This window comes from Hyposmocoma kahamanoa, unplaced genomic scaffold (assembly GCF_003589595.1).
Source record: "Hyposmocoma kahamanoa isolate Upper Pololo Valley unplaced genomic scaffold, ASM358959v1 76, whole genome shotgun sequence".
Taxonomy (NCBI): domain Eukaryota; kingdom Metazoa; phylum Arthropoda; class Insecta; order Lepidoptera; family Cosmopterigidae; genus Hyposmocoma; species Hyposmocoma kahamanoa.
Genome location: NW_020653900.1, coordinates 6,569,484 through 6,641,572, shown reverse-complemented (window position 1 = coordinate 6,641,572; position 72,089 = coordinate 6,569,484). Strand labels below are relative to the sequence as shown.

Sequence of the window (72,089 nt, the reverse complement as noted above, 5' to 3'; positions counted from 1 at the left end):
TAATTCGATAAGTACCAACCCTAACTCAGTTCCCGTGGACACCAACACTGTTGTGAATCACAAACAGTAGTAAAAGTGAGAATACTATTGTTCAATGTAAGCAAAAAGTACGTAATTGATATTTATATGGCTTTACAGCTATGTTCATCATGAGTTTTTTTTAATTTGTAAAGAGTAAATACTAAACATGCCATAAAGTAATTTATAAGAAAAACTGCTTCAACATGTGTACAATTATTTACAACAATCTGCCAAATGAAATTAAATTGTTGCAAGGACATACTTTTAAATTGCAATTGACAAAATGGCATTTGATACACTGCTTCTATAGTAATAAAGAATACTTAGAAATTCCAAATAAAAATTTATATGAATTTGAAGTGCAATTAAGAGTAGAAACCAAACATGAAATTAATATTTGTACATCTGCTTGCAGGTTGAATACAATGTACTTAATTTTAGTTAAAAACCTTTATCATTACTGTATTCTGGCAAATAAAAGTAAAAAAAAGAACAAATGCGTTTTCAACGGCTTTCTTGAAAGCGGTCCATTTTTGTAGAAGGGTTTGTCCAGGTTTGTCAAAGTTTGTTCAAATTTGGAAGGGACCTCTACTGAGGTACCCTCTAACAAAACAGAATCATCAAAATCCGTTCACAAATCGCAGTAATCGTGTAACATGCACACAAAAAATACAGTCCAATAGAGAATCACCTCCTTTTTTTGAAGTCGTTTAAAAAATTGTGTCATTTTCAATGTGTAGCAATCGAGTAAACCTGAGAACTCGATATATGTTAGCAAGTTTTTTTTTTTAAATACGAACGAACGAATAAGGCGTGACCCTCATGGTAAGCGACACACTGTCCATAATTATTTATATAGTAGGGATACCTTATTCTCTAACTTAGAAGTATTGATTAAACGTTATGTATTACAGAATTTTCTTTGTACAGTCAATGCCCTAAGATACCTGACCCTCTAGCCGGCCTATTGGTTCTAAGACCCTTCTTACGTATTTATACTTGAAACTAGTATTCTATACGTTAAAGATCAAATTGGCTTAAAAAGATTCTTAAAACATCGTTCACTAATGGCTATTAGGAAGTATACTTAAATGACTTTTACGGTTCACAGTCTTGAAGGTTAAGTTTTGTTTAACACATTTCTTCACGCTTATCTACCCAGAATCAAAATGGTCGGTTAGAAGGTCAAGTATCATAGAGCACTGACCGTACATTGGCTTATTTAGTGCAGTTTTATTTTCAGATTTGAAGCTGCAACCACTGCAACCCATTTGTCACTTGTTACTAACAATCGTGATCGTAGCACACGCACCTGTATTTGTGTCCAAACTTTTACCAGGATATCTGTTGCACAATAAATTATACCGTATAGATGGTTAATTATATTTAATTTACACAAGGGCACAGCTTTACCACATCCGTGTTTTTATGAGTTGCAGGGCTGTAAAATTCAGGGCCCACAAACGAGATTTGGAACATGATTGGAAATAAAATGGCGTATTTTTTCTTTTAAATATATCAACGTTACGGGCACCCTACGGGTCCCATGGTCCCATCACGAAAAAAATTGTTTCATTGCCAACCTAACCTAACTCTTTTCTATCTCCATTCCATGTTGCTGTGCTATTCAAAGATTAAATTCAGCATTTTAGTTTTTCTTTACTTTATTTTTCTATTATCAAAGCAAGAATTGGAACGTCTCAATGTAATTGTTATTTAAAGATGGGTGTCAGTAGCTGCTACACATTCTTGTCGACTACTATAGCATCGAACGTGGTTCTATTGTGGTTTCAACGTACGAAATAGAATCATATCCTAGTTGCCAACATCTTTACTCGAATTAATGTATTTTCTACCTTAAAGTAAATTCACTCTTAATTCATGAATATAATCTTATATTATATATATATATTCTCTAGTCTATTAATGTCAGTCCTAAATAAGAAATAACGGAAAGCAATCTATAAATAGGAAAATTTCCGATATCCCAAATGCACATTAGATTTTAAGGTACTTTTACCCTAGAACCCGGTACACAGCAGTACTACTTTGTGGTAGAAATTTATAGGGTAATAGTACCTACACAGTCGGATTCTGCTTAAACAAAAACCCTATCAATCATCATCGTATTTAAAAGCCATGCTCCACACCACAAGCTATATATGGCCAGCTTCTTGACCTCTTAAGCCAAAACCTACAAAAATTGAATTGAATAGCTGCTCATTTAGATCTTTCCTTTTATTCGCTCGCTGAATGTATTTTTTTGTAATACCAAGTAACGGTACGCACAAGTCGTATGCCTGGTGGTAAACGACACGCCTGTCCATTACAGTTGCAATGCCACTCAGACTTCAAATCGCAAAAATCCTAGTGATACCGCCTAATTTTACTAGGACTCTTACCCTTCAAAATCAGAACGTAGTAATGCTCACGTTACTGCTAGGCAGGAGAAATAGGTAAGATGGCAATTCTTCCCTGGACGAAATCTTTCACAAATAGCTCTACTGCTACTAAATACTGAAACACTTCAATATATTTTTATTACTATTCTTGGTCTGTATTTCCTTCTCCTTCCTTCTATCTTCTCAACTACTATAACCTTGATGAATTCGTCATTACGTAACAAATATTTAAACATTCTTCTCCTTCTAAATATAACACTAGTGATTATAATAAAAAAACTACAATTATGTATATAATTTTAATTTGCTGTCACCATAATCATAATAATGACATTAATATTCGCGAATATTAACACAATTGAGTGAAATTTACAGATTTTAAGACCTCGGTTTTATTATTTTGAAAAAATAAAAAGTAAACCATGGTAATAAACCTAGTGGTAATCGTTAACTAAATTCTTGTCCCGCCACTGGGCACGGCTCTCCTTTATAAGATATCCGTGGTCTATTATGTCATACAATTTATAAAAAAAAAATAGGTTTATAATAATAACACCTACTATTACCTATGATTATTATGATTCAGATGTTGTATCATTCATCAATATGTTCACGACTTTTAAGACCCACGCACAAAAAGTTGAGCATCCCATCTTTACGTAAGAGCGACAGTGCAGTGCAATGAACTCCTGCGCAAGTTCAAGAATATGCTAATATTAGAGGCGGTTAATGTAAATATGAAAGTCTGTTTGTCTATCTTTGGTACTACATTAAGAAGCGAATGTTATTTTACTGATGTTTGGTAGCTAATTGTTTATAACTAAGGACTATTTACAAGGGTATAAATTTTACTTTCGTGGTTATTCGCTAAATGATTATCACTACTCACAGGTTTCTAACCACGACTTGTTTGTGACAATGCGACCTCTTTCATCATCACGAAATTTAAGAATTTGTGACGATGTGACCTCCATTCATCGTCGTCCCACCTTTTATCACCTTTTTTCTGATTCCTGGCCACTTGTTTTCAAATTTTGAATCGTTCTTTAATTTCTTTGTCTCGCCATTCTCATTTTGTCTCATTCCGTCGTCACTCTCTACTGAATCGCCGAAGCGAGCATGTCTCCTTTTCAAATTTTGATCCGTTTAACAGTAATCAAAAATGTCTTGTGCGATAAATATTTAATAGAGCACAAAAAACTTAATACTTTTTTATAAAACTGGATTTATTTCCACTGTTTCTTTTTCCTTTTGAATTTTGAACTTTAAGCTACACACTACTACACACTCCAGGCTACATTACAATCAACAGAACATGCTTAAACGGTGCTAGCGGTGCGTGGCACCCCTTTTCAAGTTATAATCTTGTTGGTGGAGCATCTTCCAATCAGCTCTTTTATAAGCCAGCTCCTTGACCTCCTTATACGACACGATACCGGCCTTTTCCTTTATTTGGTCTATGTAACTGCGCCTAGGTCGACCTCTTCCCCATCTTCCTCTCGATCTTTCCCTCCAAAATGGTCTTAAAGAAGTTATCGTGTCGTATCAAATGTCCAATCATTTTCCCGAGTCTGTACTCTGTAGTATTCAGAATCGTTCTTTTCTCGTTCACCATTTTTTCAATACGACCTCATTGGTTCTTTCATCAGCATCCCAATTTTTTATCACCCTTTTTACTGGTTCTTGGACACTTACTTTTACGATTTGGAATTGTTCTCTATTCTTTTTCTTCGTCATTCTTACTTTGCTTCGTTTCGTGGTCACTACCATCAAAATCCTCGGAGAGAAAAAACGTATTCCTCAATCATGTAAACTTAACGGCTTATAAAGCAACAATATATATACTATATATACATTACAGGCACATGGGACTTATCAACTTATATATCAGAGTGACGGGCGCTATGGGCCTGTCCATGTGTCGCTTACCACCAGGCGCACGACTTTGTTGTCCCGTCATTGTGATATATATTAAACAACATCACATAAGTTGCTCTGATCCCAAAGTAAGTAACTAATGCACTTGTGTTATGGAAATCGGAAACAACGACGGTACTACAACCACCCAGACCCGAGACGATATAGGAAAGTTAGTTTTTTCTACATTGACTCTGCCGAGGAATCGAACCCGGAATCGAAATCGAATCGAACCCGGGACCTCAGACTTGGCGATACTGTGAAAACCGGTGTGCAAGCCACTCGACCACGGAGGTCATCGGTCACTTGGTACTATACAAAAAATACGATGAATAATAAAATTATGTAAAAAAGTAAAATTTAATAACAGAGTATACGGTCATTATGTGTGTTATGACGACTTATGAATAAAATGACTTTTATGCAAAGATTATGCGTTTTTCTGTTATTCTAATTTGTCTTTCGTAACGAACGTCTTTGGACATGGTCTTTAAATTTTCATTTTGACACACACGCACACACTACACTACCATGTATTTTTTTTTCACTTGAGAAACCCTGTATTGCAGATGCCATGGACAAACACATAGACAACCACAAATCACACTCACACCCATGGGAGAAAGAAATGTAGGCCATACAAATATATCTCCCGGCCCGGGAATCGAACCCGGGACCTCTGCGCGGCAGTCCGGCAGGGTAACTGTTCGGTCACAGACGCCGAGACAAATGCATGAAATCATTGGCGACTTCGTCGATGGTCTGCTTACATCAAAGATCGCACGTTCAAAACAATACCGTCACTAACTCGATTTTTCGAATGTAAACTTATTTTCATAAACTTTAAAAACCGGGTCCGTTCGTTACGCCTCCGGTTTCTTTTGGCCCCGTTTTGGTTGCACCTGATTCAAATTAATTCCATATGAATATTTTTTGTCAAATACGAGTTCATTTGCATGAAGTTCTGTTGATAACTAAATTGTTTACGAACTTATCAACTTGTTCCCCACCAGGTGGACCGATGATCTGATGGAGGTCGCGGGAAGCCGATGGATGCGGGCAGCGCAGGACCGATCGTCGTGGATCTCTCCCAACGAGATCGTCGAGTCCTATGCCCAGCAGTGGGCGTCGTATGGCTGATTGATGATGATGATAATTATCAACTTGTGTATGTATGATACAATTACGCCTTAACTATTGGTTGTTAAAAAGCTCGTATTGGTAAGACCATAACAGAATACATTAAGTAAAATGTGAATTAAAAAACAAATATGTATTAGTTGCCGAAATGAGCACTGGACGGTGAATGAATCGCTTACTATAGAAAAAAGACTTGGCTACAAATACAAAGCCCGCCACACTCAGAGCAAATTATTGTTAGAGACACTTCAGTACACGGTGTGGGACATTACAGGTCAACGATTATCTTATAGTAGAGTCTCTGGAATTTCGAAATTTGGGTATGTTGATGGACGGATATCTCAGATTCGAGAAACATGTAGATTCTAAAGTACGAAAGTATAGCACTTTCGTAATAAATCTAAAAAGTGTTACTCACGACAAAATGTTTTATACCCTACTGAATCTCCTTTTAGAAGACGAATTTCTTTCAAAGACATAGATTTCTTTTTTATACCAAGTGACGGGACGAAGAATAACATTTGGAGTGTCACTCTGAGATCCGATCACACCAAAAAAATCTGAGAGGCACTGCCACTGCTCTCGTCACCCTGTGACAAGTTCAAAAATCCCCCGTGCCTGTAATTTCATCAACACTCTGACCCTTAAAAATCGGAAAGCAGTAATGCTCACGTTCAGAAATTGTATTATTACTTGACTTCGTATACTTGGAATACAAATTTCGACAATAAATAACGCACATACTCACAGCCCCGCACTAGGGAAACCACAATTCGCTGGTACCATGGACACACACAGAGAAACATCGGATCTAAATCCTGTATATTTGTTTTTTCAAACAAATCACCGTTTCGGGACCTCTACAGCTCCCATAGTTACGGCTGACAGAGATGGTAATCTAAATATCAGTCAGACGTGACCATGGGACCTGTAAAGGGCCAGAAACATTGGTTAGTTTGCAAAAACAATATTCGCCTTGAGTTCCGAAAAAATAATTTCATTCCTACGTGTAACAATCGCGAAAGTGTAAGAACTCGATATTGTAACTTAAATTATATTATGATAGAACAATATCAGATAAATTATTGCATTCTCTTCTTTCTAAATACGTAGTAAGTGAAATTAGTACTTATCAACTTATTGACCTTTAGTCCAGTGATCGATATGGGTACTTTCTAAGGGTACCAGGGTTCAACTCAAAGGTTATTCGCCGTCGGGCAAAAATGCTCCAATCGATCATGGTCTGATGAACTAAAGTTAGCGAGTAGTTTAGTGTGTTTTTTTATTATACCAAGCGATGAGACAAACAAGCAGTTCCAGAGCCAGTTCTTCTTCTTCTTCTTTTTCTTCCTGTCCCTAACCCATGCTAGGTGAAGTGGGCACAATATGTATTTTTCTTCCACTCTCCCCTATCAGCCGTCATTTTTCTACTCACACCTTTCTTATCCATTTCATCTTTCACATAATCCATTCATCTTTTCTTTGGCCTTCCTATCCCCTTATATCCCTCCACATTCATACCTAACACTCTTCTCGTCACATGACGTTCTTCCCTCCTCATGACATGTCCATACCACGTTAACCTATTACTCCTCATATTTTCCGTAACTGGCACTACTTTCGAAATTCCCCTGATGTACTTATCTTATCCTTTCTCGTCACTGCACACATTTATCTCAACATTCCTAGTTCCGCTGCATGCACCATTCGTTCATCCTCCCTTCTGATACATACATTTTCAGTGCCAGTAAATGCTGTAAATCTCAAAGATCTGATGGGAACTGCCAGTGCACTCTTCACCCTGAGACTTAACTTGACAAGTCCCATAATTTGTAATTTTAGTGGCAGTAGAGCTCAGAGAAAGAGTTCGTCCAGGGAAGTACTGCCACCTTACCTATTTCTGCCGCCAAGCAGTAATGGGAGTATTACTGCGTTCCAGTTTTGAAGAGTAGGCGTGCTGGTGAAATTACAGGAACATGGAACTTATCAACTTACGTCTTAGGGTGACTGGCTCAGTGGCATTGCCCTTCCGATCTTTGCATTTTAAAACTCTGAGTGGCACTGCAACTGTTATGGACAGGCGCGTCACTTACCACCAGGCCCACGAATTGTTCGCCCTGTCACTGGGTATTATAAATACAGCGCAGAATCAGGACAGGATTTGCTGGTTCAACCCGTAACTCAGTTGGCAAATGTAACCACGTAGAGGAGACAGGCGCTGGTTCGAGTCTAGTCTGATAGAACGAATTTTTCTTTTTGTTTGTTCGGTCTTTGTACCAATAATCATTATAACTTTTTTATATAAAAAAACCGACCTCAAAAGTTAGTGGAATTACATATATTTGCCAAGTTTTATTGAAATCGGTTACCGGAAAGCGCGCGAAACTGGGTTCATCTCTTGATTTGCCACCCTTAGAAGTGGAATACTTTCTTCCAATCTTAATGGGACCAATACGTACCCTCTTTCCAACAAAATAATAATTATCAAAATCGGTTCACAATCGCGTAACATACACACAAAAAAACTTCTTGAATTGAAAACCTCCTCATTTTTTGAAGTCAGTTAAAAATCACGATAGTTTCAAATAGAAGAGCACCAAAACTTATAAGTTCTAAATTTCAGCTGCTATCATCATCATTAATCTTTATGTCATGTGGTATTATGAACGTAACTTAAAATTTTGTGTTACGTTACGTACGAAGTATTATATATAATATCATAACGTTGAACGTGAACTTCAGAATCGAATAATGTAGATAATTTGTCTCCGTCAACGATATGTTACGCCTGTTCGCGACAATTGGACAATATGTCAGTTTGAGCAGCGTAGGTCTCCGTTAAAAAGACTATTATAGTCAACCGGTCCCATTTAGATTCATTTGTGTAATAGAAAACAATAACGGTTTATTCATAAATGCTGTACATGAAAACTATACTACAATAACAACTAAAACTGAGACGTTGCTTCGGCAAATCAAAATATATGGTGCAATAATTCCACATGTGATTTTACGCCTAAACGTAACGTAATAAAGCATTACCTATTACATGAAAGTCACTAAAACACTAAAAACTACGTGTGTCTAATATCCTACAACTAGTCCACTGCCAATTTTAAATCCGAACTGATCCATATATTTTGCAACTCCCATTGTATTTGTAACGTAAGTGCAGTCACAAGAAAAAAAGGTTTTAAAATGAAATATTAATTTATTGAGCAATTGTGATCAAATGCTATAAATTATCACAGAGACTATTTTGGCATTTTTTAAGAAAATAACAAAAGGATAAGTACCTTGACCGTTAAAGTATACTTAGTTAATGTTGTTCATTTACAATAATCTAAATAAAATACAGTATAACCCCCAAATACAATTTACTGTTGACCTACCAAAATTATTTACTTACCAAAAATAAGCTTGTAAGTACCGAGTTACCAGGTGGGAATAAAATATTAATATTTATTCTTGAACACCTGCATAAGGGGTTCCGATGGGAATAGAAAATAATACAAAATGAAACGGATCCCCAGGGGATCGGTTTTGGGGTATCAGATGGGAATAAGTCGTGTTTGCAACATCCTTCATAACGTTCATCAAAGCAATAAAATCAATTTTTGCGTATAAATTGTTGTTCAAGTGACGGCTTTTGAAAACGGATAATATTAAATATTAGATAACATATTCGACAACATCTCTGATCCAAAAGTAAGTAACTGAAAAACACTTTTAACTGCCTCCGTGGCCGAACGGTTACCATACCGGACTGCCACGCAGAGGTCCCCGGGTTCGATTCCCGGGCCGGGAGAAATATTTGTATGGCCTACATTTATTTCTCTCGTGAGTTTGGGTGTAATTTGTGGTTGTCTATGTGTGTGTCCATGGCACCCGCGACACAGGATTTCCCTAGTGCGGGGCTATGTTGAGTGTGTGCGTTATTATTATTATTATTATTATTACTTGTGTGCTGGAAATCGGAAGCAACGACGTAACCATAAACAACCAGATTCGAGAGAATATTGAAACGTTAGATCTACATTGTCCCGGCCGGTGTCGAACCCGGAACCTCAGAGATGGCATGGCAACATGAAAATCACTGTGCAACTCACTGGAATGGTCTGGTGACTTGACCTCTATGGAGCAGTCGGTGATAATAAGCAGCTCAATGTGCATAAAATTGCAGGTTTACTTCATTCGTCAACCTACTTCACAAATATCGCGATAATGGGAGACTCTCTTAAAGCGTTTTCGCACTTCGTCTGAAGAGAAATGACGGTCCGAAATGTCATAGAGATAATTTTATCTCTAGGTGTACAAGCGACATTCGTACTTATTCGGATTTCAATCGGGCTTAGTGCACAAGCGACATGCGAAGTGGATCCGAGTTTTCTAGATTTGTATCGTCTCGGATTTGGAACAAATACGAATCGGATGCAATGCAAACGCGCTTATACAGAGATTACTTTAGAATTATTATACGCCAATGTTATGGGGTATATTGATTTGGAAAGCAAATGAGTAGAGTGAAGTCAAATATCCGTTCAGAACAAGAAGCCAGTCGAAATCGAAAGTTCCGATCTAAGATGCCATGTGGATGAGTCTCAGATTCTTCATATTGCGACATCGGGGTCGGCTTACACGCTTCGGATTTTGTCTTGTCGGTGGATGAGCCTGGTGAAGTACTTAAGTCTAGTGGGAATGCATATGTTATTGTTATATTTAGTAGCGAAAGAGTTCGTATAGAGAACTACTGCCATCGTGTTTATTTCGATATATTCATATTTCTGCATTTCGGTTTTGAAGGGTTAAGGGTGCTGGTGAAATTACAGGCAAATGAAATGAAATCATTTATTGCTTTAAATGTGGTACGTAGGTAGAGTACTCGATGGTAACATTTGCAGAATAATGTGTCAACATATTTAGCCATTTTTGACTGCAATATTATAAAATAAGAGTCAATGCAACATGCCGTACGATAACTAATATAAACATGTTAAATTATAAAGCTGTGTCTCGTAATTATGTGTGTGTTAATTACACTTCACCTTAATACATATGTATAATTATTTCAAATAATTATTTTTTACGTAATACTATGTCACTTGAAACCTTCAGTGTCAGCTTTTCAACTTATGTCTCAGGGTGACAGGCACAGTGGCAGTGTCCTTTAGATCTTTGCGATTTAAAGCTCTGAGTGGCACTGCGACTGCTTTGGGCAGGCGCGGCGCTTGACGCTAGTTCGACTTCTTTATCCTGTCACTTGGTATCATAAAAAATTTAATAGATGTATGTATATTTTAGAATAGAGAAAAAAAGAAATTTTTCATGTTTATTAAAGATAGAAAATATTATGTAGCGGTACGCATCATTTCTTGTTTAGCCAAGTTAAACGTATACTAGTGCCTCTAACACCGCTCAACCAGTAGCGACTAGGGTTTCACTCTTTTATAATAAATATACCTCAAAATCACAAAGTGTTTTTATTTCCAAGAGCTGGGAAGTAAAAAAATGATATACCTAACGACGACCGAGACGTTGATGCCAGTGGCGAACACACTTTCGTTTTTTAACTAACTTTGGCTTACATGCACTTAACAATGTTATGTTTTCCCTTTGAACTTCTATAAAATAGAAACAGTAAAACTTTTTTGAAAATAATTCTCGGGTAACTCTCTAGGCAGCGAAACAATACGCCCGAAAGTTTTTTTTTTTTGTAAAATTTAAAACGTAAGAACTTAAGGCATTTAAATTATATCTTTATTTCCCCTGTAGAGAACTTCTTTGAATAGAAAAATTGTTGAAAAGTCCAACAATAGATAAAAAAATACTAATCCGATTTTACTCCCATCAAATCGTAGCTTGTAAACCGACCTTCTAGCGGTCAACTGTTATAAGCTTTCAATCTGATCGATTAACCATCTCTTTCCAACATTTAACAGGTAGATACATTTTTCGTCTCTTTTGCTCCTTTGCTGATTTACAATACATTTAATTGTTTTAATTGTGAATATCGACTTTCTTTGTCTATATATAGTAGTTCGACATGGAATAATTGGACCTGCGATTTGTAACAATGCCATATATACTTGTACAACGTTATTCAATATCATAGTAACGTAACAGCTACTCATGAGGAGTTTCTGTATTTATAGAGCCAGGAATGGTACATGTTTCGACAACTCTAAATGATATATATTTGATGATGTCTTTATTTGTTTCCTTGAAATAATTTTTCTCTTGGGTATATAAGAAAGACATCATTAACAAATATTATATCTGTAGACTTACTTAAACTTTTGGCTTTCCATTACGACATTAAAATAATTTGTACACATAGAAAACATCTGAGGGACACCCTATGCCTCTGCGTCAGTCGCCCTGAGACATAAATTGACGAGTCTCATGTGCCTGTAATTTCACCAGCACCCTTACCCATTAAAAACGGAACGCAGTTATGTTCACTTTACTGCTCGGTGGCAGAAATAGGTAAGGTGGCAGTACTTCCCTGGACGAACTCTTTCACAATAGAAGAGGAATAAAAATGAACAAACTATTCTTGACAGTCGTCTTCATTAAGTCTCAAATTCATATAAGGGGTAATGTGTACGTTTCTATAATAAGATTCCGATTCATATTCATTTCCGAGGTCTAAAACCATTGAGAACCTAAAACTGTATGCTTACTAAACTTCTGTGTACTTGGATGACAAAAATCCGTGGTAAAAAACCCGTTTAGCTCTTTCAGGTGTTCTCGATCTAAGATATTTAAATTAAATATAATAATGATAAATGTACTCAAATCTATATTTACAAAGAGCAATCCCTAGAGTTTCATGGTCATTTTTCTCAGGGGAGTCTGCCTTACGCATGAACAGTAGAGTTTAATCAGTAAGACGATTTCACGTGTAATTTGCTTACCAATGAAATAAAGATTATTTGACTTTGACAAGGAGCTATAAAATAATTTCATTCTTTCATTTCAAGTGCAAAGTACTATCGAGTCGTTATTACTTTTCACGCCATATATAAATTTGTTACACGAAAATAACATGAAATTTAGTTACATCATTGATCATTGTTCATAACACGAAACTCGAAAATATATTATATTACTCACACTTACGTGCGAAGATGCAATTTTTAAGTAATCTAAGTAGCTCGTTTTCGTTTTCTTGTAATAGTTTCGTAATTTAGTATTGTCTAGTATTAGTTTGTTATTCAGTGTAAGTTCATTGTCTTGTATTAGTTTCTTGTCTAAATATAGTTCGTAATTGTGGAACATTTATATGGTGAACGGCTATGGAATCGCATTCTCTGCCTGCAGCCTGCAGACTTATTCCCTGGACGATATGCCTTGGGCCTTTTCAAGGCGAGAGTGAATAAGTATTATTTAAGTGTGCATGCTCGATCGTCGACTTCATCGTCATTTTCCATCAGGTAAGATGGAGGTCAAATACGCGTTTATTTTTTAATGACAAAAAAAAAGTTGATCGGTACTCAACAGCGGGACGTACAAATGCGATTTAGAAATAATAAATTCATCATCATTCAGAAGAAATATTTTCATTTCCTATGTGTAAAAATCGTGAAATCTAAGAACTCAATAATTATATTTATTTATTTACTAAATCTTTTTAACTATGAAAATAGAAATCACTATTAATATAAATTATTATTTGGAAGGCTTTGCATAATTCTTTATATTATATTGTTATAAGAAAATGTGATAATTCTACTTATCACATTTTTAACATGGAATAATATATATCATATATAATACATATAATGATTAACTATAATTTACGGTTATGTAAATAGCATATAAATAAATAGCACAAAAAGTAAAATAAATATATGACATTTAATTTAACCCGTTGGTTGCGATACTACACGGCAATCGAGTAAGTTTAAGAAATAAACCGTAAGTTACAAAGTAACTAACCATAAATCGACTTCAATATCGGGAAAAAAATAAAAATATTTTTGCCGTTAAATTTTTGCCGTGTGGTGTCTGGCTTAGAATAGAACCAATCCTTCTCTTCCCGTGGTTGTCGTACAAGGCGACAAAGGGATGAACAACAAACAATGAGGATGGGCAGCAGCGTCCTCGAGTACACCTGCACTCAAACTGCGACCACCAACCCGCCTGGATGCAAGCGGCGCAGGACAGATCGTTGTGACATTCTTTGGGAGAGGCCTATGTTCAGCAGTGGATGTCTTTTAGTTGAAATGATGATGATGATGATGATGATGAAAAATATTTACTTTTTTAACGTAATCGGTTAATGGATAAACGTGAAAAAAAATACAGAAACAAGCAGTCGCCCTGGTGTGGCACACAGGTCGGAAGGAATTTTGTTTATGTTCGGTCTTTGGTATTAATAATTTTAACAAAGTAGTGCAGTAGTTTCACAAAAAAAAATAATATCATGGTACTAAAAGATTATAATATTCCTTACAAGTAATATTAAAAAAACTTCTAAAAAAACAAACCTTATATGTCTTACATTATACGTAAATTGTTATGATTTATAAGCAAAAACACCGTGCCCCGAGTAAAGTATAGAAAGTCACAATTTCATTATGTTATTATCCGCAAATAATAACGTTTATTATTTTCTCTGTACAAAATAGGTCAGTTATTTTTAAAATTGAAAAGAGTATATTTCAACCACGTTATAGCAATTTGTAACAAATAGTTGTACAACAAGGTGACGCAATTTAAGTCTCATGTAAAACTTGGTAAAGCTTCAAAAAAATAACAATATTTTTTTATATACGTCTTATAGCATTTAAATTATGAAAAGGAAGTAAAAATACATCTCACATTTTACGAAAGAAAAGAAAATTTATTAATGAAATTCATACAAATATTGTTTAAACAAAAACTTCGCCACACCCACACGCCAACCTCACTATACAATAAAAAAAACGAGCATGCCACTTTTTAAACTAGCGAATCTATTTACATATACATTAGGTTCTAAACTGAATCAAATTTCATCCTAACCCAGATGAGAGTTGCGTATGAGTGTATAGATATAAACACGGTGGGGGGAAGTGATAAAACTGTATAGCAGCCGGGGTATCTCGCCAAACATTGCTTGACATCTGTTGATGTCAGAAATTTTAACCGGCTAGGATTAAAAAATAAAAAAACAATAAAATGAAGCTTGCTATCGTGTTCGCGTTTGCCCTTGTGGCCTTTGCTTCTGCCGATGACAGTGATAACACCATGGAAATAGCCCTCAGCTTCGTCAAGGACTGCAAAGGAGATTACATTCTATGTGTTAAGGTTAATATTTAATTTTTAATTTCAAGTGAAAGTGCAAGTGAAAATTGTGTTTGTGATAGTGGATAACAATTTCTTTTAGTACTTTTATTTGTTATTTCAAGTATTTACTCACAACGATTTCATCTTTCTAGAAGATATAAGCCTTTGCAATCCGCATTCACATTAAACCCATTAAACTAATAGTTATTATTGTTTGTCAACAGGAAAAGTTGCTGAAGATCGTAGACAACCTAAGGGCATCACGTAGCATCACCATCGTTGATGGTGTCATGCTGAAGGGTGAACCCGAAGTTCGGTCACCAAAGAAATTGGACACTCTACCTGTGGATCCAACAGCTAGAGATGCTGAAGTCAATTACAGACTTCTGGATGGAGCCGTTAGCCTGTTCGAGACTCATTCTGTTGAGGTCAAGATGAACAAAGATGACAAAGAGACTCTGCAGCGGTCTCTGGAAGAAGGTAAATATATATAGAATAACAATGGGGAACACTAATTACAAGCCATGGAATGTTATATAAATGGTAATCTACTAATGAACTTTATTAGTAAAAATAAAATAACTGTAATGAAGTTAAAAGCTATTGAAAATACATATAATATATTCTTTATTGCGCCAAATAAATACAACAGAAAGAAAAGAGAAAGATTACTTTAGTAGAAGGTAAGCAATGGTGGACTTACCTATAAAAGATATCTCTTCCAGTCAACCCAGAGCAGTGAGAGCTCATAAGGTTATAAGTGGACAGTAGCGTGCAAGAGAGAATGAGAAAGAAATATAATAAACTAAATAAATAATTAAATAAAAAACACATCTACTTTAATTGATCAGCTTTTCGTAATACAAAAATAAGACAAATAAAACTTAACATTCTAACTAGAACGACCATAGAAATTGGAATAATAAAGTTAGAAATTGGTTCGTTAAACTATGCAGTTAAAAATTATCCAAAACACACCATCTTCTCGTAATATTTAGAGAGAATATCGTCTCTCTATTATTAAATTAACTAAAGAAGTCACATTTAAAATTGTTTAAATATAAACTTTAGCGTTATAAGATTTACTGTCGTTTTCTCTCATTTTTAAACATATAAAAGTCGAGGAGCGGAAAAGTCACATATTAAATTTCTAGGTTAATAACGTAATTTTTTATCTCCAGGTCGTGGTAAGAACAAGAAAGGCAGTGGCTTGGGCGCTATTATTGGTCTCCTCGGCGCCAAGGTTCTCTTCGGAAAACTCTTAATTGTGAAGCTGATCGCGCTCAAGGCCTTGGCAACAGCCAAGGTCGCCCTAGTCCTGGCCATCATTCTCTTCGTTGCTTGGTGTCTCAAACACGAACATACCAAGACCACTTACGAGGTCATCCCACACGCCCATCACGTCGAATCTCACCACCCAGTTCACGTTGAACACAGCCATGACCACGGACATGGGTACTCCAGCTACGGTTCAGACTGGAACAAGAACTTGGACGAAGGCCAAAATCTGGCATACAGTGGCTACGCCCACAGCAAATAGGTAGACCAAAATTTTAGGACCATATTTGGGTAACAGCCCTACTCTAACCTCTGTTGTACAAAGACTTAATTTATATTATTTATTGACTTAATTTATTTCTTAATTTATTGAATGTTTACATGAAATAAACTGTTGAGTTGAATTTGTATTTCATTCTATATTCTCTGTCTGTATTTTTGAATAATACATTTTTATGTGTGTAAAATTTAAACACGATAAATTTCCTACTCCAAAATTATCAGGGAGAGAAAACATGAATAGCTACGAAATTCATATTTTGTTCTAGAAAAGAACTGGTATCGTACCGAAAAACACCTTCTAATTTCTAAGACACGTGCTTTAGATTAGAAGTAAAAAGTGAGAACAAAAAAATGAAAGTTTTAAACGGTTTCATACGTCATCTGATAACATCATCGATCAAATTGATACTTGTCTAAAAGAAAACGAAATCAGTAAAAAACTGCCATCGTAACAATAGATAACAACGATAGATTATTCTAAAAGAGCAGACAAACAGCTTTATGATATTTGTTTTTCTTTTTTTTATTTTGGTACTATTCCATTGAGTTCCGGCTGTTCATTATATATTACTTCACTAATTTACATATTACTGATTTCGACTCTCTAATATGTTTAATTTGTGCTCGTTCTACATTTTTGTATAAGCGATATTAGGCGAGAACTCACTGGCTGCATACTGGGCCAACGGCTAACGAAGAGACTTGTTTATGTAAAGACTTAAAACAGGTTTTAAAAGTAGATATTAAAGGCCCGACTTTCTATAGATGGAGTTTCACGTGATTCTGTGCAATTTCATCTTCATTCAAGCGTAATCTATATATAAACACGTGTATGTACTGACCATTATCGTTAAGTAAGTGCGATTATACATTTTAATTACGTACATTTTAGGTCGTCAGTCAATTAACGGGAGTTCAACAAATTTATTCAAACAATAGAAACCTTTTTATTGCTTGTACTTGTCAATTAATTTTAATACTTATAATACACCTCTTTCATGTAATTCAATTTTAAAAATCCTCTGGATTATCTTTATTGGAATCGTAATCGACCAACTTTTATATTTTTCACGTTAACATTAAAGTTGGGAAATTAGCTTTCTATCCGTTTAATATAAATTATCAAAACTATATCACTTTTGCTTTATGTCCATAACAAAGTAAGAAAGCATGAACGACTTATATAATTCTTTTAGTCTTAAGTTGAACTCGGTGTTGTGTTCGGAACTTTGGCCAGTCGGTCACTTTTAAGGCGAGAGAGTGGTGAAACTTCCACTTAAACTTTTGAAGGTTCAAAACAGACATAGTATGTGACATAAACGACTTCCACAAGACTATCTATAGATAGACAGGTGGTTAAACATTTTATTGCTTACACACACGAACAAGAACGAGGCATACTCAACTCAGACAAACGATCTCTTCCAGAAATTATTTCATTCAAATGAAATTAAGGAGAGAGGGACATGTATATGTATGGTGTAGCTATTGTTAGGTTGCAATCATGACAAGCTCGTATTTTGCATACTATATTGTATATTGTATCACACTCGAACAAATATAGTTATTGAAATGTATGTAACTTTTACAAACCGTAACTTACAATTTGTATACCTTTTCACAATAAATTCAAATATTATAGTTAAAGTTGTTATTGTTGACAAATTCGAATTACAGATTATTGTTGGTCATTGCCAATACCGCCAAAACAGCTATTCCTCGATGATGTTTGGAGGTTTTGGCGGGAAGAAATTTATATAAATAAGCGCAGAATCTTTTGTATCAGGCCTTTTCCTCCAGTATTCTGGCTCGAGAAACAAACCATCACAAGCGAATTACGTTTTGTTTAATACTATTTATTTATTCATAGAACCAATAGTTTTAAAACTTGTAATAATAACAGGATTACTAAACATTTTTTTATGATATCAAGTTATGAGACACGCCTGGTGGTAAGCAACACGCCTACCCGCCACCCCGAGTCATAAGTAAACAAGCCCATATGCCGTAATTACAGGTTTACACCTATACAACCCATAGATATAGTTTTCCTATATCTATAATACAACCAAACAAGTCAAAAACGAGAACTAAATAAAAACAAACAATAAACAGTATTCGTTGACAATAAGCACTGTTTTATAAGCCTGTTCCGTCGTAAATAAGCACTGACATAAAAAAAATAAAAAACATTTATATGACTTAATTATAGTACATACGAAGTATACATGTGCGTATTATATTTTATTTAGACGAGGTTTTGATGAATAAGCATCACGAAAAAAGAAAAAAAATAATCATTTTATAAATAGCATTTTTCATGCCGTCAACACTTTAATAAAATAATTTTGAAACAAAAAATATTGATTTTATTGTGAATTTGTAAATGCCTACAGACATAATGTCTCTTTACTAACTACCATATTTGTCATTTCTACCGTAACTAAGTAAGACGTATGATTTTACTCAACTTTCAAAAGCGATCATTATCCACTAATCATGCTGCGTTTTCCTTTTTATTTATGAATAAAATTCATTTAATAGAACGAGTTTGGCACGAGCCGTTTCGCAAGATATGACGTGCTAAATCAAATAATATTAAATACGTCAGATCAAAAATTTTTTGTTTTATTTTTCTAGCACTACACACAAGGAAATTTTGAGTATTTTATTAGGCGCCATTTTATACACTCATTTTGTAAGCAAAGCAATTTAATACATAGTTGAAAACAAAATTCTCAAACATATTTACTAAAAAGACGTGGTGGCCTGACGGTTTGACCTACCGCCTTTCATACAGAGGCTGTGAGTTCGACTCCGGGCTCGCGCCTCGGAGTTTCTCCTAATTTAATTTGAAATTTACCTAGAGCTTTTCGGTGAAGGAAAATATAGTGATGAAACTTGCACATCGAAAAAAGTTCTAACCTTCAGGATAAGTGTGAAATCCGGGTTAGCGCCGCGAACTATGGCCCAAATCCTCGCCTGAGAGGAGACCCGTGCCCAACAGTGGGATGTATAAATGGGTTGATGATGATATTATCATGATAATCCTTGGTAGTGACCTGTTTAGCTCCTTCAGGTACAATATTCGAAATAAATATTGTAAATTATAGTCAAGTGTTTTCTGCCCATTCTTTTCTCAGGAGAATTAGTAGTTGTGAATCGTGTTTTTTGAGTCTCTTAGTTTACGTTCGACTGAAATTCGTTTATGGTGCCGCGCGAACGTATTTTCATCAGTTGCTTTTAAGCGTTTGTACCGGGTATTTATGTCATATAGTGTAACGCCATTAAAAATAATATTATTTTATGAAGCATTAAATCATGTTAGAATAAGAAAAATAAGGTGAGTACATCCACTCAATACGGAAAGATTAAAGTGTGGGCAGTTTCATATACTATATGAACGTTTAAGTGAACATTCAGATCAATTTGTAAAATACTATCACGTGCCAATAGATATTTCCCTCACCCCTCGGTCAACCCGCACAAGAACATCACGCAGTGCGACCGTAATTGCGCGCGTGGTTCAGCAGATAACTCATTTTGCATCCTCGTGTGGCACAAACCAGACTTTAACATGAAATCGAATGCATCGTAAATTAATGCACTCAAAAAACTGAAAACACAAAAAAATACGCACGTCTAGCCTCACCCTTGATCTTACGAACGTTTAGTAGTGCTATCTTATACGTGCTTAATCAATTCGTCGAATTGATAAAGTTGTTTTGATTTTTTTTATAATACTTAGTGACGACATGAACAAGTCGTGCGTCTGGTGATAAGCGACACGCCTGTGGGATTCAAACATTTTGTGTGGGGACAAATCCCAGGCACATTACTTATGTCTCAGGCTGACGGGCGCATTGGCAGTGCCCCTCAGATCTTTGCGTTTTAAAGCTCAGAGTATCACTGCAACTGCCATGGACAGGCATGTGTCGCTTACCATCAGGCGCACGACTTGTTCGTTCCGTGACTTGGTATCATAAAAGAATATATTATACACTTATGTAATGGATGTATCTTGATGAAAACAAATGATAATGACTCTCAAAAAAATGACTAGACAATTTCACACTTGTTGAACTTCAATCAAGATACGTGCAATTAAGCCAATAATATTAAGAATAATAGCTAACCTTCATGTTATTACGGTGTAACGTAAAGCTAATAAGGTATAAAGCTAATTTTGAGGATAAGGCTGCTGGTGAAATTACAAGTACATGGTACTTTTGAGGTAATGTATCTGAGTGACAAGCCCACTGGCAGTGTCCCTTTTTTATTATATCAAGTGACGGGATGAACAAGTTGTGCGCCTGAAGGTAAGCGACGTGCCTGTCCATAACAGTTGCAGTGCCACTCAAAGCTTTAACTTGCAAAGATCTGAGGGGCACTGACACTGCGCCCGCCAGCCTGAGTCATAAGTTGACAGGTCCCATGTGCCTGTAATTTCACACAATACGATTCAACTATTTACGGTACCTGCGAGAATGAGGTGGTCCTTTTTATAATTAGAAACCACACGACTCTAGTCAAGATGTCGTTAAACTTATATAGGTTACTTAATGCTCGTCACCTACAATGAAGGTATTAAATTCGATTTCTTAAGTCTTTTTTGGACTATGTTAGTTTTCAGTGGATAGTAATTTACTAACTAAACGCATCTGAACAACAAAATTCGAGTCGAGTAGTTTAGTAAGTGATTTAGTTGAGTCGACCTATTTTATTCTATAATTTCGGCCGAGTAACTCCCCCACTTGATTCATCCACTAAACAACGATTTAGTCGAGTTCATTAGCTGCCGTAAAAATATCCTTCCTTTGGAGCGAAGACACAACTATCAAATTTGTTGCGACTTATCAACATATATATTAAATTATTTTGTTTCGTTGTGTGATCGGTAGTGCAAACGCTTTTTGTTAATTGTTTGATATTTAACTACTAAATTACTCACCAGTTACACAAAATTACTTACATAGACTGAACCAGACAGAGATTTTTTTTTTATATTATTTTTATTTATGATGAACTTATTACCAGTGGAGGAAATATTGACATGAAACCCGCGAAAAAAATGTCATATAACTTTTGGAAGTCGTTAAGTATCCTAAGTATTCTCCTTATAGGAGACCCAGATGTGAAACGTTTACGAGATTACGTTAATTATTAGGCAACTTACGTTATGAATTTTTAGTTACTTGCACGACAACGACGCACAAACGCCATAAAACAAAAGTAAACTAGTAATTTTGGTAGCGGAGTGAATTTTATTCTCATGGGATAAAACCGAAAGTTAAAGCAGTTAAACTAGTTCTAGGCGTGTTTCAACTTAACTACATACACTTATATTAGTTACAGTTTCCGATGACGGTATAGTTTGACTTATTATATTATACTCGTATAATGTAACTTCTTGCACTCTCTTGTCTGTATCTTATAAAGTATTAAAACTGTACCGAGTTCTTATGTTATAGATCATCCATGACCTTGGGACCAATAAAAAAGATTGAAACGCTTGTTTAATTGGAAAAAACAAATTTGCGTGAGTTAAATCGTCTAAAATAGTTTATTTTCTATATGTAGCAATCTTGAAAATTTATGAACTGGTTATGTCTCGAGAAGTCCAGGACAGAGTCAGAGGCCATAGGACATACAAAATGGCCGAAACGCTTGTTTAATTGGAACAAACAAATTTGCGCGAATTAGATGGTATGAAATAGTTTCAAATAGTTGGTAAAAAGCAGTAGAACTGCTAAATTACGTAGATTTCTACTGCTACTGCTAAACTGAGTTCGTCCAGAGAAGTACTGCCACCTTACCTGTTTCTATCGCCAAGCAGTAATGTGAGCAATACTGCGTTTCGGTTTTGAAGGGTAAGGGTATTAGGGAAATTACAAGCATACGGGACTTGTTATATTAAGTCTCGGTGACGAGCACAGTTGCAGTGCCTCTTAGATCTTTGCGTTTTAAAGCTCTAAGTGCGTGTCGCTTATCACCAGGTGTGTCGCTTACCACCAGGTTGTTGTTTTTTTAATTATTATAAGATTTAAACAGCGTAGAAAAATCCAGTTGTATATCTAGGTGAACGATAAATCGTTAATCTGTAATGAAATCTATGTTATTCGAAACTTTCAAATCACTGGACCCAGAGGTGATAGTTTTCAAAGTCAACATCATCGACATACAAACAAACACGTGTGATGGCCGCCTCGAATATTCGTCATAGAAAATTACCTCAAGGGCCAATCACAAACAGATTTGTCTATTCAATTCTCAGCTCGAAGCCAATTACAGATAATGAAAGACAAATTGATACAAATTATACGTTATTTCGGTAAACAACAACATTAAGAGAGTAGAAAAAGTTGTTATGACATGTTATTAGCGGTGATAGAAAACACGTGAATGGATTGGGTTCGGAATTTAAGACGACAGTCCTGCGACCGTGCTCCACATAAACAAAGTTTGATTCTGTTTTTGAATATTAACTCATAAAATTCAATAAAGTACGAAAGACACAATCTAGGAACTAATATTTAGGATCTTCATTTGTTAGATTCCTGGTAAATAATGCAGTATCAGGCTTATATAATTCTGAAACAAACTCGACAATAGTACATTTCCTACTGATTTTTAATAATTGTAACTTTTTATTAAAAAAAACCGATCTCAAAACTTCGTGGAATTACATCTATTTGCCAAGTTTTAATGAAATCGGTTTCATCCCCTAGTTTGCCACCCTTAGAGGTAGAATATTGTCTTCAAATTTAAATGGGATCAATACTGAGGCACCTTCTTTGTAATAAAAAAAGAATGATCGAAATCGGTTCACAAATGACAGAGCAATCGCGTAACGTACACACAAAAAAATACAGTCGAATTGAGAACCTCCTTTTTTGAAGTCGGTTAAAAACTCTGACCCACACAAAATCAATTTCTTATATTGTAAAATTGTGTCAACCAGCCTAACGTTATTTCAGTAAACAAAAAGTTACAAAATCCAAATACCTAAGAGGAGGCGCACTTGGCTCATGACACATCAAATGGTGTCGAATCAACGATTTCCTATTCTTAACCTAAAATAACTTCACAGAACTTAACTCATTATTATCCTTTATTAACAAATATACAGTGAATGAGATACCACTATTTATAAATCAAACAAGGGAGTCTACTTCCGTGTTGCGTCAGACGTCTGTCCGAAACAATGTGACATTCTTACTCGACCAACTTAAAAGAGGCATGATGCGAATGAAGCTTCATAATTGACATTGTTTTTTGATTTGGTCGAGTGTTACTTATTTCACGGTAATTGCTTCGGACGACTGTCGAACGCAGAATGGGAATAAAGTAGAAGGTTAGGTTGAGCGTTAAGGATGGACCCACGAATGAAAAATAAGCAATGGAAGTGCCTTAAGCCTCGATTACGATGTCGCCAAAACTCACACATTCTTAATTTAAAACACTACAAAATTTTGATATTGATTGGTCGTAGTTTCAAATTTAAAAGGAAATAACAAATTCTTTAATATAATTTAAACTTTACCCTGTTGGCATATCGTTGAAAGCTCAATACCATCAATACCTATTATCGCAAGCAAAAAAACGCATACACACTCTTATCCCCGCACTAGGGAAACCCTGTATCGCGGGTGCCATGGACATAGACAAGCACAAATTACACCCAAACTCACCATACAAATATTTCTCCCGACCCAGCAATCGAACCCGGGGCCTCTGCGCGGTAGTCCAGAAAGATAACCGTTCGGCCACGGAGGCAGTTATAGTATTGCAAGTTACGACGTTTTGACTGTGCCTCCATCTAGCGGTCAATTGCTGAACGACGACGAATAGGAATTATTAATTTAGTTATTTACAAAAGAAGCGATCATAATGCCGGGATATAACCTTTAATACCGTTTAATGCAACAAAAAAAAAATTTTTTTGATAAACAGGAAATTGAAAATTTATTAAAATAAGACTTACCGCTTATATGACCCACGGGTAAAATTTTTAATGCGGCTATCATTTTTGCAATCCAAAATAGCACAATAAGGTATTTTTCTAGGATTCTAGAGAATTTGCACGAAAGCATGACACAACCATACCATACAAAGCAAAAATGGCGGACTGAGCTCAGATAGGTTTTTCGAGGATTACTTATCAGTGACCCGAAATGACATTTTCCAGAAATAACGTTTTCTCGAATTTTCATAACCTCCAATATATTTTGAGAGGAAAATGTTATTTCTTTCTAACCTAACTTAACCGAATCTAATCGTGTCTTTGCGATAAATATCTGACAAATCCTGAAATAACAACGGTTTCGTTATAATTCGGTTTTCGGTGTAATGAAAACTTCAACAAATCTTATTTCCCCTTACGCTTTCGAGACCTAAATTGGCACGCGTCGTACGCTGACCACTTCTACTATATTTATATTCTATGACTGGACCTCACTTGTTGCTGCATTAGTACCGCTTGTTTTTATTGTCAGCACGCCTGATGCAGAAATGTGCTGATACCTCATAGCCTCAAGCACGACAATTACATTTCTGTGAGCATGACATAAAAAATTTAAAGTTTAGTTCGCTGTATATCTTGCAAACCAGTTCACAATGCAATAAACATACTCTTTATTACACAAGAATAAAAATACAATTACAAACAAAAGGCAGGTTACCACAGATAAATACAAAAGAAAGCAACTAAAGAAAATTATTTAATTTTTTCTTATTGCTCTACAACTTCAAATTCCTTAACAAAATCTATACTAGTGCCAACTTACCTAAATATAAAAATGTATATGGACAAAGAACAAAGGATTACATGCTCCCTGATACTCTAAACACATTACCTAAGCACCTTATACAGAAAATATTAATATGTAATAATTGTAACAAGAGTTTCAAATTTTGTTTTTCTCAAAATTTGGTTATCGGCTTTTTCCGATTTCCATTGGATCCCCTCATCAGATTGTCACTTAGTGCCAATGGCACTGTTACGGACTCCTTTGTACATTTTATACTTTTTTTCTGGTTGTCTTGGTCAAGGTGATTTGTTGATTACATGTATTGTGTCAAGTGAATAGTATATACCCTTTCAAACAAAAAAGAACTTTCAAAATCGGTCGGTATGTCAGTGTACATGTCTTTAAAATTTGAAGAGTTTCCTTGATTTCCATCGATCTCCTCATCAGATTCTGATTTGGTGTTGATGGGACCACCACAAGAGTGCACCCTTTCAAACAATAAAAGAATTTTCAAAAACGGTCCACAATTGACGGATTAATCTGAAAACATACGTACAGCCGAACGTATGACCTCCTCCTAATTTTTTTAAGTCGGTTAAAAATGTAAAACAATGCAAAAACAGGTTGAAAGCATTTTTCATCAAACAGTACTAGAGTAAAATTTTATCAAGTATTAATATTATTTATTATTGTTGTTAGTAGAAAAGTGTAATAAAATTTTTAAATATTATTATTATTAGTAGTAATAGTTATCATAAAGTCAATTCTCTGACGTTATAGAGTTCTAATTTCACATAGTATGGCTTGTATCTGTTATAATAATCTATCAGTGGTTTAATTAAATTGTATTAGTAACAGTATCGCATTACAAAACTTTCAAGCGCTCAAGGGCTTAGTGGTCCGTCACAACTTTCTTACCTTTCTTACGCCTGGTAGTTTTTATTAAGTGAATAAATACTAGTTTCATTTTTTAAACGTTATCAGTATTTTATATTATGTGATAATGAACTTCTTGTTTTATATTTGTTATTTACTAGTACCCAACATGAAGCACTGCACTATTTACGAGACAATATTACATGTGATGTATTTTGCGGCGGTAATATAATTTAAAAAGCCGAGGTGACCTGAGTAATGGTTTGACCTACTTTCGAACAGAACAGAACAGTTTTCGGAATGTTTGTATGAAATTTAATTTGAAATTTACCATGAGCGTTTCGGTGAGAGAAAACATCGTAATTAAACTTGCACGTTGTAGAAGGTTCACAACACTCGAATAACGTGCGAAGTCCCCAACCCGCATTGGACTGGCGTGATGGACTATGGCCTAATCCCTGACCTGAGAGGAGACTCGTGCCAGCAGTGGGACGTCTAAATGGGTTGATATCGAATGTAATTTAAAATAAATACCGCATTAGAATTTAAATTATTTTGTTGAATCTAAATCTATATTTTGACAGCAGTCAGCCATGACTATGGAACCTGTAAAGAACCCGACACATTGGTTTGTTTGAAAATATAGTTTCATTCCTAGTGTATAATAATCGCGAAAACCCAAAAACTCGTTAATAAATATCGGATCAATAAAAAAAAACAACGATGTATATAAAAATGATTTGTTACTTTTCGCCTTTAATTTATATTAATATATCCATATTTCCACAAAGTCGCACTGCATGAATGATAAAAAAACATAAGTAAAATGCACTTATTTTATAGGGCACCCTGAAAGTTTAAATTCATTATTAATTTCATATAAGTTACAATGGATATTAGTTTGCAAACTTTTCCTGTATGCATTACATTATTATTCACCTGATTGCGATACAATTTTCACGAATTTTATGACCATTAAATATTTTAACCGTTTTAAAACATCAAATGGACAAGTAAATTAAAGTTGGTGGTAACCAATAAAATGTACAGATATATATATATTTATTAAGACACAAAGCGACACGCCTACCCATGACAGTTGCAGTACCACTCAGTACTTTAAATCGCAAAGATGTAAGGGGCACTGCCACTGCGTTCGTCGCCCTGAGACATAAGTTGACAAGTCTTTCAAAAACGGAAAGCAATAATGCTCACATTTCTGCATGGCGTCAGAAATAGGAAAGGCAGTAACTTCGTAGTACTGCCCTGGACGAACTCTTTCACTAGGAGCTGTATCTGTAGCTACTGCTACCGAAGCTACGCTAAATAGTACTACATATACCTTATTTTTAGGTTGTTTAAATACGAGACGTTTGCAAATTTATTCAGTACGAAAAATTTTTCGTTTTCAAAGAACTTGAATTTTCAAATTTAAAACAAATGCTCGTATACTTACATTAATTACACAAATTATAAGTTCATAGTAAGCCCACGACTGAATTCAGCTTCCTAAGATACAGGATCCTCTAGTTTAGGAGGCAGGATAATCTTGTGATTGTATAACTTCGACTTCATCATCATCATTCAGCCATACGACGCCCACTGCTGGGCATAGGCCGTACCTTATAATATAACTTCGACTTATAAAAAATATGTTAACCAATTTATTACTTGTGTTTTATATAAATAAACATTATTATTATATAATTATTATAATCCTCAAAAAGCAATGTTACGAAATAATGTGCATTCTTTTCTTAAATAGTGTTTTACGGACAGACGAGACGAAAAATTCGTGCGACTGCTGGAAAGCGACACGCCTGTCCATGACGCAGAGCTTTAATTCGCAATGATCGAGGGGCACTCCCACTGTGCCCGTCACCCAGAGACATAAGTTGACAAATCCCATGTGCCTGTAATTTAACCCTTACCCTTCAAAACCAGAACGCAGTAATTCTCACATTACTGCTTGGCGACAGAAATAGATAAGGCAGTACTTCCCTGGTTGAACTTTTTCACAAGGAACTCTACTAATGTAAAAGTACGTGCTTAATATAAGCACCGATCATATAATTCCACGTCGAGAAAGTGTTAGTATAAAATAGAAATTCTCTAATGTGGCATAATCAATATGCCATAGTCGACAGAAGTGGGTCCGTTCCCTTGATAGTAATTTTGTCCTCACTGGTTGCAAAGACCAGTGTAATCGAGTGAAAGGTTAAATTCGAACATTGCAGTAGCATTTCTCTATGTGCTTGTTGCACATCTTTGTTCTTGTCGTAGGGCATTTTTCATAGATTTCTCCGTTGAGTCCACCAGGGTCCCCCTAGCCCAATCCCCCAGGGAATCTTTGTGAACTCAGCAGTCATTACAATCCCCTAAGTTAAGTGTATGTAAAGTTGCAATCGCATTGTTACAATAAATAATTACTTATTGTACCGTATCAGGTGATCGGGTTTTCTTGTCGTTTTCATAGATAACCTTTTTTGAACTTAAGTAACGACTGGCTAGAAATACCCCTTCGGTACAATCTACGATAACATTAATAAAATAACATTAGTGTAGAAATTAATGGCCGTCTATGGACGTTATGAATGATAAATATCATTTGCAATTTCATTTTTGCGGAAAGGCAATCCAAGAAGTACAGCTGAAGTTAGTGAATAATGATATAACTATAGGACAGTTTTTAGATATAGTTAGGTAAATGATAGTGTAAATTTAACGCAACTTAGTATTACAACTAGCCACAGTTAGCTGCAATTTCATTTGTTTTTCGACTTTTTTTCACCGTTTTTCACCTTTATTATTTCCCTTTTAGAAATATAGATAAGAGTATATATAGCTTATGTTGTTTTAAGGTACCATAGTGTGAATGGGGCTTAACGTTATGTATCCGCGTTCGGGGTATTCTGATGAACTATTGAGTTCAAAAGGATCCCCTGGGGGATTGGGCTAGGGGATCCTTGTGGACGAAACGGATTTGTCACATGTGGCTGCAACAAGCGCATCGGGAAATTCGTAAGTTATGTTGACTCGTTCCGTAGGAGAGCGATAACTCCGGTATGGCAAGGTCGCTGGTTCCAGACGGATGAAAAAAAAAATTGAATGTCATGGTAGTAAAACACCGTGACATTCAATAAAGTTGCAATATTAACTTATTTGAATAATTAAGTAGCAGTTATGACCTATTTGAGGGAAACTTTACCTCCTATTGTGACGATACGACCTCTTTCGTATTCATTCTACCTTTTTATCGCCCTTTTCTCTGGCCATCTTCTTTGAAATTTCGAATCATTCTTTAATTCCTTTTCTTCGTCACTCTTACTTTTCTTCTTTCCGTCGCCACACTCTACTAAATTTTCGAACCGACAAGACGTGTTACCTCTCATCATTACAAATAAAATATACCACACAATTTTACGTGGAAAAGTTCAAAATGTCGAAGCTGCCGTAAACAGTTCCTGATACGTCTATGCTACACTACAACCTACAACTTTATAGTACATGCTTGGGCGGTGCCAGGCGCGGCCACACTATGAAAGAAAAGTTTCTGAGTTTAATTCCCATCAAGATACCTGCTTTACTAAGTCTTCAAATCAAATTGCTTTAACAGTAAAAAAAAACATTAAACGACGGAACGTGTATGCTGAAAAGTGAATCCCATCATTTAAAGAAAGCCCTGAATTATAATTGAATATGACTTTTACTTGTTGACGTATACAATATTTTTCTACACTTGAAAAAAATTACGTGACCACCTAGTAAAATTGTCTAAGTAAGGAACACCCGTGAGATAACTACGGCAAATTTTAAACAAGAAATTTATGTGCTTAGATTTTTATTTATAAGCGAAACTGGTCAATACAAAACTAATATTTTGCTTAAAAATGTTAACCAGACTATACCAACTTGGGTTATGTACATATTTTCACTTTTGTCTACAAAGGTGCAGTGAATAGCGAAATGAAAGTTTCTAAGCTATAAAAGGCTTGAACTTAAGAGCTCTTTTTATAATTGGGATACAATAAAATGTTTGCATAATTTAAATACATTATTTGACACAACCACAAATTTAACGTGCTTAGATGATATATATAAATTATAAGTAAGACTAGGAAGTAAAACTAGGATTTTTAAATTATATGAATAAAATTGGGTCCCGGCGGCAAGGTGCCCAAGATGCTGGCAGCGTTCCCCCTTTGTATGGCTATGCTAAAGCGTTGGGCAAGGTAGCTGCCGGCTCTTGGGTATCCCAAACGGTCTATTAATTTTTTGGATAAAATTTTGTACAGATGAAGAGCACTGGGATCCCAAGGGTCAAGGGTTTCGACTCCAAAGGCTGTAAATAGGTAGTCGGAGCCGAGATCCTGGTACTTACTACTTTTCAATTTTTCCGCTAGCTCAGGTGCGGAGCCAGCCCTCTTGCTGGTGTACTGGAGTGCCCGGCCCATACTCCTAGGGATACGGGAGTCCCGGCGTTTGCTAGTAACTAGTACTTTCTAGTATTTAAGCTTTTATTGTACCTTAACTGTATGTTATCAAAGTAAGATTACTAAAATGTAATGTGTCAATATCAGTTCAAAACAAATGTAGAAATTATCAGAAATGCTTGTTTAGGTACTGTAGAATCTTAGACATACATAGTAAAATAAATATAATACATAATTTGTAAAAAAATATAGAAAATGTTAAAACGAACGACAAGAATTGGTAAACGGCGTAGTCTAAATTACCTACCAAGGTATATTCTTCTTCCATACAATAAAAATATGGAACGCGGTCTTGAAGTTACAATGACATGTTATCATTACTACTTAATAAATTGCAAAGCGACGTTCTTGATAAGCTTCTAAGTAAACCAGAAAAATGTACAACAATCCGTAAATCAATAACTAGAGCATAAGTATTTTAAACGACTTCAAAAAAGGAGGAGGTTCTCAATTCAACTCTAACTTTTTGTGTATGTTACGCGATTATTTGTAAACCGATTTTGATGATGATTTTTTTGTTGGAAAGACGGTGCCTCAGTTTTGGTCTCGCTTAAATTTGAAGAATATATTCCACCTCTAAGGGAGGCAAACTACGGGATGAATCCGGTTTCGCGCACCTTCCAGTAACGATTGTTAACTTTTTAATTTCAGTTTGTATATACATAACATAAACAAAGTTCGAAGTCGGTTCCTTTTTTACTAGTATAATAGTGACTGTATGTTTTTTTTTTGTATGTATGTTACGCGATAACTCCGGTATTTGTGAACCGATTTTGACGATTCTTTTTTTGTTGGAAAGAGAGTACCTCCAAAGTGGCCCCATTTAATTTTGAAGAAAATCATCCACCTCTAAGGATGGCAGTTCACGCATGAACACTCATTTTTATAAATAGCGCTTAAATTTTATTATAAGGAGAAATTATTTTAGTCCCTGCAGCTCGATCCGCGCAATAGAACTAATTCAGTACAAGAAAAATTTGAATTCTAGCTGAGGTAGTACCGACTCTTAATAATTATTATTTGATGCAGTTCATATTATTTTTATGACTTTCATATGATAAAAGCACTTTTGAGGTGCGATCTTATCACACTTGGCTTTATATCAAAGACACGAATTCTTCAGTATGTCTTTTATAATAATATGTAATAATTCTATGGCAAATTTAAGTTATTCTTGTACGTTACAATTCTCATTAAATCATTATCGGGTTTTTTGCCCTACGGCAAGTAACCTATTGAGTCAAACCCGGAAACCTTAGAAAGTAACCATATCGATCGCGGTATCAAAGGTCAATAAGTATTTTAATAGATGTTGAGTCTTGTAATAAATTGGTTGCTATTTACGAAGTTCACCTTCAACATGTTCAAATAAATGTTATGTCTAGCTTTTTGTCTCCGTATATCCATGGGCGTTTTTAAAGAACTGCTTACTTGATAGCATAGTGATTAGCACTGTGGGTACTAGATGAGGAAGTACCGGATGCGATTTCTACTACTACTACTACTACCGGATTAATTTATGTAACGATAGTTTTTAAACTGTATCTGGTCCGGGTGTTACTTGTACTTAATTCCGTTGCTCTGGTAATTGGTGTCGTTGTTTGGCAAATTATTTTTGTTGATAATTAATTTACGTGTTATTATGTTTAAATTTTTTTATAAAAGAATATTTGTTAATTTAAATATGGCGGCGCAGCAAAAACCTCTCTGAGTAGGTTTACCTGAGCACATTTTTAATTAATTAACGATTCAAAATCAGTATTGCCGATGGCAATTTGTACAGCGCATCTAGCGGTCGCCCGAAGAACTAAAATTATATTATTTTTAGCTGTCTAAATGATAACTTCTTTGCCACCAAAGACAGAACGCAATATTGGTTTTTGTTTCCACTATATTATTAGATTGAAAAAAAAAACTCTAGACTCTTTCCTATAAGCAAAAATGAAACGGAAGAGTCAGATTTTGCTGCTAAAGGTTTCAATAATGAGGCAAAAGATAGCCGAATTTTAATTCGCCTTTTTAACTGCAATCTTTTTTTATGATACCTTGGTGGTAAGTACCAATGCGCCCGTCACCCTTGCCCTGAGACATAAGTTGACAAGTCTCATGTGCCTGTAATGTCACCACCAACGTTACCCTTCAAAACTGGAACGCAATAAACTAACTAACATTACTGCTTGGCGGCAGAAATAGGTAAGTTGGCAGTACTTCTCTGGACAGACCCTTTCACTAGGAGCTCTACTGCTATTATAATCTGACTATGAAGTCTGTTCTATATAAGATACGCAGCAGAGTATGATTTAGACTGTGCCCCTATGAATAAAGTACTCGTTATTCTCTAAGCCAACAATAAACAGAATTCGATTTGAAAGCCTTTAAGTTACTATTAATAGCATATGAATTATCATATACTTATATTGTAATAATATAAGTCGTGGCCGTAGTTGATCGTATGCATTACGATGACTAAAGATTACATGGAGCGTAAAAGTGTTTTAAAATGAATGCCTTTTGTTTATTTTTTCTTTTAAAACATGTTCCATTTCGTAATTTATACTTGCACAGTTACAATAACCCTACAGTAGTTTTTATACTTTCAATCAATTCACGCTAGAATACCGAAGACGGGCTTGTGGAAATTGGTTTTGTGCTAAAAAACAATGTGATTGAAAGAACAAGATGTTGTTTAAGAAGACTCTCAGACATTGTAGAGTTTAACATTTAATGACATTTATGTATGTTTGCATGCCAGTTATGGTAGAATAAATTGGATTTGTTTAAAATAAGATCGATAATGTACCTTACTCTGACAAATAAATAAATTGATTGATTGTTTGAGAGTATAAACATACTACCTCAAATGACTTTGGTTGATTTCGCATAACAGTGAAAGTGTTGAATAAATCACATTGGGAAAGATATGCGAGTATATATAGTAAAATTGAGCATATAAGTACTGTGTGAAAACACGATTCGTAAAAATTTTCACGATAGAAAAAACCGCTGTATTCAATACTTTTACTTTTTTACTTTTACATATACCAATGATTTTTTTAAATATCCGCTGAACTATATAGAATGCGCATAGTATACGATATATATTTTTCAAGTGGCTTTAATTTCGTTTGTTAAAAAAAATAATTTTGATAAGTATGGGATACATTTGAATTGGAGCTGATGTACTATAGACTCTTAAGGTGTTCTTAATTAAACCTAAGAACTCGATGTGTTCTTAATTATCATGCGAATCAGTAATGACGATAACCGCAAGGGAACCAGAGTAATCGACATAGCCCCAAGAATTTCAAAGTTTAAGTGGCAACGGGCAGGGCACATTGCTCGAAGAAACGAATTCTCAAGGGCAACCGCGTACCGGAAGACGCAGTGTAGGCAGAACACCCACAAAGTGAGGATCTGGTGAAGGCTGCGGGAATCCGCTGAATGCAAGCGGCGTAAGACAGGTCGTTCCAGCATTATTTGGGGGAGGCCTATATTCCAGTGGACGTCTTTTTGCTGAAATGATTTGAACCATTTTAATAAATGGATTTTGTCATGTTGTGACGGATGCTCACGCATTGAACACAGTAAAGCAAATCTAAATACAATAGCTAGTTAAATAGTCTGCTGCCCATCTTCTGAATGTATACCAAAGTAAATGTTAATGTTTCAATATTAAAGGTGCTGACGAAAACCGATATGAAACACAGCAGTAGAGCTCCTAGTGAAAGTTCGTCCAGGGAAGTACTGCCACCTTACATATTTCGCCGCCAAGCATTAATGTCAGCAAAACTGTGTTCCGGTTTAGAAGGGTAAGGGTGCTGGTGAAATTACAGGCATATGGGACTTGTCAACTTATGTCTCCGGGTGACAGGAGCAGCAGCAGTGCCCCTCAGAACTGCTTGCAGAGATGAGCGTGTAGCTTACCATCAGGCGCAGGACTTGTTCGTCCCGTCACTTGATATTATAAATAAAAACGCTTTTATAGTTTGGGCGGTGCTAAAGCTGAAGCAGTAGATTTCAACCTTTATAAGAAAATTCAGAGTGCTTATATTCTTAATTAGGCATAACATAACAAAATATAAAACAGTAACTGTAATCTATCAACTATAAATCCCAGTACTGGACACGGACCTGTCCAAATTTTTTTAAATAAAAAATCTGGATAAAGTTGGTCTGTGACACGAAGCTTTTATCTTCCGAATTTAACTACCTAGTTAGACAATTTAAATTAATCGCTTACTCAAAAACTTTGTCAAGAATTAATTATTAATACAAAACTGAACTAAAGTAAACTAAGTTGGAATAGCGTCTGACACGGTTTGCTCGGAGACGCAGGTTCGAATCCAACCGGATCGAACGAATTTGTTCTAAGTGCTCGTCTTCATCTTTGTTTAATCATTGTATACAAACTAGTGGAGTAATTTTACAAAAAATAACTGAATATCACGGTGGTGAAACATTCCGACATTCAATAAAAACTTAATTTGTCAAGAAATGTTTTGTATAAAAAAAACTAGACAAACCCATGCTTAACAGTAGAACGTATACTTTAAGCAAAACAGTTTTAATCAGTAATGTTTTAAAAAGATCTCCTAAACGACATGTTCTAAATCCGTCCGTCCTAAAAAAGTTTTATTAAATGTCTTATAGATAAAGTTATGACCACAAAAAAAAATTGAATTAAAAAGTTGACTTGTCGTCTACTCTTATATAGTAGACAGACGGGTTGATGTTACAAGAACGGAAATTTCTCGATTTCAAACCTATTTTCCAGCAACTAATCTGTAACCTACATTACGCACCCATACAGGTATAATGTATACAGCCTGTGCATCAATGATTTCCCTCACTTTCATCGCTCTCGTGAACTACGTCTTATTCAAAGTTGCGTCCATTCATAGCGTTTTCTTCTCTTTTATAGTTTACGTGTTCACGTACGGTCAGGCGCTTCATATTTAACAGTCGATACTATCTCAGCTTGAATACAAATTTTTCCCGTACTGCGTCGAGCTGCAGGGACACTTTCACACACAGGGGCTTTATTTCAGAATTTATATTTTTATAAACGATATTTTAAGCTACTTTTTTTTATAACATCAAGTGACGAAACGAACAAGTCGTGCGATGGTAAGTACACGCCTGTCCGTAAGAGTCACAGTGCCACTCAGAGCTTTAAATCGCGAAGATCTGAGGTGCACTATCTGTGCGTCCATCACCCTGAGACATAAGTTGAAAAGTCCCATGTGCCTGTAATTTCACCAGCACCCTTACCCTTCAAAACCGGAACTCAGTAATGCTCACATTACAGCTTGGCAGCAGAAATAGGTAAGATGGCGGTAGTTCCCTGGACTGGAATAGTAGTCATTATTTTTTCAAATTAACGATCTGGTATATGTTTGTGTTAGTGGTTCATACGAACATTGTGTCCATAATTCAACCTTTTTAATATAACATTGTAGAAAAATAAGAAAGCCCCAAGTTCGGATCATGGTAGGACCAATATGGAAAGGAGACTTTTCTAAATCGGTTCTTGAAATCTTGAAGAGGATAAGTTTATATTGCATTGCAGTCGCCCAGCGGCGACAAAGTGAGACTACCCTACGTCAGTAGGACGGGTTAGAACCTCTGTTTAGAAAACACCCTTGCCCAGCATGATGATGGCAATTATAAATAAACCAGTTCACTATATCATCATCTTTAATGTGTTTTATAAATAAACTTTACACTTTCGACGCATAATAATCAGATTGTATTTAAACAATTAGTCACGATGAGTGATTTTGTATACTTGTTCATTGTAGACCACAGTTTATGTTAAATGTTATTAACATATACGTAAACGGTACAATTTCTTAAGTGACATATTAGTAGCATAACCTTAATGGATAAAAACGTATATTTAGAGACATTTCTTTCTCATAGAGGGTTATTTGTAAAATATTGACAACCTAGCAATATTAGTTAATTAAATACAATAACTTTAGTTCCATAATTTCATTAGTTCATCAGATTCTACTTTTTTTTATAAATAGTAGACACACGCTTGGCCACAATCTCACCTGTTGTTAGGCGACGATGTGAACGACGATGGTACGCGTTTGCCTAAACAGTGCCTATTCACTCCAGGCTTGAATAGCCCCAAATTGTACTTTTCGGGAAACACAGATTCCGGTAAAGTATTCCATTGGTTTGCCGTACGCATCGGAAAGGAGGATGCGAAGCGCTTAGTGCTTAGTTTCGTTCGAATGAAATGGAATTGTGATAAGTGCCTCCGTGGTCGAACGGTTACCATGCCGGACTGCCACGCCGAGGTCCCAGGTTCGATTCCCGGGCAGGAAGGAAATATTTGCATGGCCTACATTTATTTCTCTCGTGAATTTGGGTGTAATTTGTAGTTGTCTATGTGTGTATCGAGTGTGTGTTGTGTGTTTAATCGACATCTAAAGGCCATTGAAGTAATTCTTTTTTCAACTTATAATATGGCCAGTGATTAATATGAACATCGTTATCACAGTTCAACTTTTTCTACCGTTCCTCTGAATATGACCATGAGCGTAGAAAAGTTCACCCCATTTCTCATTACAAAACAACACGCATTTTTAAGTACAAAAAAAGGTCCATTCGACTGAATATTAATTTTTGTAAAAGATTTTTTGTGTTTGTGTTAAAGATTTTTTGTTGGAAAGAGGATACCTCAGTAGTGGTCATATTTATATTTGAGGAATACATTTTACCTCTAAAGGTGGCAAACTAGGGGATGAATCCGATTTCGTGTACTTTCCGGTAACCGATTTCAATAAAATTTGGCAAATTGATGTAATTCCACTTTTGAGGTCGGTTTTTTTAGTACTCTGTACTGAGATTATGCCTCATAGAAACAATAGGCAACAAAAGTAATAATTCATCTTAGATAACTCTCACGAGTATGTAGGTGTATTATTTATTATTACCGCGCCATGATTACTATTATTACAATGCTATTCTTAGACCTTTCTTTTTTACTGTCTTTCTATTTTTACGACATAATTTTGTACTTGAAACATAATGTTACTGTACCTACTTACTACTAGTAGGTACTTTTCTATATAGAGTAATAGATGGTGGCCATAGTAGCTGATGTACTTTTGCAACACCGTTGCTGTCTTTAAGAGCCTCGTTTACTTCCTTTTGTGAAGAATCTCGTGTCATAAATCTCTACTGTCAAAAATTTAAGTGTGACTACACTGCAGGATGTGAAGAAGTATCCGTAGAGGAAATTATTATTATTGTCATGATACCAAAAGATGTGATGGGCTCTGCCATGACACCCGTCGTCCTGAGACATAAGTTTACAGGTCCGAAGTCTTATAATTTCACCAGCACCTTTAGCTTACGCACTACGTCCGTTTCGTATCTGTTCCAAATCCGAAATGTCACAGGGATCATTTTAACTTTAGGTGTACAAGTGATATCTGGGGGTCTACTCTCGATCTCCGTCCGACATTCGTCCGAAACAATTACTGACAAATAAGTAATATTCGACAAAATTAAAAGACGAGAGTGTGTGAGAAAAGTGGCAGTACTTCCCTGGACGAACTTTTTCACAAGGAGCTCTGCAAGTCGACCGGTCTTTTTGGTATATTGGGTTTTATACATACACATCATCATCACGCCTGTCTCCCAATTTCGAGTTAGGGCGCGTTGCCATTATGCCGTAACGTTTTATTTATCGTTGGACGACTGTCGCGTCTAACCTGTTCCCATATCACAACTATCTGTCGTGATTGTGTCGTGGACGTTTATTTTATCGTTGAATCTGTCGTGTCTAGCTGTTCCCACGGCAGCCGCCTTGTCGTTTGCCCGATAGAATCGTTTGAATCTGCGATTATCTGTCGTCACTTTTTATTTATCGTCATACGACTGTCGTTCTAGCTCTTAACATTGTTACGACAGACTGTCGTCGTAGTGTCAAGAAAGTTGTGAATGACAGTTGTTGTTCTATGTGTGAACAACTTAATTTATATATACAAGTCACGACACTTTAAACTGCTTTAAATGACTATCTGTCGTCACGACATAATGGGAACTCGCCCTTAGGCGACAGAGTAAATGTTACAGAAGATAAATTTAGAAATAATGTAGCGGATGTCAACCGCAAACAATTTTTCGTACTCATAATCTCACGTTAGACATAAGTCGACGCTCAGCACTAGTCAGCACTCGACATGCAACTAGTTCTCAGAGGCAGTCGAGATTAAGATATCGCGCGTAATGTGTTATTATTATATTTTTCCTTAATGGCGGCCTGATGGCGGCTAAATATTGTAGGCTAATTCCGATTAAGAACGCTAACGATTACGCAGCAGCAAGGTATTTATTTTTTTAAGAAGCTCTTCGACTGACCGCTGTTGGAGAGATTATAAATACAATGTAGCCATAGACAAGTGCACTTTTGACAAAAGACGTAATTTTGACCTTGAAACATTGACCTAGTCAATGCATTGAAATGACGAACGGTACGTTTCGGAAACGTATCGTTCGGAACGGAATAATTACTTATAGAGATTTAAAAACGTCGCATCCTTGGTATAATAAGGTCACATCTGCAGAATAACTTTTCACAGAAGAAGCTTAGGAATTCTATGAACGAAATTAATCGATAACTTTATATATTTTGAAATTTCACTTAGGTATACCTACTATTTGACAATAATTATAAAGTTAATTCTTATTTATACATTTCAAATTTTACCATTGATACACTACGTCTTCTCGGATTAGCTTTCCGCAACGGTTGACTGGAAAAGATCGCTCTAAACGTTAAGGCCGGCTTTGCTCACATTAGTTCTAAGTTGTTTTTGTACTGTTTTTGTTCCTGTGTGTGCATAATCTACATAATTTGTTCATGTGTTAAAGCACTTTTAACGTAATGATGTGGCTTTTTTATACCATGGGAACGATCTTTTGATGTTTCGAATAAGAATTTATTAGAATATAAATTCTGCAAAGTTCTGCAAGAAGCACATAGAAAAACCCGTAAAGTCCGCTAGTTCGTTCCGTGGCTTAGTTGGCATAGCGTCTGCAACGGTTTGTTAGTTCTAATCCACCCGGATCGAAGGAATTTTTTCGAAGTTTTCGATCTTTATATTAGTCATTATAACAAACTAGTCGAGTAATTTCACAAAAATAATTAAATATCATGGTGGTCAAACATTGTGACAATCAATAAACTTAACAAATATGATTGTTTTTTAAATTAGGACGCGAGTTTATTTCCAAATCTTGAAAACTCGCAGTATACGAGAATTAATCCTTAAGTTTTATAGAAACTGCATTCCTGTATAGAAGCTACCTGGCATACATTGCATTATCAGTGATAGTACACCTTTTATTGCTAAAATTGCTTACGCCATTACTTATTGCTTATTGCTTACGCAAGTAGCAACTTTAAAATGAAAAGATTCCCAATAAAGTTTCATTAAAAACGCCTGTTCATTTTTCTTTAGCCAAGTCACAAGGTCATGTTGCGCAAGTTAATCTAGTGAAAGGAGAAAGCTTTCACTGCCGCGCCACTGTTCTTCAGCTCGTAGAATTAACGCAGGCGTTTGATTTGGAGTCGTTACTCGGAGAAAAGTGAAGTTAGGTAGGCAACTTTACTTATTAGTTCTGTAGTGACGAGATAGGTGGCATTGTAGCGAACTCAAGCTTCAGTTTACGCCTTTTTATCATCGTTGTAGACAGAGACCACAGCCTTACACTTGCTACGATTCTGACACACATCTTTCACCTCATTATCACTCACGTTCATATTGTTCTAAGTATTATTTAGGTATAGGAAATGAAACTATTTTTCCTATTGAATTTTCTATTTATTTTTTATTTCTATTTCTAATATTAGCTCGCGTATATTTGTGTTTTCAAACAAACTAACGATTCGGACCCTTTACAGGTTCCATGGTCACGGTTGACTGAGGTGGTAAAGTCATCAACCAGTTATGTGAACTATGAGCGCAAGATGAGGAGGTTCAATTCCCATTTGGAAACGAAGTTTTCTAAATTGGTTCTGCTCTTGGCGTCTAGGAAGTGCCCAGGAATCAATTTCCAATCAGAGACTCAAGTAATTGACAAAGAAATTGATCATAATTATTGCCCATAAAATACATTATTTACATCCTGTATGCACAGGTATTGTAGAAGTATATTTTACAACAATAAGGGAAGTCGTTAATTAGGTTTTGTTATGACCAAGCGGATAACAGCCGTTGGTATTACAATGAATTAGTGTAAATCAACACCATGCGATAAGTTTGAGAACTAGTTAATCAATATTTACGGTGCATTCTAGCCTGGCACGCACGCACAAAATCGTAATCATGATTTGTATTTATTTATTTAGTAGTCTTTATTACAAATCTGGAAAATGTTAATATTTAAAGAAATTTAAATTAAATATAAAATAATTTTAAATTCTGAAATGGAGTTGGGGTGGACGTTTTGTGGTGATTGGAGTAAAGTGACTGACTGATACGGCGCGTCACTAGCGGCCGATACTCTGTGGTTCGCGACACCCGCGCCGGTTCATGTCATTCTATTCTCTCTGTTTTCGTGTGCAACTGTTGCAACGACAAATATATTTTTTTATTCCAGAAAATAACTGTAGAACTGAAGAATACAAGTCATATAATTTTGTAGACCGATTTTCATTATCCATTTATCTACGTAGTAAACAGTGACAATTAGACAAATTATAAAATTGACCTATACGTCAAAAATGCTTTATTCACATGAAATTCGTAAAAATAATACGAACTGCTTGAAACAAATTATGTATATATATGAAATTTTACGCCATGCTGGTCTGCCACGCAGAGGTCCCTGACTCGATTACCGTGCCGGGAGATTTATTTGGCCTACATTCATTTCTCTCGTGAGTTTGGGTGTAATTTGTGGTTGTCTATGTATGTCTTCATGCACCCGCGATACAGGGTTTCCGAAGTGCAGGGCAATGAGTATGTCCGTTATTTATTATTTATTTATAACTCTCCTATTTCATTTAAGTTATTTATTTAAGCAAGTCGACGACTAATTTCGCTTGTAAAATCATTGAACTGCCTCTTAAAAACGTATTATTTGGCAGATGTGGCCTCATCACACCGAAGGTGCAGAATAGTGCCATGAATTTGAATATCAATATTATAGAGAACTTACCAAATAAAATAAGGGTACATAACCAAATAAACGAAAGCCATTTTATTAATCATTGCTTTTTGATTTATTATAAACACTATAATACATGGCAAGTGCATAAAATAAAAGACAACAAACACACACACACACACATACACACAAAAACATGACATACAAATAAATACACGAATCTCGTGATACACGATACCGTACAAAAATAATCAAAACCTGTTCAAACCAAAACAAGAGATCGAAATAACTAAAAATAATAAACTTATATAATTTACATTGGCATGGAAAAATAATTAAAACTATAACCAAAGTATATATTACACATAAAATAAAAACAGTCTCAATAAATAAGTTTAACAATAATTTAATAACTAGACAATACTTTGGATACAATAGTAATAAGAATAAGACAAAAAATATATATATAAAAAAGAAAAACAATAATATCACAAAATACACACCATAAATAAATAAATAATTCCTTTTCAGTCAGATTATTAAAGACAGTACTTACCGATTTAGTAATAAAGCCTATAAAATGACCGAAAAGAAAAATTAATGACATACACACCAATAAATAATCTTACTGCGATAAATATCGTCGATAAGAAACCATCTTGTACAATTGAACGACATTTTTTCATACTTTTTTCTCAAATGAGAATAAACAATGTAAATCGAATAAAAATCTACTATTGGAGAACGTTAATTTACCATCTCTCATGCCCCAAATAGAGAAAATACGAATAAATTTGTCATTGCAGTTTTTGGTAGCTTAGCTAGAGTAGGCGGAATAAGCCAGGTTATTTCCGTCATTCTTGGAGCGAGACCACCCACGTTCCCAACCATGAGAAGGAGCTTCCCACCCGTGTGAAGGAGCTTCCCAACCATGCCCTTGGGGGGCAGCATGAATCCAACCATGGTCTTCCTCGTGCTTCTTGTGGAGAAGAGTCTTGAGGATATAGATAGCCTTAGCAATGAAGGCAATCTTGGCAAGAACAGCAATCTTGAATATAGAGGCAGCGATCACTACCAAGGAAAGAACGATGATGGCTGCAGCCTTGATCTTAGCGAGGATAAGGAGAGGGATCAACACTTTAAGTTTCTTCTTAATTTCTTTCTTCTTGCCACGGCCTTCTTCAACTGTAAAAAAGGAAACATTGTAAGTTCGAATTTGAAATTTTCTCAAGTTTGGACGTACCTGTGTCTTGACTTTAACTGACTCAAAATTTGTTATAAATGGTTTAAGTCGAACTAAGTAAAGTGTACAAACAGATTTGGTTCTGCATGTGTGTTAAATTCTATATTATCCTTTAAAGATGCGTTAGTTCTCACCATTGCTGTCAAGAGCTCTGGATTCTTCCTCATCGTCGGGAGTAGGCAGGATTAGCTCCAAGTCGGTATTCTTCATCAAATCGGTCGCGCTTTCCCACAGCTTCTCAGTCAGCTGCCTCTTTCTGACTTCAGGTTCCTCAGACAGCTCCAGGGATTTGGCTTCTATGGGTGCATTGTTGAGAAATATGATCCCTTCAGTGACCTTCAGTTGACGTACAGAACCAAGACGTTGAGTTGCTTTCAGAACTTGTTCCTGTTTCAAGAACAAAAACGATTATTGCACGTCGTCATAGACTGCATACCTTTGCACTGTTACTTTAGAAACTTGTAAGGTATTAAGTAAATTTTATAGCTTTAACCGTTAATATGTTGATGGATTATTTAATGTAATATATGCGATTAAATTATATTGCGTGTGAATTTGAACTTGATTCATGAAATATACGTGATTTTAGATTCTGGAAAAGTAGTTTCGAAGCTAGTTTTTTAAAATTCAAAGGATCCGGTCCAGATATTAAAATTCGCCAAAAATCAATTATTATATTAACTAAAATTTCAACAAACAGACGTAAAAGAATCTCTAGTAAATTGTAATAGGAATTGTATTAATGACCTATGAGAAAATAACTGATTGCAGCATTGTTTCATTAGTTAGTTGCTCTTAGCAACTTATTATCACTTGTTTGTTAAGTATTTCCTGTCACTAAAATGTCCATCACATACCTTCAAACAAATTCCCAAATCACTGTTAATGCAATTCATCACATTTGTTAGCACCGAACGCATCACTGAATTATCTTGAGCCACTGGACTGCACGAGGCAAAAGCCACAACACTGAGAACTAACAAAAACTTCATTTTTGTTTTATCTGCTCTTCCTGCCTTTGTTCCTGTGAGAAGCACGTGCCGATGTACGATGAATTTGACTCTGATGCCTATTTGATAGGTCAAGGTTTTTTATTCAAATGCCCCCACTCAGTTGTTTACTTGAATTACCATTTTAAAGAAATATACTTCGGAACTAAGACGACACTATGCGATAGAGTGGCATAGATTTGAATTCATTAATATTAATATGTTAGCAATATCCAGGACGCTTTTTCTTTCGTTTCGATTTTGAAGAATGATATTCAACTAAGAGCCAACATTTTAAACAATATAGGAACTATTTCGTTGAATTTCTAATTCTTACAAAATCGGCTTGTCACCAAATTTGTAAAATACTCGTAATTTATTTATTTATTGACTGAATACATCTTCTAAGTAATTCGTGTTCTTTGTTATATATACATATTTTCCTGTGTTAAGTAATTTTTTCATAATTTTACAGTAAAAAATCAATAACACATTTCAAAACAAATAATTTATTCATACAAATAAATAAAAAATAAATTAAGACTGAGGTACTTGTATCATGGCCACTGGCATTCCACACAGAAATAAATACTATCTCACACACACATAATAAATACATTCATTAATTGTCCTATTCACTTTCTGAGTTGGCTAGAGTATGCCATTGAAGCAGCGTCGCTGTCTTGGCGACTGGACCAACCCTGAGCAGGTTCGTAGTTGTATCCTTGATGCTCCTCATGATGGTGAGGGGAAGAATAGCTGATGCTAGCACCACCAGAGCCGTGACCACCCTTTGCTAAGAGTTTTCTGATAAGAGTGAAGGCGTTCATAGCGAAAGCTATTTTTCCGAGGAAGACCGCTTTGAGAGCGGCGAAGGCGATGATGCCAAGGAAGAGTGGAATAAGAGCAGCAAGTTTCAACTTGAGGAGGAGAAGGATGGGGAGCAGCTGCTTGATCTTCTTCTTCTTCTTGCCACGAGCTATAAAAAAAAAGATGAATGTTGTTATAATTACAATTAATTAGGCGACACATGACCATGTGACGATATTATAATAGACAGACGTATATAATATAATACGGACAGTTATTCAATAGTAAACATTTGGCAGTTACCTCTAATCACACATTACAACTCGAACGCCGATTATTTTAATTCGTGACATCAATTTTTTTTTATAATATAATGTGACGGTACGAACAAGTCGTGCGCCTGATGGTAAGCTACACGCCTGTCCATAATGGTTGCAGTGCCACTCAGAGCTTTAAAACGCAAAGATCTGAGGGGCACTGCCACTGCGCCCGTCACCCTGAGACATAAGTTAACAAGTCCTATGTGCCTGTAATTTCACCAGCACATTTACCCTTCAAAACCGGAACACAGTAATGCTGACATTACTGCTTGGCGGCAGAAATAGGTAAGACGGCAATACTACCCTGGACAAACTCTTTCACAAGGAGCTCTACTGCTACTAAAAATTTTGCAGAAGCAATTGGAGATATTAGCCTAGGAAAAACCTAAGTAACTGTTCATTTTCTTGAAAGTCTCTTTCCGCATCGAAATTCATTCAATAAGAAAGCCATAAAATATATCAACAAGACATCCATTGAAACATGTTTCCCTTTACAACCCATTGTAAAAGCCCTTTGAATACGCATTGTAGTAAAACAAGTAGGACTGCAGCGTATGTAAATTTGTAAAGGAGAAAGCTCACGTTTGTTTTACAAAACGTGACATTCTTAGGTGCTTTAAGAAAATTTAGAGATTTTTAACGTCTTACTTAATATTTTGGACATTAGTGAAAACTCCATTATTGCCACAGATGTCACTAATCTCTGCAAATATTTACTATTGTTTACTTTTCTTTGAGATTTTTTGTAATAGTCACTTAGGTTTACTTGCCTTTTTGTTACTAGCACATCTGCTAATATTTTACTTTATATACTACTTGTTAATGGAAACTAATTAATTCATTAAGCCAACAAAACTCTACTCAAAATATTATCTTTTTATAACAATGTTTAATACCATTTATTGCATTATCATCAAACTTACGAGTTGTACTCTTATGTACGTCTCTCTTATAAGCCAGCTCATTGACCACCTTATACGACAAGATCCCGGCCTTTTCCTATATTTGGTCTATGTAATGAGCCTAGGTCTCGTCTTCCCCTCGATCTTTCCCTCCAAAATGGTCTTAAGGAATTCGTCGAATCGTATCAAATGTCCAATCATTCACCCGTGTCAGTACTCTATTTATTACAATCGAACAAATATTTTTTTAAAGCTTCCTTACCTTCCTCGTCTAATTCCCGTCCTTCTCCTTCCGACTCAGACAAACGCAACTGCAGTACGTGATTGTCCAAGAAATCTCCAACGTTGTTGGCAATTCTCTCTTCAATCTGGGTTTCTCTGGTTTTCGGATCTTCAGCTAAAGGTTCATAGCTGCGAGCTGACCTTGCTGATCCGGTATTTATCAGCGTCATACCTTCAAAGATGTTTAGGTCCTTTATAATTGCTAGACGGTCGGTGAATTTGAGTGCTTTTTCCTGAGAACAAAAAAATATTATAAATTTTGTGATTTATTATAAATAATTAATTAACAGTCAGTTTTGTGGGAAAGTTTACTAGATTACTTTTTGTCATTTTTCATTTGAACTTAAAACACCCTGATTTTGATTTGATGCACTTATATTCGAGGCATACTATTTGTGAGTGACAAAGGTGATAATTTCAAGTTCATCCATGACAATCTTTCATTTTAATCTAGAATTTCTTAAACAATGAGATTTCAGTTTTCAATTTCACTACGCCAATAATGACAAACAATAGCTAGCGAATCTTCCACATGCTACATCATGACGGTTTCATTTTCATTTTAGACTTTTGCACACAGCACTTAACACTTATTAGCACTTCTTTCATTTCACCATTGTATTCACCTTAAGACATAACGATGTATCATTGTCTATGCACTCCGATACGGCACCCACTAAATTTTCAGCTATACCACTTTCTTGAACTGGACTACACTGCACTGTGGCTAAAATAGCCAAAACCGCTACTTCTTTCCACATTTTCAAACAAAAATTTAATATGCTCCAAGCGGGTGCTCGTACTTCGCCAACGCTGGGCAAGTTATGATATCTTCCCAAAAAACTGATGGATTTTATCCTTTGACCCCCACTACAACTTTGTCAAACTGACGTAAAGTATGTGTGCACAGTTTGACGTCGTGTGCTAACTGATGGCCTGCGTGTTTAAGCCCAACAGACGTAAGGATAAGTAGAAAAATAAATATTGGATGTTAGAAAGCGAAGCTTGCATTTACGACATCCTAATACGTACCGCGGCATTTGTGATGTTAGTGCAAATGAAACGAAAGAAAAAGTGTGATTGTTTGATTTTTCGTACGTCTACTGACTGGTTGGTGAAATCTAAACGTCACCACCTTACGATGTGTATACGTATTCCTAAACCATTACATTAGAAAATTCTTAATATTCTCACAAAAAAATTGAAAAAAATTCTTAGCTCATTGTGGCATGAAAACATTCTAATTCTGTATGTAACTATTTTTCTAATTCTTTGATTTCGAGGTCACGATCGCATATGAGAAAGAAACCGGTAAGGTATAGAATGGCCTCAAAAATAAACTTTCTGTCGCATCAACGATACTTTTCCAAACTTTTTACGGCATGTTTTCCATAAAGATAGTTGTAAAATTTGTGAGATATGCGTAGGATATAGATAGAGTATTACATTTAGCAACACTTTTAGTCATTAAGTTTACTAATGCCATTGAAAGTTATCAAATAATTCGTTTTCTCTCTGACACAAATGTTATGATCTTGACTTTTTTAAGTTTACTAATTATTCCATTCATAACTTTATTACCATATCAATTGAAAGATTCTAACGAAACAATAAAGATCTTCTGAGAATATTTTGCTGATTAGTTAATATTATCTTCATCTTCGATGTAATGTTTTCCAAAATCTAAGTCAAACAAAATAATAAACCAAGCTTGTTACTCATCAAGTTGCTATCAAACTGCAAAGGAAATAATAATATTCAAAATAAATAAATATACAAAAATTTTGACTGCACGCTTAAGCTCCCATCCACAGTAACTTTAATAAAACAAAAGAAACTCATAGAGCGATTAAATAATTGAGTTCAAGAGTATGATTGTTACAGCCACGGTCATCATAGATGATGTAACCATTACACTTCTTGTCGTCAAGTGAAAGTACGTGCGAGTTTTTTGTGAATCCGCACTAGGTTGAGATTCTAATGAGGTCAGTGCTTCAAGGCGGTGGTTTAGGGCCTGGATTGTTTAATTTTCATAATTGAATTAAAAACGTTTGATTATTTTTATATTATCTATAAACTACGCAATTTGGTAGAAATACCCTCATTGTTTGGTTTTCAAGCATCAGCATATTTGATCTTGATCTGTCTCGGCTAATTTACAATAATAGCTATCTTTATAAAAGGTTTATTTATTTTATATTTTCTCTATTTAGATTTATTTGATGTTTTCAGAGTCCATTTTTGAATGGTTACAAGCCTTAGCGTAATGTAGTTCCAACTAAAGTAGCTGGATTATATTTTTTTGACAATAATGTAAAGTCTCTCTACAATTACCAATGAAAACACTAAATTTGAAGAGTTGCAAAAAGTACCGCTGTCCCATTTTCATCTCGGACCTAAAATACTGATGTAATGAACTTGCATATCTCGTCTTAAAGTGAAAGTTTGCACCTGAGCAGAATTTTCGTGAACCTGCAAGCCGGTTTGAAATGAGGCCAGGAATTTATACCCTGGAGTCTTCTTCAGCCAAGTGCGTAAATTGCAATATTAAATTATGATGATGCCTTTAATGTAACCACCGTTTCCTGACCGATCATTTTTATTATGGGTTTTATAAAAAAAATATAGTCTCTTTGATTTTGTGGTTAAAGCGGCAAAGGTGAAAATTATTGGAGGAACTTACACAACCGTTTTAAAGAATGTGGCAAGGGAGACTGGTTATTATTTAGCTTCCGTTATTTCTCGTTTTTCTTTTTTTCAATTTTCAACTTGTTTCCAATCTGTGTTCGATCATATTTGTTGAGCTTTCGACTTATGAAGAGCGCCTGATAACTTTGAAATAATTAAGTTACCATGACTAAATAGATTTTAGTTTAATCAACCAGGATAAAGAGGATTATACCGTACTATTAGTGAAAAAAAACCTACCGGTTTACAGTAATAAGTAACCCATTTAAGCCTTCCCAGGTGGAGCCATCCCATAGACCCTTATTCTTTATGCCACTTCTAGTACATTAGTCATACAAATCTGTTAATAAACTTTAAATTATGTACCACGATTATATCATCAACCTCGTATTCGTCTTTATATTCGACAAGTAACATATTAATTCAGCATTACCAACTGACACCGCATCTAAACAGGTTTTATTAATATTAGTACCATACATTTTATTACCGATATTACTTAACAAACCGTCAAAGAAACTTGTTCCAGTTTCTTTCCTTTCAAAATTGTATTTTGGCAGCAAGTCTCTAAAACTGCTTTAAAATTGTATTGAAGGCATAAGACTTCTCGGTGACGTCTTCTAAATTTGCATTAACGTTTATTTATTAAGTGCCAAACTGAGTAGGTATACGCTTTAAAAGAATATTAACGGACGTCCAACACTCGACTTTGCAGTTTATGTATGTGCATAAAATATTCAGGTTTGTTTTTTCCCATTTATTCAATGCGCTTTCTACAAGGCCTACCTAAATTTCTTATACAAATGCAACGACAAAAGCGAGCGAAGTTTTCTTCATGCACACTTAAAGTGTAAAAACTACGAACAAATAATCTCAGTACAGAGTACTTAAAAAACCGACCATAAAAGTCATTCATGCCCTGGTTTGCCACCCTTAGAGGTGGAATATTTTCTTCAAATTTAAATGGGACCACATCTGTGGTACCCTCTTTCCAACTAAAAAATAATCATTTGTGAACCGATTTATCGCGTAACATACACGCAAAAGTTATCGCGAGCAATCGCGATAATATACACGCAAAAAAAACATACAGTCGAATTGAGAACCTCCTCTTTTCTTCGAAGTCGGTTAAAAATAAATAAATCGAGTATATAAGTAAATAAGTCGCGTAATGATTGATGTGATGAAATTGGGATAAACTTTTTTTAAGTTTTTTGTTTGACATAAAAATTTTTTACTTCGATGCAAAAATTCTAAAAACAGTTTTAGAAAACTGAAAATATATATGTATATTTTTAAATTTACTTATATTTATTTCAGATAGTACATAAAAAGAAAACTAAGAAATAACAAAAAAGCTTAAAACACTTTTGAGTGTTTAAAATATTGTATCGTGATTTTTGGCACACTATCTTCAACAAATCTTCACGCTTGACAAAAACAATGACAAACAATGTAGGTCATTGACTCTTTCTTTTAGATCTTATTTGTCTACTTAGATGCTATTTACGTTAAAAGCTTTCTCCTTAGTACCTTATCTTTCAATTAGTGACTATTGTACTTACCTACATTCCTGCTATATAATGGTTGACAAGTTACTAATGAACCCTGAAACACATGTCCCAGTATTAACTTTTGATAACTACAACCGAAAGTTAGTTGAGGTTTTTTTTAACTTGTTAATGCTTATCATAACAATGATAATATGAAAGATAACAACACTAATTACGAGGGGTTTAATAGAATAAGTTGAAAGTCTGCCTCATATCAAGATTAAGTATCAAATGCCATTTGAAACGCATTTTCTATATTTCGATTTCTGATAGTCAGAAAGATGAAATATGGGATTATACATATTATCATTAATTTTCTAGGGAATTTCTTGCCTTATGAATCACGTCACTGAATTTAACTTCAGGAATACTATTCGGAACACTCAGAATTGAAGAAAATTTGTAAATTTAGATTTCAAAATTTACGTTACCAGAAATAGAATCTAGGACCTCAAATCTGTAGTTCATACTTTTAATTAATAAATAATGATATTTTCATAGCCTTTTGTACAGTTACAAGCACACCATGATTTCCGGTGTAGAAATTGAACTGCCTTAACGTAGGGGCATGGGTTGAAATATATATATTAATTAATTGTAAAGAAAGACCGTCGTTGTCCGTAATTTACACCGAAAGACTAATGAGATAAGTTCATAAACGTATAACAATGAAAATGTTTTAAAAGTATAGCGTTACTTCGTTCTAGACATGTCCCGTATAACTAGGATAAAAACAGAATCCTCATTCAAAATGGCTTTTCAGAAAGAATAACTAAGAGTCAGTGTCTACCGCATGAATTAAACCGAAAACAACATAAACCCTGCATTCCTCCACAATCATAAGAGCACGTAACGCATTTTCGTAGGTGTGTAGGACCAAAGGCGTGGACGCGAAAGTGCGACCGCGCCGCACCCTGCTGGGCAGGATCAGTACACACGGAATGATTTCGATATCCGCATTTGTTACCACATCTGCCTCTACATCCGCATTTTTGGTCCGCGTTTGTGGGAAAACCATTTTACATGTAATTGGTTCATTATCACTTTGACCTAGAAGATTGTAAGTAGTTTTTTTCTCATTTGGTATATTAGACACGTATTTAGTGGCAGCAGCAACATATAAATAGGTAATTTTATATCGTGGCAAAATTTCTTCTGGTACCACGACTAGTGTAAAGGACCATTTGTAGAGAGCTTGAGCCTTGGTGATTATTGCACAGAAAAAACAATTATGTTATAAGCACTGTATTTTGGCACTAATTTTTAATATTTTTCACAGTATTTATTATTTCCTTCATTTAATATCAACTTGTTATTAATCTTTACATATTTATTACACAAAAAATAACTTGCATAATTAAAAATATGCACTGTAACTTTAATGGTGTTTCGATAAAATTTATAAAGTAGCAAGAACGGTCCACACACGGTGTTTTCAAATGTCAAATTTCTTCATATGCCATTGACTTTGTTCATAATGAAGTTGGTTAAATAACAATAAATAAATAAAAATATGACGTATTGTTACCAATTCGTTGTCTATAATAATTAATGTCAAAATTGTAAGGTACGTCCATATGGCTGATGCATCTAAATCTGTTCCTAATAGTAGGTAAAATTTCAAAACTTCATAGTGTGTCCAACACAGCTAAAATCCCGTTATTCAAGGTCGAATTCTCAATCGGCAAGTGCGGAACTTTCTTCTCTTTTACGCCCTCTAGCAAATTGGTATGTTACAGTCACAATGAATATTATGTTAGAGGGCGTTAATTACATGAAGCTGAAATTTTAGTGAAAGTTGCTACTACCTAATTCGGTATTCCTTACAACTTGTGTAGTATTTTTTGTACTGATGCAATATTTGACAAGTTGAGTGCGAGTTCAATCTGTATGCAGCGATTTCATGTAGTACCTTCTGTATTTTAAACCGACTTCAAAAAAGGAGGAGGTTTTCAATTGGACTGTTTTTTTTTCGAAAAAGAAATGTGAACCGATTTCGATTTTTTTTACATCATTTTGATACATCAGTAGCGGTCATTCAACTTTGAACAAAATATTCCACCTCTAAAGGTGGCAAGTTAGGGGGTGATCCGGTTCATTGCAATGGCAATAATCCGTTAACAGATTTCAATAAAACTTGGCAAATAGATGTAAATAATTCCATAATTTTTTGAGGTCGTTTTTTTATAAAAATATTATAATTATCGAGTTCTTAGGTTTTCGCGATTGTTACACATAGGAAATGAAACAATTTTTCCGGATTTAAATCACGTATTTTTGTTTTTTCAAACAAACCGACGTTTCGGGCCCTTTACAGGTCCCATAGTCACAGTTGACTGAATATTATAATTTTTATATTTGTATTTTTTGTGAAATTACTCCACTAGTTTGTTATAATTATTAATACAAGAACGTTCACCTAGAAAACATTCCTTCGATCCGGCCGTATTCGAAACGATGTCTTCTAGCAAACCGTGCCAGACCCTATGCCAACTAAGCCACGGAACGAACCTGTGGAACTCACGAATTTCTCTATGTGCTTGTTGTCGGATCTTCGTATTTGGTTTTCAACTTTTATCAAACAGACGGCAAACGGTTCAGGTCAGCACAAACGGTACAACAACTAGGTCAGCGGCTGGTGACGTCACCATTGGCATCCCACAGGGATCCGCCCTAGGTAATACACTATTCCTAGCATTCATCAATGATCTGCCATACTTTATATCAGGGGGTCTTGTGGTTCTATTTGCAGACGATACAACCGTTATAGTGTGTGCTAAAACGTACAACGAGTTGGAAGAAAAATTAGCCTGCACGTATGAGCAGCTGTGTGAGTGGTTCTCTGCGAATGGACTAATTCTTAACGAACCGAAGTCAAACCTTATGTTGTTCTCGGGAAGAAATTCTATAACAAGGCCAATTATCACCTCCATTGTTCCATTATGTAACACCTGTAAATTCTTGGATTTGACGCTAGACTCAAATTTGAACTGGAAGTCACATATACAAAGTCTATGTCAAAAACTTGGAAGTGCTGCTGCATACACATTGAGGAAACTGCGTCCTCTTGTTTCCAATGTGGTATTGAGGCAGACGTATTTTGCATATTTTCATTTGTTGATGTCTTATGGCATCACACTGTGGGGTAATTCAACTGAGACGATTAGGGTATTTATTCTTCAAAAACGTGCACTAAGAACAATAGTAGGCATAAAAAAGGGTCAGACCTGCAGAAACCTTTTTAAGAAATACAATATAATGAACATGTACTCACAATATATTTATGATATAATAGTTTATGCGCGTCAAAACTTGGCTACTTATGAGCGACGTACGGGCGAAGGGCGTTACGAAACGCGGGAACACTAAAATCCGTTGCCCACCGTACCGAACTTGCAACTAGAAATCTGCGGATAATAGGTCCCCGATTCTACGAACATCTACCCACAGACCTGAAAAGTGTTAGAAACGATGAAACGTTTTGTACCCGACTAAAAAACCTTTTATTGGATATTGAATTTTACAGTGTCGATGAGTTTCTTTTGAAACAATTTTAATTTTATTTTATTCGACAAGCAGTAGTTATACTACTTTATTTTATATTCATTATTATTATTATTATAATTTTATTACTGATTTTGTCACTTAGCCGCGTTCAAGTGCCTGTCCACAGCAGTTGCAGTGCCAATAAGAGTTCTGATTCGCAAACATATGAAGGGCACTGCCTCTGCGTCCGTCCTACAAACACATAAATTGACAAATCTCATGTGCCTGTAACTTCACGAACTTTTTGTTTAGACTACGTTGATTTCGTAAAGGAATTGATACCAGATACCCCGCCAAAGCTAAAAAAGTAGCGATCGAAATCTACCCTGGGCTTCTCGATCGCTTAATTTTGGTAGACATTCGTTCGTTGCCGTTTCAAACCAAACCGACTGGCGCTTCGTTTCTCAATCGTATTGATAAATCCAAGGTTCATCATCTGTAATGATGTCGTAAACGCACAGAGACGAGCCTGCTTCAAACTGAGCAATCATGTCACTATACCCTGCGAGTGTGTTTCTAAGCATTGGCGAGATTGTGTGGCACGCAGCACGAAGCTGTCTTCCGCACGCGAAGATTCTCAAGTAGAAAATTGTAAATACTTCCTGATCCGATATAAAGATCGAACAAACTAAAAAAAATCCTTCGAACCGGTTGAACTCTTACCAGCAACCACGCCGTATCAGAGCTACCGCTCTCCCAACCGAGCTACGAAACGAGGCAGGAACCCTCACGAATTTCTCTATGGGCTGCAGATTTTTGTTTTTGGTTTGTGATGGTCAGCTCCAGTCGGTTTGAGTGAGCATGAGACTGGTTTGTGAATTAGTTCTGGTTGACCCGGTGCTGCATGTAAAATTTATAAGCGAGGAGAAGGGCGCCTTACACACAACGAAAACAAGTTTCAAGTAGAAATAACCAGATGCTTTATTTTAAATTTACTATTGTGACATGTTACAGTTAAATTTAAGGGAACAGTATGGAGAACTAGAATTTTACTTCCCCGAGTTTACATTAGGAGTGTATAGATATGCTTACTGTTCTTATCAGTTACATAGAAAAGTTTAACTTTAAATATAGTTAGAGCTAATACACTGCACTAAGAGTTTTTGAAAGTACATGAGTGACACATGAACACTTCACTTATACGTCACTGACCGGGAGTTTACCGGATGTACATTTAAATTACATACCAGACCCGCTGCGAAGACAGCGTAGTTTCTACAGGAGTAACGCAGTTATAAGTAGACGCCGACCACCCATGGAGCTCATGACTCGTGGTCGGGCACAGCCGAACAAAAGTTACAGCAGATTTGTCTCAGCCAATCAGTTGATGGCGAGATTTGAAATTACAAGTACCAAAGATGAACATAAAAAAGACCCATGCGGTCCGGTGACACGGGTTTTACATCTGGTACAGGGTTCGAAGACCCATAATTACAACATCTGGCTATTCCTGGTTTACCTTATATAAGAAGGCATTGGGCAACCATGCTCCCAATGGGATAAATCACCGTAGAAGATCTAAGGATCAGGAACACCTTGCGAGCCGACGTGTCGAACAGAAAAGACCAGCTTCCGCCGAATTCCTCCTAACAGATGTTACCCGCGAACAACGCCACAGACAATCTATCGATTCATCTAGATGAAGCTCCCAAGTCTTATCACCTAAACCCGCTAGAATATATGGCGATTCCAGGTTTACGTACGTTGCTTTACAGAAAGTACTTGGCAAACTATATGGCGGCGTTCGACATAGAAATATTAAAGAAAAGCTATAATTTACATGAAGCTCGACTACAGAAGTAAAATCGAGTTTATTAGTACGCAGTACTAGTAAATACTAATTCTGCGTTACCATACAAGAAAAATTAGCCAGGGTTGGTGTTTTCAAAAATATGTCAAACTAAAGGGTACCCATTCACGATATTGATTTTATAGAAAAATCGTTCACCAACAGGTAATATATATGTGAATGGTTTAAATGATAGATTACACCAACACTTAAGAGTTTCAATTAATTTACTAAATATTTTTAAACTATAACGTCAAAGTGACATTTTGTACAAGAATGGTGAAAAATGCCAAGGAGAGAAAATAAATTTTGTTTTTGTTTTGGGTATTCAGGAGATCTACCAAAAAAAATGTGTTACAGGTTTTAACGGTTTTTCTCCAATAGCGTCACTTGTGAGAGTATAATGAAAGTTTTTTTCTTCGCTTAAAAGTTATATTCTTCTAAACCATGCAAGTAGCAAGCTTAAATGATTAACTTATCAATATACTTTAATTAGAGCTATTAATTAAAGGTTTTTGTGATTGTTACACATTGGATATAAACCTTTTTCCCGAATTTACCATTGTGTATATTTGTTTTTTTTTTAACCAACGTTTCGGTCTCTTTGCAAGTCATATTCCATTTCCAAAATACACTTCTACTTTACATTTAGTATTGCTTTTTTAAGTCTTTAACTTTGAACGACTCAATCTTCAAAGTTGTAGCAGTTCTAGTAATTTTATAATCTACTTCAACGAGCAGTAACTGTGAAAATGGGCAAATATTCAATTCTATGGTTGTAATATACATACTTATTTACATAAATTATGTATACGACAGAGATGTAGTCAGATAATATCATTTTTGTGGGGCCACAAATTATGTACTAAGAAGAAATTGAGGAAATGTTTAGACACGCTATTTCAACGCAAAATTCACCTTCGAAAGGCTCTTTATACTACCCGATCTTCATCCATTTACTCCACGTGGCTAAGACCTTGACCCTAACACCACACATAATAGGTTAAACACACTCCCTGAATTTAACCTACTGTGCTGGACTCGACCATTGGATCGTCGACTTCCAAGTTGTCACATATACTAGCTTTAATACCTTCCTAATAGTATTTTCAAAACGTGAATTGAACCGTATACATGAAAGAGCGTCCCTGTCTTATTAGCCCTGTAACGACTTTTTTATGAAACCAAGTGATGGGACGAACTAATCATGCCCCATGTTGTAAGTGCCACGCCTGTCCATAATAACAGTTGCTGTGCCACTCAGAGCTTTAAATCAAAAACTTTTTTTAAATTTATTTCTTTATAATCAGGTTACAAAGACCCATAAATACATACCTTATAGACTAACATACATAACAATATAATAAAACACTCATTACTAATTATTTACACTTATTATCTGCGACGTGGGACGTAACTTGGGTGTCCTGTAGCCGGCCTGGGAAACGTCGGTACATGACACCCTTTGGCCAGAAGTCATCCTTTATCAGAATGAACTCATCAACTTAAGATCGACAGATGTTAAGTTGGTACTCTCACCAGAAATCAATTAAAGTCCACATATTGGCGAGACTTCAACTGCTCGACCCTCAGGGTAGGGTATATATAATCCACAATATCCGTAGATTTTGTGAAGTACAAGTTCCATGTGCCTCTAATTTCGCCAGCACCTCTACAAAATCGCAAGGTAGTAATTCTCACATGCGCACATTACTGCTTGGCAGCAGATATATGTAAGTAAGGTAACAGTACTTCCCTGAATGAACTTCCCTGAATGAACTCTTTCACAAGGTTTTACCTGCTACTAACCTATTTCGAACTTTTCTTTGAAGCCTCCTCCCACTTTGACTGTCAAAACGTTGTCTCTTGTGGCTACTTAAACTAGATGAACGGAATCCTCTTAAGATTGTGTAATTCATTATAATACGTTTTTGAATAAGCATTACCATCATTAAATACTTTTAATGTGAGATTGTTACCGTAATCAAGTAGCCTTTATTTAGTTATTTTATAGTACCTATATATTTTGGCGTGTACAGATACAACATGATTCAATCCCAATCTGTAGTCTCAAAAATGCTTTTTTTGTAAGTAAGCAAATTACACTTGAAAGTATCACAGTGATTATACTCTACTGCTTATTCGTAAGCCAGAGTCCCTTGAGACGAATGAGTAAGAAACTCTGGGGGTTGCTCTTTGTAAATAAATAGTTGTACACATTCATCCTTTACAATATTTATTTCGAACATCATAGATCGAGACTTCCTGCAAGAACTAAACGGATCACTACCACGGATTTTTTTCGTTTAAGTACACAGGAGCTGTATATCTTTACCGACCTTTAATATAAGTTTTTGTTTCACTATTATTTATTACTATTAAACCTCGTTTATATATTTGTCACTTTTCCATGAAAAAATTATTTAATTCACTTTTATTTATAAAAAATACTATTTATATTATTATTTGTAGTAAAAACACACTCCCTGTATTTAAAAGTTACCGTTGTAAAAGGTATAGCCTCATAAACTGCCTGAGTCCATTACTGTGTAGCCACAAGTGTGTGGAGGCAGCATTGTTTGCACACAAAATGTGTGAAAAGCTGTAAAGGATTTCTACAAAGCACATCCGTATTGCTTTCCATACAAACATTCTGTGCGTTGACAGCTTATTCTGAATAGGGGAATTGTGTGACCTAAGGTAATATTTTTTTTAAATTAGGCATTATTTGTTGTATATAAATAGTTTGTTTTTCAAATTTATTATTTTCTTTGTCTATTTGTTACAATTATTTGATTTTTAGTTATCTATACCTAAATATATATTTTGATTGTGGTCCAATTAATGACGGGCCATGGCCAATAACAGCGACGTCTATGCAGTTATCATAGTACAGATGTTGAGCCATGGACCATGGTTATTTTATTTAAACTAGAATTTTTTTTTTAATTTTTCTTCTTCTTTCTTTAATGTTATAAAGTTATAATTTAATTTTTTTTTAATTTTTAATTGACACATTAAATAAATTATGTCGAACACAGTTAAAGGATTTCTGATATTGGAAATAAAACTATTTTTACTATCTAAATCGCGTGTATTTGCCCTTCACAAGTCTCATGGGTACGACTAACTGGCCTGTGGCCTGTAATGGACCTGCAACGTGGGTTTGTTTGGAATAGTTTTTCAATGTGTAATAAAACCGAAAACGGAAGAACTAGATTTCTGATGTTTTTTCTAATGAAAACTATTCTCAATACAATACTTTCCTATTGCATGAGGTATTTTTACTATTTCATATTGTCTCTATGCTGGGTAAAGGCCTCTGTAAACTTTCTAAAGTAATCAATCTCAGTATACATCATATCATAATGTTACGAGGCCAAACTCCTTTAAGCACCCAGTGTAAAAAAGAAATACTTTGAACAACTTGTAGAAAATATATTAACGTCTCTGTGGCTAGTCATCAAGGTATTTATAAGTTTTTTATAATATCAAGTGACGGGACTAACAAGTCGTGCGCCTGGTGGTAAGCGACACGCCTATCCATGACGGTTGCAATGCCACTCAGAGCAATAAATTGCAACGATCTGAGGGGCACCACCATTGCTTCCGTCACCCTGGGACATAAGTTGACTAGACCTATATGCCTGTAATTTCACCAGCACCCTTATCCTTGAAAACCGTAACTCAGTCATGCTCACATTACTGTTTGACCGGTTGAAATAGGTACAGTGGCAGTACTTCCCTGGACGAACTCTCTACTGCTTTTAAATATCAAGTCCATAACAAATGTCGATAAATGATTATTTCTAATTACAATATATGTCGCTATAGTTCGCATCACTTTGTTATTCATTTTTATAGAGTTGTAAACAGAAATATCAATCATCGAACGTCTTAATGTTTCAACGTCGTTTATACTTTCCAGAATAAGGCACTAGAAACAAAGATCGTAAGTCGTCTCGTGCGCAGAATCCGCATCCGGTGGGTTGCATCGTACGTGAGTACAGCCGCTAACAAATTTGTCTCTTATTCAATTTTATATAACTACAACACGTAAGAAAGCGTGCGTATAGGTAAGAAATAAGTATGACTCGATTGTTAAACACGATCACCTTAATAAAATTAAAATAACAAAAACTTAGTAGCAGTAGAGCTCCTTGTGAAAGAGTTCGCCCAGGGAAGTACTGCCACCTTAACCATTTTTGCCACTAAGCAGTAACGTGAGTATTACTGTGTTTCGGTTTTGAAGGGTAAGGGTGATGGTGAAATTACAGGCAACTTGTCAACTTATGTCTCCGGGTGACAAGCGCAGTGGCAGTGTCTCTCGGATCTTTGCGATTTAAAGCTCTGAGTGGGATTACAACTGTTACAGACAGGCGTGTAGCTTACCATCAGGCGCACTACTTGTTCTTGCTTAGAATATTGCAGCCCACCCAGCTATACATTTCAATTAAATTCCCTCTTTTTTATAATTATTATATTCTAGCCTTCGATTACGTTGTTAAATGGAGATATCTCCTAACGGGATCCCACGAACCTGCATCAGTGGGAGAGGGTGCATACTCAGATTTTTTGTGGTTAGGTCCTCCAAGTGGATCCTTGGACGAGCTTGTATCGCCAGATCGCTCAACGGAGGTGTCCCACATAACCCCGCCACGTCATCGCCCGCGGCGGGGTATGCGTAATTCATTTTCCTGTGTATAAAAAGAAAAAAAGACTATATAGACGTTGATCTACATCTGAATTATATTAGTTAATTTAAATGACTATTCATTAAAATGTTTTGGAAATCAAAACGTTTAAATACCTACGTGTGGTTAAGCTATAAATATATTTTTTGCACAAATTATTTCTCTACGACTGTACTATTAAAATTCTCCAACATACTAACCTATACCTTTGCTAAATACGGCATGCATCTGTTCAAGTAGATTACTTACTGTACTTACCTTGTACGTGAATACGTGGATAATTACTTAAACATTTCCTGCTACTGAAAGCTTGGTTGCTTTATTTTCACTTAATCAGTGTTAAGTGGCTATTAGAAAGGCAGTTTTAATTGCCATTATAAGATTTAACGATTATGCCAAAAATATGTTTAAAAGTAACGATTTTTCAAATGTTGATTTTTGTTGGACTTTTTCTCGTTGAAAACTTTTTTCAATTACATTATACGTTAAGTCTTTTACGTTTTTAGTAAAACTTTCTGTTTGTAGATTTTGAGAATATGACTAGTAGTTTTCGAACTTAGAAAACTTCATAAAATTTCTAAAAGATTCGTATCTTATTTTTTAAATAAAACAATGATTTTTGAAGACCGAAGAAGAAGATATTTTTGAAAAGGTAATGATGAAATAAAACTATTTCAAATGGAGTTTTTATATAAGAAAAGCAATACTCAAAAAGCAACCGTACCTAATCTTAGTGCTTGTCTAGGGCACAACACGCAACACGTTTTAAGCCATTGTATCCTTTGTTCATTGACTAAGTGGAACAAACATTACAATGGAAAATTTAGTGCAAAAAAACACAAAGCAAATGTTGATTATATTTTTATTGTCATTTTTACGTGGATCCATCGTAAAGGTACTAATGATCTCTTAATAAATAAATTCGTTCGTTCGGTAATAAATATGACTCAACACACACACACATACACATTGACTCGAAACAACTCAAAAACGTAACCGCAAGAAACCATATTAACTAAAAAATAAAATAAAATATCTTTGGAACTAAAACTTAAAACATATTTGGTAAAATATACATGTTATACAATATTCTATGAGAATGGAATGTAATATATGCGTATATATTACTTATAAACATACATATAAATATATAAATACATAAAGATCAAACTAAAATAAAAAAAGACTAAACAAATCAGTCTCAAACTTAAAAACAACGTAAAACAAAAATAATAACACAGTTATAGAGATAAATAAAATACTGACACTTAACACTCACAAAAACATCACACATTCAATCTCTCTTTACATAAATAATGATTCAATAAATTACGGTGGTTAAATCCAAGTAAATGGAGAATATAATATACAAGGCAAACGCAACGAAATCGAAACAAACAATTTCAGTTGCAAATAATGAGCAAAATGTACAAATAATCTACAAATTGAAATTCATTTTACGCCTGCTTGGCATGGGCTGCGTAAGCCAAGGTTTGAGGATCCTGAGACCTGCCCCACCCACCACTACTTTCCCAACCGTGGTCATCGTGGGAAGGCTCAGACCATCCATGGCTCTTTTTGGAGTCGAGGAGTTTCTTGACGGCTCCTAGAGCGGCGGCAATGAAAGCAATCTTGCCAAGAAGGTAAGCTTTGAAGACTGCAAAGGCGATAATACCAAGGAAGAGAGGAACCAGAGCAGCCAACTTCAGCTTGATCAAGGCCAAGATGGGGAGGAGCTTCTTGAGCTTCTTCTTCTTCTTGCCACGGCCTGGAATAATGATAATTTTTATTAGTATTTGTTAACCGGACGTTTCAGATTGACAGAATTTTTATCTTAGATTTAATCTTACTTTCGTAAATTTAGGCTTTCTCATGAATGCCGCAATACGTATAAAAATATACTGTTTATGAGTACTCTATGTATATCAAATTCAGTCCTTGTATTTATTTCAAGTTTATAAATTTTCCAGTGTGTTAGTAACATTTGCACTGTGTTTTATTGTTAATAAGTTTATTAGCTATTATCTGTATTTCTGTTTAATTTGCATTTTCCCATTCATTAACATTCTCTTTGCAAAAAATGTAACAGTAAAAGATTTATTGCTCCATTATCATCATGTGACTGTATTGACTTGTTGAAACAGTTTACATGGAAGCGCAGTACATTATCCGGTGATAAATTGTCTTTAACAGTCTTTTGTGTTGTTAATTGTTATGATGAGTATTCAACTTTAAATAATTGCTGAATATTTTTTACTGTAATTAATTTTCATTTCTTTCATTTTAAACATGACATTAAAGACTATTTTGAATGAATTCGTGACTAGATAAGAGTCTCTTTAGTATCAATGGTATAGGCCATCAAAAAAAAAATACATGCAGAAAGTACGACAATTACATCAACAACTTTTCACAGATCCAACGATAAACTTTCACCCCTATCAGATATCAAAGCACGTTCACCGTACCATTATATTCATAACAGTGATACAGCACATTCGTAAGAACAGGCCAAGCAAAGTACAAACCACGAATGGATTGCTATTTCCCTTGCCAAGTTTACTTAATTACAGTACATCAATTGGCACTCCAAGAGTTCAATCTTCCGTGAGCATAAGGCAGAAAATCGAGTGTACTTGTTTCCGAAGAGTACAGCTACATAAATAAAGTACCGGTGCCGTATTGTATTAAGCGGACTCTGGTACAGATTAAGTGTGGCAATGAACTTGTTCAGGGTAAGAATTTCTCGTATTACACCAATGTATTAATTAAGTATCTTACTAATATTATAATGTTACTTAATCACGCTGCAATATATAAACTAATTTACATTAAATTTACCGAAAATAATATATTCATACTGGGTGTTGTTGACGGAAACTTCCAGCACAACTTTTGCGTACGAACACATATTTAAAATAAAGATACTGAACGTTATACGCATCATTGCAATTTGTTTTTTTTTTTTGTTAATTTGAAACGAAAACAACATCAATATTCATCTTGTCTATTTTTAACCGACTTAAAAAAGAAGGAGGTTCTTAATTTAACTTTATTATTTGTGTGTATGTTACGCAGCGGATTTCTCCCGCTTTTCGTTAACCAATTTCAATAATTAATTCCACATGTTGTAATTATAGGTAATTTTCTTCGACAATTTTTGAAAACTCAGTGATATTAGTAAGTTTTCTCCACCTATATTAATGGATCATTACAGAAATTTTTATTTCAATAAACCTTTCTTACTTGTCGTTTTAGGTATAAACAAAATCTAATTTTAGTAGAAACTTAAATGAATCTTTTAGTTCACTTCAAATCTTAACGATTTTTTTAAACCTATAAACTTCTATTATTATTATCACAACAGTTTGACAATAATCGCTTCGATACTGAAATAGCATGATTTTTTTCTAAAGAAAATACGATTCCTGGTTGCCTAAATCATTACTCTGAAATATAATAGTTATGCAACTTTTCTCTTATTTTAAATTCACTTTACCAATGCGATTAAGAGATGAATTCCCTTTTTTAGATCGATTTCCGTAAATCTAAGGTTTATTATACTGAACATTACACCTACCTTCTTCTTCAATAGAATTGTCATCTTCAGATAAGGATTTGGGCATTCTTAGCTGGAGAACATGGTTGTCCAAGAAGTCTACAACATTGTCCAGAATCCTATCTTCTATTTGAACTTCCCTGACCTTTGGTTCGTCAGAGAGAGGCTCGTAGCTTCGTGCAGATCTTGATCCTCCAGTTTTGGAGAAGGCGATTCCATCAGCAAGACTTAGTTCCTTGGAGTTAGCTAGGTTTTCTGTGTACTTCAACGCTTTTTCCTGTGGAGAAAACGTAATTAGTAAATGTTCAAAGTAGTTTATTGTCTAATGGCCTATGACAGCAAGGTTTGATGATAAGACTTTTGATTCAGTACTAACACCGTTAAAAGCTACGCTACAAATATCTTCGTAGCATTGAGCTTCTATTTAATTTGATGTAGTTATACTTGTACATTTATCGCTAGAAATGCTTATATCTGCGTTATCTATTAATGTAAGTAAATTTGATAACTAACCGATAAGAATAATACGATCGTTATGTTATGGTAATCAAATATAATTATCAAAAGATTTTGATAAATTATTAAAGTTAAAGAATTGATTGCTATCGTTTCGCGGTTTATCTTTCTTCCGAATCCGATTCTTTTAATTATTCACTATCAACTTGTTTTTCCTATAATTTCCCAATCTTTCTAAACAAATGTTCCATATATTTCCAACCCAAATTCCCTATACCAAAAATTCACTGGATCAAAAACCTTTCCAAAAAGTCCTTGTTCACAGAAACACTTCACAATCACTTCACTTCACTGAAACACACCTTCAGACACAGCATGGTATCCGCCTCCATGCAATCCCGTAGTGTAGATAGGAATTTCTCCATAACACCCTCTTCCTTTAATGTGGGCATCGCCCCGGCCAGGGCGACGAGACACAAAGTGGCTATGACTCTCTTCATTTTCACTTCACTGCAGCCTCTGAACAATTGTCAAAGATGTTCGTAAGACGGACTGTTTTATTTTGTCTACCCCCTCTCAAAATTTCCATATGTCACGAACGGAGCGCAATGCCTGTATGTGTGCGAGTATGACGAAACGCAAATACCACAGAGTACGAGTATATTCTGTTGGAGAAAGCTTTTTCATTTATTTTCCATTTTCAAATATATCCAATACAATTCATGATGCCTGTATCCTTCTTTGTTTTATCAAAAAAATACGACTCGCGTCTTATTGCCAAAAGCTGCAAACATGAAGTGAGATTCGAAAATCAAGTTTTTGAATTTTTGCGTATACATCTTAGGTCGTTGAACTATTGACATACATTTTTAAATACTACATAAAAAATTGGGATACTTTCTTACATACAATAATGATTATAGTTATAATAACTTAAACAGTTGTCATTTTTTTAGTGTAATATAGATACATCAAAAGTGTCTAGGGATCAAACATTTAATTCTATGTATATACCAATTTCATTTTAAAAGTCATCTTTACTTTAATTATACACACATATCATGTGGACAAAGTAAATCACGAATACAAGCTTTCAAAATGTAAGTGCAACAATGTATTCATATTAATATTAGTTCAATCGTGAAATGCTTACATCAATTTGTTAAAAAAATTAGATTTTTTGTACAAACCACAACCTCGCAAATCAAATAGGATTAAAAGGATTGTATTACTTAGTAACGAACTTATACCTATGCAAATAAGAACCAGTCTATAACTAATTACAATTTTAAAGAAAATCTATTTTGCAGTACTCATTAACTAGAGACAACCTTATATTACTGTAATTTAGTTTTTAAAAATGTTGACATGAAGAGAGTAGTATAAGCGGCCCTACGGAGTCCTATAAGACCATTTCTTCCTCTAAATTCAAATATCCACGTCTTCTAGCAAGTATTAAAGCGTATTAACATTTATTTGCGAGGTTTGATGGAATACTTAAAGTATGTTTCTGTGACGATTATTAAGGTCAACCCATTGTTTGACCATGGCTATATTTGTCACTACTATTTGTACACGCCTACATTATTTTTCAGATCGATGATATATAGAGAATGATAGAAAGCAATTACTAGTAAGTACTTTTGTTTAACTGCAACGGAGCTTTAAAAGAGAGTAAAGTGTTGAAACTGTATGTTTTTAAAAGAAGTAAAATTTGAACCATCTGCTAAAGTTCGTTAGGAAGAGACCAGACTTATTATTGTACATTCTGCTTGAGCCGTTCAGAAACAGCTTTATGTAGATAGATAGACAGACAGATAGATAAAACGTTTATTCGGGTATACAACCACACATATGTAACAGCAAAATATGTAATATAATAAAAAAAGAAAAAACAGCAGAGTCGCAGCATTGCCTGACACTCAGTTATGTATGTATGCTGTAGCAGTACAAAAAGACTAGCGTCATTGTTTATTCAGGAGCAACGGCTAATTTTCAGCTATAACCTAGAGGGATATGTCCATGCAATAATAGCGAAAAAGACAGACTTCATTTCTCGGATAGCCGACGCGAAACGCACAACGTTTTCTCGTTCTTATTGCATGTACTTATAGACTTTTCTAGCTTAATGCCATTCCGTGTAGACAAGTGTGGCGATTGCCTTAAACACCATAATGGGAATACAATTTTTTTTAATAATACTATTAAGTGACGGGCCGAGTACACCTGATGGTAAACTACACGCCTATCCATATATATTATCAGTTACAGTGCCACTCAGAGCTTTAAATCGCAAAGATCTGAGGGGCACTGCTACTGCGCCTGTCAACCTGAGACATGAGTTGACAAGTCCTGTGTGCCTATAATTTCACCCATATAACTTGTTGGTTTAGTTTTTGTTGGCAATTTCAACAATAATTATTAAGTTGGCTACGTAAGACGCAACAACACAAAATATTGTAAAATTCCCGCGTGTGCCCCATTACAACAGTGCAGAATAAATATTTGAAGATGCCATTTTATTATTGAATCTTCACAATACCAACCTGAAACTAGTCTCCACATAAATGAACACTTTTTATACATATAACTTCTGATAATAAATATGTTGTATGACACATTTAAAATGACTGTATATAAAAGAAAGAAGAGTAATACAGTATTTTTTAAACTATAGTGTTAATTAGTACAAGTATAAAATTTCATCGAGTATCAAAGCTTCCCTTTTAGACGACTGAGCTTATTATTTGGCGGAAAGAGCTGCAAGCCTTGTGGTCACTAGAGGATTTGTTATATAAAATGTTGATTACATTGAGAAGCTTTCGTTTTTAAGTTGGTCAAATAGTTTCAAGCTTTGCTGTACAACTTTGAACATACGTTTAATGTATGGAAAAAGAAAATTAATGTAGATTATTTTTTTTTTGATAAACTTGTATCAAATTTAGGAATAATATATACAGATAATAGGTACATAAAACTTAGATAATCATTAATATACAAAAAAAGGGTTAAAAGCAAAATTATACAAAATCAATTCCGGTTTGCAAATTTTTACTCATTTATACATAGATTAATTTTTAAATAATAGCTTTCTAAAAACGTCAAAATATAATATTTAAATAAATAAATATTACACAACATCACTTACGTTGTTCCTATCCCAAAGTAAGTAACTAAAGCACTTGTGTTATGGAAATCGGAATCAACGACGATGCTACAAACACCCAGACCCGAGAGAATATAGAAAATTTTTTCTACATTGACCCATCCGGGGATCGCACCCGGGACCTCAGAAATGGCGATGTCATAAAAATGTGCGATGTGCAAGCCACTTGACCATGGAGGTCATCAAATCTTCAGAAACTTCTTTGTTTTATTAAAAAACATTCCCCAGTATACAGTTTTAGTGACGTTTTTGGGTAATATTCAGGTTATTATCTGTACCTAGTTCCGGTGTGGCAATTTTCATTATTTAAGTATTCAAGTATATTATCGTGAAATAATAAATCATATTTCAGGATACTACATTCGAATATTAAATATTAGGTACTTCATCTAGAATCATTCTAGAATATTTAAATAATAAAAAATTGCCACAGAAGTTGGGTAGAGAAAACTAACCTTTTATTGATATTTCTTCTGTAACAATTCTAGCCATGTAAAAACCAATTCTAGTATGGGTATTCTGGGAAGTACACCAGAGTAAATACCAGTAATCTGGTAATCTGAAAATGTCCCTAGTTTGAGACGGTTTAAAAAACCGGTCCGAATAATTTGTCCTTACTCGTTAAAGAAATAAAATAGGAATAAAATGTATTAAAAAAATATAAAATATTAATCAAACGATGTAATTCAGACATATCAGTAAATATATAATCTATAAACATATTGTAAGTACAAAATAATATAATAATAAGAAAAATAATAATATGTTGTTTTTTCAAACGAACCTGACTGACTGAGATGGTAAAATCATTAACCATGTCTAATGTAAATCATATGTTAATGTATATTAGCGCTTTGTAGCGCTATAAATAAAGTTATTATATTAATTGTATCTAAAATAATAATTTTATAACACCCTACATAACAAATTTCTAGTGTTGTACGCCATTTGTATGGGTTCCAAGTAATATAGTTTATAGGCAATTTAGAACCACACAGTAACCTGCGCGAAAGTTTTCTCTCACTTTGCAAGTACGCACGGGCATTAAAGGAATATAAACTGTATAATTATGGCGATAAGCAGGAAATTTGCCGTTTGTTTACATAAAAGAATTTATGTTCAACATTTGACACGTGTAATTTTGATTATCTGTCACTATTCACAAGTCTTGAATGTTTTTCCACCAACTCTTCCAATTGTTGGGAATATTTTAGAACATATTATTGCAACATTAATTTTTTCTAATGTTAATTTTTACTTGACAGGCAACATTTGTCCTCTCGTCCCGGTGGTCTGGTGGAATAAACTTTAATTGATATTTTATTTTCAAATTACAGCGAGATTTGAGCTGTAACCCAGGAACGTTATAGAAGAGGCAGCTGTCTACTCGGTCCTTCGAGCCGGATATGAACCAGCAGGGTTTTTATAGGTAGAAGAGGCAGCCACTTACATTGGTCCTTCGAAAAAAAAAGAAAGAGACTACGTGTTCAAGTATTCGAGGCAACTGCCTGTACCAATATGACGCACTAAGCAACTAAGGTATGCTGTAGCGTCTATAAACGACGCTGGTTCCTTGATAATAAAAGAATCTATCACATATTATTAAAATTATTGCACTTTTAGCAACCTTAATTCAATTCAATTGAATACTATGTTTGATATAATAACTAAATAAACACAATAAAACTAAAATGTAATATCACAGTTTGTCAGTTACTTGTTAAGTTTTATCATATCAACATTCTAGGGGTTCAACAATCGACCAAAGTGACCCGATTTTATACTAGTTTTTTTTATGCAACAGAACATTTTCCATAGATTTCATTGATAATATGACCATTGAAAAAGAATTATAAGAAGTACGAAATGCCTGACGATCGCGTATACTCAAACTATCCTCTTAAGTAAAAACGACCAAGTGATATATCGAGAACATAGTCAAGAATCTTTTTTTTTTAAATAATATTTATAAGTAACTAAGCCGAATCACAAACTTATGGCTTATAGCATATTATCTCTCGCTGATTCTGCTCATTGAACGTCTAAATTGATACGCCAAAAATTTCTACTTTGACATGGTCAATCTTAATTTTTTATTTCATTATTTGTGTTCAGTGCCCAACGAACTGAAACCTCATTATTATTTTCTTACCTTCTTTTTCATCAATGGTATCTTTGATCAATTGAAAATTATGGTTCATTTTCTCCTAATTATGTATATATAGCATTTAAGAGCTTCGTAAAAGAAGCATACAATTCAACAAAAACTCAGATTCATTACATCGTAGTGACTATAAACTTCATTCAACAACCGACAACCTGCGCACCTTTCATACGCAAAAGAATTTTGAGGGCACATGACTCGTCCCTCATCCTTTTAAAACCTTACGCAATTTCAACTTTCTTCGGCGATGAAGTCATGTTACTAAGACTAAAGTCAACGTTAAGAATATGTCATTAAGAAAGCATTTTGCAAAAGTTACATTTTGGAAATTGTGGTGCATCTTTTGTGACACAAAGACAATTAGGCATGAAAATTGTGATCAAATTCCATAAATATAATATGGACGCACTAAAGATGGATCGGGTATTAATTTTCCAATATCTCAACTAATACCAGAGATAAAACAATGTTGTCTTTAGTATGTAACTTGTGCTACGCCACTAATTTACCTGTTTGAATATTCATTGTATTATATGTGTTTTAAAATCATTTAATTTTTGATAATTGTAACATACTCAATTGTCTACGTAGATAAGAACTTATATAAAATGACGCTCGTGCTCATTCCTTGGATTTAACCAGAACCTTGGTTGCTTCCTCAGCAATAGCCAATTGATAAAAGGCTTGCCAACTATACCCCAATCCTGATAACTACTCGTATATAAGAATTGGGCTAGAGGTGCAGCACCACCGTGTCGTTTTTAATCATGTGTGACTTGGTTTTAATTATTATCACCTGTTTTAGCAACGATGAAAAATTGTGATTAAATTTACGAATCAGAGAAAGGTTCCAAAGCTTACGAAGGCATTTGTAACCGCCGAGTCGCGCAGAGACAGCATGGTGGACTATGGCCGATAACTTTCTTCTTAAAAGAGATTCTTGACGTACATGAGTTGAAAACGATGGTGATACTTAATTGCCTTAACATTATAAAGAGGACATAATGTTGGGAACATTATTATCCGTAACCCTGATGAACATGGTGACCAAACTAAAAATAGCCAATATATTTTATTAAGATCAAGTCAAATAATAAATTAGTTTCAAGTTGCACTCATTGTGTGTAACTTAAACTAGACACTTCAAAATAAATTTAATTAAAAAATAACACTTGGATATAATGATAAACATTTGTCCAAAGACGGAAAATTAATTTCTCCTTACAATTTCATACAAATCAATCAATCTAACTATCTATAATACCATGTAATCCCATACATTTGTATACTATAATAGTATGAAAAGAGCCGCTTATGGACCCTATTGACAAAACACAAAAGACATTTGAAAAGAGAGAGTTTATTGTTCTTTGAAAAAGTTGTATAAATAATTCTTTAACGCAAAGAGATAAAGATGAAAATTGACTGGTGACATTGTTGTCAAAGGTGAAATAACGGAAATCTTATACAATGAAGTGACCAAAGGATCGAGTTTGGAAAGGTCAATATGTCTGATTAAGAATATGATGAATAGTGAACTCTGATTTCCGATAAATAATTAGATTTCTATTAAACATTGGAACTGGTTTTCTTATTTAGATCCATGAAAGGTCATTATAGTAACGTGCTTTTGGTGTTTCTGGTGTCATAGGACAAAATGTCATGTACGTAGCAGATGTCGTAGGATGCAACTTCGGAGTCAAACAGAAAATCTTTACCTACACCTAGTCTACCCATTACAAGAGATTATGTCAAATGTGAACTTATTCTTATTCTTTTTTATAATGTTAAATGACGGGATGAACAAGATCGTGCGCGTAATAGTAAGCTACACGCCTGCCATAACAGTGACAGTGCCGCTCAGAGTTTTAAATCGTAAGATCTGAGGTGCACTTCCACTGCGCTCGTCATCTTGAGACATAACTTATTCAAAAAAGTGATCAGCTGTTGCTATTCTCTGTTTAGTTAATTCGATGTATAGGGGTGTAGTAGCATTAGTTACCTATCTGATTATCCGGCTGCTTTCCAACTGCTATTTTGCACTGGTGATGTAATTGGATTGCAACTCGTGTGTCTATGCTCCGCCAGTCAAGTAAGGCTATAGAGATAAAAATGATTTTACAGAAGCCATCAAGTATAATAGTACATCCATTCATAAATGGTGGAACTGCTAACCATAAAAATCTAAAATGTGGATTGAGACATTCTACACGCTGGCTTAATGCACTTTGGAGACCGCACATATCATTGAAGAGATAACCTTCTTCTTTGTGCTGGTTTCATGATGACGTTAGCGTTCGCCGTCAAAGCACACTAAACTAATATCACTCAATATAATTCTAAATAGTATTTATTGTCTG

The 72,089-nt window shown here is 35.0% G+C and overlaps 4 protein-coding genes across 4 annotated transcripts; 1 reads left to right on the top strand and 3 right to left on the bottom strand.

Moving 5' to 3' along the window:
* Positions 1-14,613: 14,613 nt before the first annotated feature.
* Positions 14,614-16,429, top strand: LOC113232522. Its single transcript, XM_026467279.1, has 3 exons — positions 14,614-14,774; positions 14,978-15,233; positions 15,935-16,429. Exons 1-3 carry the CDS (start codon positions 14,646-14,648, stop codon positions 16,291-16,293), a joined length of 744 nt encoding a protein of 247 aa, XP_026323064.1. The 5' UTR covers positions 14,614-14,645; the 3' UTR covers positions 16,294-16,429.
* A 25,746-nt stretch (positions 16,430-42,175) lies between these two features.
* Positions 42,176-43,803, bottom strand: LOC113232464. Its single transcript, XM_026467205.1, has 3 exons — positions 43,669-43,803; positions 42,946-43,198; positions 42,176-42,753 (listed from the first exon to the last, which is right to left on the bottom strand). The coding sequence occupies exons 1-3, from the start codon at positions 43,801-43,803 to the stop codon at positions 42,386-42,388; spliced, it is 756 nt and encodes a 251-aa protein (XP_026322990.1). The 3' UTR covers positions 42,176-42,385.
* A 515-nt stretch (positions 43,804-44,318) lies between these two features.
* On the bottom strand, positions 44,319-46,937 carry LOC113232465. Its single transcript, XM_026467206.1, has 3 exons — positions 46,741-46,937; positions 46,095-46,347; positions 44,319-44,779 (listed from the first exon to the last, which is right to left on the bottom strand). Exons 1-3 carry the CDS (start codon positions 46,873-46,875, stop codon positions 44,436-44,438), a joined length of 732 nt encoding a protein of 243 aa, XP_026322991.1. The 5' UTR covers positions 46,876-46,937; the 3' UTR covers positions 44,319-44,435.
* A 14,788-nt stretch (positions 46,938-61,725) lies between these two features.
* Positions 61,726-64,925, bottom strand: LOC113232453. Its single transcript, XM_026467194.1, has 3 exons — positions 64,762-64,925; positions 63,965-64,220; positions 61,726-62,152 (listed from the first exon to the last, which is right to left on the bottom strand). Exons 1-3 carry the CDS (start codon positions 64,897-64,899, stop codon positions 61,842-61,844), a joined length of 705 nt encoding a protein of 234 aa, XP_026322979.1. The 5' UTR covers positions 64,900-64,925; the 3' UTR covers positions 61,726-61,841.
* Positions 64,926-72,089: the final 7,164 nt, after the last annotated feature.

What these genes read in the sequence shown, in the direction of transcription:
- LOC113232465 (XM_026467206.1), bottom strand. Translation starts at nt 46,875, where the DNA reads ATGTGGAAAGAAGTAGCGGTTTTGGCTATTTTAGCCACAGTGCAGTGT. An exon ending in ATACATCGTTATGTCTTAAG is followed by an intron (nt 46,348 to 46,740) that starts GTGAATACAATG and finishes TTTTGTTCTCAG; the next exon opens with GAAAAAGCACTCAAATTCAC. An exon ending in ACGGGAATTAGACGAGGAAG is followed by an intron (nt 44,780 to 46,094) that starts GTAAGGAAGCTT and finishes TTTTTTTTATAG; the next exon opens with CTCGTGGCAAGAAGAAGAAG.
- LOC113232464 (XM_026467205.1), bottom strand. Translation starts at nt 43,803, where the DNA reads ATGAAGTTTTTGTTAGTTCTCAGTGTTGTGGCTTTTGCCTCGTGCAGT. An exon ending in ATTTGGGAATTTGTTTGAAG is followed by an intron (nt 43,199 to 43,668) that starts GTATGTGATGGA and finishes TTCTTGAAACAG; the next exon opens with GAACAAGTTCTGAAAGCAAC. An exon ending in CAGAGCTCTTGACAGCAATG is followed by an intron (nt 42,754 to 42,945) that starts GTGAGAACTAAC and finishes CCTTTTTTACAG; the next exon opens with TTGAAGAAGGCCGTGGCAAG.
- LOC113232453 (XM_026467194.1), bottom strand. Translation starts at nt 64,899, where the DNA reads ATGAAGAGAGTCATAGCCACTTTGTGTCTCGTCGCCCTGGCCGGGGCG. An exon ending in ATACCATGCTGTGTCTGAAG is followed by an intron (nt 64,221 to 64,761) that starts GTGTGTTTCAGT and finishes TTTTCTCCACAG; the next exon opens with GAAAAAGCGTTGAAGTACAC. An exon ending in CAATTCTATTGAAGAAGAAG is followed by an intron (nt 62,153 to 63,964) that starts GTAGGTGTAATG and finishes TCATTATTCCAG; the next exon opens with GCCGTGGCAAGAAGAAGAAG.
- LOC113232522 (XM_026467279.1), top strand. Translation starts at nt 14,646, where the DNA reads ATGAAGCTTGCTATCGTGTTCGCGTTTGCCCTTGTGGCCTTTGCTTCT. An exon ending in ATTACATTCTATGTGTTAAG is followed by an intron (nt 14,775 to 14,977) that starts GTTAATATTTAA and finishes GTTTGTCAACAG; the next exon opens with GAAAAGTTGCTGAAGATCGT. An exon ending in GCAGCGGTCTCTGGAAGAAG is followed by an intron (nt 15,234 to 15,934) that starts GTAAATATATAT and finishes TTTTATCTCCAG; the next exon opens with GTCGTGGTAAGAACAAGAAA.